This window comes from Ictalurus punctatus, chromosome 26 (assembly GCF_001660625.3).
Source record: "Ictalurus punctatus breed USDA103 chromosome 26, Coco_2.0, whole genome shotgun sequence".
In the NCBI taxonomy this organism is placed as follows: Eukaryota; Metazoa; Chordata; class Actinopteri; order Siluriformes; family Ictaluridae; genus Ictalurus; species Ictalurus punctatus.
In genome coordinates this window covers 12,510,861-12,571,808 of record NC_030441.2, presented here as the reverse complement: position 1 = coordinate 12,571,808, position 60,948 = coordinate 12,510,861, and the positions used below count along the sequence as shown (strand labels likewise).

Sequence of the window (60,948 nt, the reverse complement as noted above, 5' to 3'; positions counted from 1 at the left end):
AGGAAATTCATGTTACAAGAGAAGAGAAAAGATATTATCTATTTTAAACATAAATTATCTTTATCAAAGTTAATTCAAGTTACTATTGGATTCTTTATTAGGTTATATGTAAACACGAGTGCTCAGGAGACAGAGAAAGTGTGAGGATTTAAAAAAAAATAATAAAAAATAGGTTAAAAATGAACTGCCAATACTGCAAAGTCATGTATCTTGAACTGTATTAAAATGGAAAAAAGTAGAAAGATAGACAAAGACTATTACACAGATACCAAGAGGGAGTGAAAAGGGAGGAAAGGGGGTGGAAATAAAACAGAGCATTGGTGAGACCCCCTGCAACGCTTGTCCAGTGCCCACTGTTCCTCCCACACACCCTGACTCACCCATCTACATCTGATTTCATCGGGTCACAGGAAGTGACACAACGCCCCAACCATCCACCCTTCCAGATGCTGTTGAGAACCACTGCATCGTCCTCAAATCGAGCTGATCCTCCATCACCCAGCACCGGGCCACTTAGGTCACCAGGGTCGTTGAGTTCAGCGCAATGTGTGGAGGCTAAACAATGGTCCATGCGACAAACATATGGGATGCTAACCTCAAAACACTCCCACGGCAAAATTCTAATAAAAGTCTAATAAAAGAGCTGCTCCTGGCTCAGTGTTGTAGTCTCAACATGCTGTGGTTACAGCTGTACATGATGAGCTGGAACATGTACATGTGGGTTACACAACGTACCTCCTAGTTTGCATAGGCAACTACACCGAAAAGCTCTGGGCGCATTTAGTGAGCCTCATGCAAACCACTGTTCTGTCAACTGCTCTGTAAAATTGACTTGTTTTTGAAAAGAATGACTAAAAATAATCAGCCTTTAAAGAGAACAACAGCGCTGGATCAGCATTATATTTTGTACTAGATGTCTTCATGACAGAGGTGCAGCATCTTCAGTTCAGCACAATAAGATGACATAAAAACAAGGACAATTTATAGCAGCTAGTTTGTATGAAGTGTAAACTGGAAAAAGTGTGTTTGCGCTACATCAAAGGGACAAAACATGTTGTACTTTGGATTAGGATTAGAGTCAACATGGCAATGGGAAAATGGTTGAATCACAGAATGTAAGACTTTGTGAGAAAATGGCTAACGTATTTTGACATATAATTGAACTTCTATGCTAATTATAATAGGATGACATTAATATCAGCCCATACAAAAATTTTCTATCAGTTTCACGGTTTAAAATATTTGGGAAAATGTGGGGAAATCGTTATTTATTTATTTATTTATTTTTCAAGTTTGATCATTTGTGTTTTGGGATTGAAATGGTAATCATGTATAGCAGCCATTTTTCCCAAGGCTGCCAAGGTCTAAAGGTCTTCAGTATGAACCACACATTCGGATACACCTCAGCTCATTAACAATCCCTTCATAGGGTTAACATAGATTTAGATCAGGAACAACACTAAAGCTGTCTCAAATCACATATGATAAGCAAAATCATTTACTATGAACTAATCTAGAACCATAGTTCTATCAAAGTGGGGTTCACAAAGATATCTATTAAATATTGAGGTCTTGTTGTTATTATCTTTCATGTTTGGTCACTCGAATGTTTAATAATAAATGCAATAAATCAAAAACAAGTCCGCCTATAAACTGTCAACTTGAACATAATGTGTTCTGTGAGTGGAAAGTTCAATAATAAAAAGAAGTATGGTTCCAATAAATAGCCAAAATGTTATTATTTATTATACACATTTATATAACAAGGCTAATATTTGAATAGTTGCATTATGTCCCTCCATAAAATAAATCCATACTGCAGAATTAATTTTACAGTTAAAAGTGTCCCCTGTATGTAAAAACGTTTGAGAAGATTGACATGAAGAACATATCTAATGCGTGTTTGAAAATGAGAAATTCATTCAATTTCAATAATGTTTTGAGTAAAATTAAGGTAGCACAAACTATTTTAAACTGTTTTAACTGCAGTCTGTAGTTAGAGATGTAATAACATTGGATGCATTACATTTCAGATATTTGTCATTTTAATGGACAGTTCATTATTAGTTTCTTATAATTTTGAGTGCCACCACAGGCCCACTCTTTACTGCCATTAGTGATATGTCACTTCTGTCCATTATCAGCCTCTCACCGTCTTTTCTGTGGTCTATATATAAAGGGGTCAGTCGCTATACAATCTACCAGCCAGTTTTTTTTTATTAATAGCAGAAGAGTACACAAGTGTGTAACACACAGCATATACAGTAGTTGGCAGGGCAGGGCTAGTACACAGCATTCCCAATCCTGCTCTTGGAGAACCCCTGGCCTTGACAATTTGAGCTTTTTCCTTGCTCTGAGACACCCACTTCAACTCAAGAAGGGCTGTTAATCAGGTGATTAGTTGAAGCATGTGTTCTGGGAGCAGGGAAAACGTTAAAATATGCAGGAAAGCAGGTCGGGAGCCTGTAGTGTAGAGAAACTCTTCCTCTTGATGCCACCACTGAATATTTTTGATATAACTTACATCTAAAGTAGAGGTGCTCCATTCCAGTTCAGGACATTTTCAAAACTAATATGGTGACAGACATTATATTAAGATGAATATCCTTGAGTATATGAGAAGGATAAATGGCCAAAGGATACAAATTATGGTATCCCAGAACCACTGTTGTGACATGCGACAGTTTTATAGATCTAAATCATGGTTTCCTAGTTTAATTCCAGGAAAGCCAGGCAGAGGTTAGTGAAATTCCTGCTCAATGACACCTGATGATCTACTTTAACAGGTGAATTTGAAGTGAGAAATCACCTATGATCCGACCGAACCCAATGATGAACTGGGTGTCACATACTGTAGTGTATATTGTGTGTATGGGGCGACCTCTAGTGGTGAAACGAGAAACCGTGCTCTCATGATTGCTTCAGTTGTAACTCAGGGTTTAAAAATATGGCAGAACAAACTACATGTTATACAGCGATTCAAATGCAGGTTTTCGGTGTTAAGTGGTATGAAAGCGATAGAAATTGGATAATTATACCCTTACATTGTTTATTCCCTCCTCGTGCCGAGTGTTTAGCGTAGGACCAGGATAAAGTGGTTACTGAAGAAGAAAACACTGTACAGGTATAATATATGTTACTTTTATTTGATTATAAATACTAAAATATAAAATATATACAGTACTGTAAAATATCGTAAGATTAGATGCCGCTGAGTTGATTTTATTTCCAAAGCTTCAACTTTTCTTTTATATGAGCTGGTCTGTAGCGCCATCTTGTGGTCATGAGTGACTACACCACTAAACATATATTACTGCCCAACTAATGGAACTATTTGAATAAGAATTGCAGTCAAGCCTGTTTATCATGTCTTTCCATTTTCCCCCCACATACCACAAAAAGGTGTGTTTTTAGTATGTGACCGGTATTATGTAAATACATTTTTACTTTGTGTTCCCACAAAATTATAGGTCTTAGTTTATAATGACTATATGCTTAATGTTATTTTTTGAATTGCCTAAATAAAAGCATTTCTATCATGTAGCATGAAAAAAAGTCTGCAATCAGCTGTGATAGTAGACTGGGCTCTTCTGGGATGGCAACATTCCCTAACCATGGGCATGTGAAAGCAACATGAACATGAAAACAATACAACCATTTACTATTGCTCACTTCAAGACAACTCGCAAGCCAACCTCATACAGCATAGGATATACAGTGGAGAGTGACACTACCATTAACAATTCACTTAACTCTGGAACCACACTGATGTCAAAAGCACCCAGTTTATAACCTAATGTAACAGGTTACAAGTTATTTGTTTGTACTTCACAAATTGTCAATGTTTATAATGACACTGTTTACAAAAGCAGGCTACAGTTAAAAAAAAGTAGCATGCCCATGGTTTTTAGACATGTCGCATTACAGTTTGTAATATTTAAGGAATTGGCTCAATGTTGATTTATTTAAATCAAAATGGACTAATGATCCTGTATAACTGCACAAATTTGCTAAGAAGTAACTAGACAACTCATGTGTGTGTATATATACACACACATTTTATACACACACACACACACACACACACACACACACGAGTCAAGGTCAGAATGAACATGGTCATGCCTCAGAGTTAAAATAATTGCTAGAACCATCCATTTTCCTTGGATATTTATTGGATCAATACCAATACACAAGATTTTATTTTTTAACATCATTTTACACTTTGCAGTACAGTTACACTTGAGATTTATCATTATGATGCAGATTTTATTAATGTGCTTCATCAATACTTTAATCAGTATGTACAGTATTTAATAATTTATAAATTAAGTTTTTAATTAAGGTCTTGACAAAGTCCATGCACTGACCTCTACCTCGTCATTTAAAAAAATAAATAAATAAAAAAAATAATAAAATAAAAACCCCACACTAAAAACTGTACATTTCTTCATTGCTGGTGTTGTGCCAATCTTTTGTACATTTAATACACATCTTTCACCTGGAAACAGATATAAATGTACCTTTAAAATAACTTAAAGTGTATAAATGAACTGTAGTTGTTAGAGTAAAGCTTTAAAAGTAAACTACATGCAACATCCAAGATAAATGGCTACAGGTACAAAAGTTGTACCCTTGAGAATGCCACCCCAGCTATACGGAAATGTACCTTCCTTTCTGAGAGAGTACAGTTCGGGACTACCCTTTAACTGCCACACAGTAAAACACAGTTTGTTGTTTGTTTAGGTGCTAATAATATTGCTCGGTCAAATACTTTTCTGCGTTGTCAGTCACTGAACTTGTTACACCTGTAAAACGGCCTGCTAAGCGGAAAGGCATTATAAAGCATGTCCTGGTTGACATTATGGAGATAACAACAGAAGTATGACCAAACAGCCAACTATTACACTATCCTAATAAATAGGCACAGATGGGTGAAACGATTCAGGTCATTACAATGGAGATACGCCTTCACATTGACAATAACACTGACAATGTAACCTTCATGTTTTCAAACAGAAAAGAAGTAGTAGAAGTACAAGTACACAAAGTAGTTCTACCTTTAACACTTGTCTAAAAGTTTATCCAAAAAAAAAAACAAAACAAAAAAAAAAAAAAAAAAAAAAAAAAAAAACACCCCACTGTACCCTCATTAAAAAAAAAAAAGTTCCCAATTTCCTTTTCTCAGAAACGAACTGTTACATTAGTGTTGTTTAATATAGTAAAAAGGTTGTGAGTCAAAGGTTGTGAGGTTACCAGCATCACTGCAATCTGCAGTTAACGCTCCGATACTTAGTTGTAATCCTGTCTCAAACACAAGTTGCTTTGGAGAAAACAATCAGCCAAATGAGCGTAATAAATAAGCATACATAGATAAAAAATAAAAATAAGAGGAAAAACACCCCAGGTTATTACAATGGAAATGCATCTATACACTGACAATACAAAAATAAAATTATTAAAAATAAAAAACCCTACACAATTAAGCAAAGAATGCAGGCTTATAGATCAGAGGTCACATATTCTGGGATTTGTTACCTTCACAAATCAAATAAAAGAGCTCATTTCGAGCTCAACCCTGTGAGGTAGTTGGAGCTGTTCCAGTGATCCAGCCAAGCCCAGGATCCTGCTGGAGCTCCGGGTGCGCCTCAGCTCGGCCTCGTTTAAAATGCTAAAAAGACCAGTAAAAAAAAAGCCCTCCAGTCAGTCACTGCTGTCAGTTCCGCGTGAAAAGCAGGCAGCTCTCCACATAACACGGCAGTTCAGATGTCAGGCAGGGTGATGGATATGCCCATTAGCCGTCGAGTGGCTCCTGTGGACGATAAGTGATTGTGGTCGCGCGCCGCTGAGAGCAGGTTGTTGACGAGGATCTGCAGACAGATCCGGAGCTCCTTCAGGTTTCTGTCCGAATCATGGCCGCTTTCGCTCAGAGCCATCCTCAAGCAGATGTTCTTCAAGTCCACGCTGTCCTGAGATACAAAAACAGAAAGTAAACAACACGGGGGGACAAACAAACAAACAAACAAACAAAACACATTTGACTTCAAATAAGTCACGGGTCTTACCTTGTGGCGGAGGAAACATCTCACTTCTCCAGAGAGACTTCTCATTAAATCCTGCTCTATTGATATGATCTGAGATAAAATGTCCACCAGACGAGCTAATAAACTTTCCCTGGCTCTTTCAGCTATAAGTAGAGTCGTGCTGTTTGTGTTGGAGTTATTTCTAACCTTCCTGTTTGAATGAAGCTCGTGTAAAAGTTTCAGAGCCTCTGTCTGATGTTTCAGAGAGCCCATCATCTCCATCTCCATGTCCATGTCTCTCACAGTCTCTCACTCACACACCTGTCCAATGAGAAAGACTCCCTATCTACTTTCGCTTCTTTTTATTTTTTACCAGATCTGTGAGCTGAAATGTTTCATTTCTGCACAGCAGAAGTCATCTGATCTTATCCAAGTGCTGTCTTGCATCCTTTAACTTCCCCGTGTTTATTTCAAGAAGAGACACGACTTGCGGCACTCTTATCCAATCAGAGAGCTTTATTCTCATCCAATCAATCAGAGAGCTTTATTCTCATCCAACCAGAGAGCTTTATTCTAATACACTATCGGCCTATTAAGAGTCACATGACCGGAAGTGACAGCCAGTCTGACTTGAAAAACGTTCCTGATTTTTCAGTTTTTCTAATTCAGCAAAAACCATAAATAAAATGGGGGTAAATGTCTTATCTAAAACGCTGACAGTGTCCGTGAATGGGAGTATAAAGATTGCATTTGATTGTATGTTATTAAAAATGGTATGTTAAAATATGAATGCACCCAGTATCCTGTGTGGGACAACATGGCAAAGAGCCTAGATCACAACACTCATTTTCACAGCACAGACATGCTAACAGACTCTCAAAACAGCAGTGACAATTTCTTGCCAGGGCTCAAGAATACTTATTGACATTAATAAATAAGCTAATAATAATAAAGGGGGGGGGTTGGATGGATATTACCTTCTAATCAGCTACTTGTTCTTGTAACAATGGCCTCGGTGTTATGAAATTAGTGATGAAAAAGTATATTGATGTCATTTATCACAATATCAATATATTATTACCAGTAACCTGAGGATGTGAGGTGCAAATGCAGATGTCTGAACTATGGTAGCCTACCGGAGGTAATTTAACACCTACAAAAGTAAATGAACATGTACAGTGGATATAAAAAAAGTCTACACACCCCTTGTTAAAATTGTAGGGTTTTGTGATGAGTTAATTCTAAGCAGTCACATGCCACTTTATAAAAGAGTGTGCACACTTTTGCTTGCTGTATAACATCCATCCACCCATTTTTCATACTGCTTATCCTACACATGGTCACAGGGGAGCCTATCTCAGAAAGCTCGGGTCACAAGGCAGGAGACATCCCGGACAGAGGCGCACACACACTACGGACAATTTGGAAATGCTAATCAACCTACAACGCATGTCTTTGGACTGGGGGGGGAAACTGGAGTACCCAGAGGAAACCCTGAAACACGGGGAGGATGTGTAAACTCCATGCACACAGGACGGAGAAGGGATTTGATCCCCAACCCTGGAGGTGCGAGGCAAACGTGCTAACCACTAAGCCACAGCAAACCCCTGCTATATAACGTTAAAGGTGGAAAAAGGTCTGACAATATTTATCTTTGTTTCATTATTATTACATCATAAAAAACCTACAATTTTATCTTTTTATATCCACTGTACAAAGGGAAAATGGATACTGATTCCTACAAGCTACTTGTTGTAACAAATAGCATTACAGGGTGTCCCAAATGTCTCCATACATTGGGGAATTTTTTTTTTTATTATAATTTTTTTTTAAACAACTATATTTACAAAACATCCTCTACATGATTGCTCTTTCTTTGTAAATTCACACAGAGCTGTCTCCCACTCATGATGAACTCCTGCTAACACATCTGGTGTTATGCATGTGATTGCATGTCCACCGTAGCCTTGCAACAACTTCCTGTTCCAGCCATGAAAATGATTTTAATATATTCTTTTGTCAAAAACATTCTTAAAAGCTATCTGAAACAAATACAGAATAGAAACCAAGTTTGAAAACATTTCTAAGACATTTAACTAAAAATGTATGGAGACTTTTGGGACACCCGGTAGTTTATTCAGGTTATGTGGGCTTCATATTGAAAGCCAGCTGCTTTGCTTCCTGACTGTATACAATCTTCTACATGTTGATCAAACCCAGTATGGTAAATATAGTCAAACAACACATAGAATTAACATACAGATTTGAAATAAATTAGATGAAATGACACCAGTTCCTATCGCTTACTGAAATCTTTAATTTATTTGGTACAGAACACAAAAAGTGGGGAAATGCTGTGATTTTAATTACTATCATTAATTTATTATTCTACACAATCTCCATAACAATCCTCAAAACTTCTCAAGGAGGATGTTTTCACACACATTTGGAATCTTTGTATAAGAAACACACCTTCTTGTGTCTTTCCTCCTCCACATGTGCCTCACATTGAGGCCATTGTTCACAGAGCATATTTTGGTAAAACAGCAGAATTTAATTAGTCTTCATGAGTAAATGTCCAGGATGTGAGGTTATTGAATAAAACAGCAGTGCTTTAAAATAAAACTTTAGTAGATAAATAATCTCAGTCTCGCCACACTGTACACTAGCTCCAGTGTCAAGTGATAACCATGACTATAGCAACAAATGATCGGTCTCTTGGGCTGAATATCCTAGAATATAACAAGAGAAAGTGTCACAATTGTGGTATTTGTGGTTTAAAAACAAAACAAAAAAAACCAACAAAAAAAACAAACAAAAAAAAAAAACACACACAAAAAAAACTTAAATTCTCAATGGTCTACTGTAACGCTCACTAGCAAATTTTTTACGTCATGCAGGATTTGCACAATGAAAGCCAATTGTACAAATTTAATGCAAATGAGCATATACAGTGCACACAAGTTCTAATAACAATTTTTTAAAAAATCATAAAATCAACACATTATACATAAAAACCTGCATGACCAAAATCCACTCAGGTTTGTGGTAGATGGTTTTTTTTTTCCTATATGAACACAAACAACAACAAAAAAAAGATGCACTATTATTCTGTTAAGTCCCAGATGGACCTTGGTGGTATAAAAGTTGATCTCCATGAGCAAGTGAAAGATAACTGGTAGAATGCAGGTAAAGCCGGTGTAAATCTGTTCATCTCATTTAGCAAAACTGAACACCAAGTTAACTCACCAATCTATGAAGCCATGTTGTGCAGCGTTGTGTTGAGTCTTCATTTCAAAAACCCTATTTGCCAATGATTATATAGTAAACAGTCGAACAATTACAGAATGAACCTTTAGACAATTATAACTTGTGAAAATGCTTGAAAAAAGAAGGTAATTGAGTAACATTGAAATTTTCCTCCACCAAACCACCCATGAGCCAAATGGTTCATTACTATTGCTAAATTGCAATAGGAAATATATTGGAGAATGCTCAGGAGGACATCCTGATATTTATTTACAACTCGACACAGCCCAAAAACAAATAAACAAAACCATGTTGATCATCCAAACTCCATGATGAGTTCCAATCGCATGTGTTACAAAGCCATTTGTCACAGTGAGTAAACTACAGAAACTGAAGACCTTGGTCCATTTGTCCCTCATCCAACTTCACATTGTTGTTAAGTTTAGCTTGAAAATAACCGTCGAAATGTTGACAATGGTCTGTGTAATTCTTTTCATGGCATTTTCAACATTTTAACATGCACCAACTAAATCTGTTGTCTAGTCACATTTCTTCAGGCAGTCCTTGTCATCTTAAAACAGAAGTGGTCTTAACAGAAGTGGATTGAACATGAAATGGGAACGTACTCCTCAGTTACCCACAATGTGGTGATTCAAAGAGACAATGAGGCACCAGACTGATTCACTTTTCATTTGTAGCACTGTTCTTGACCCCATGTTTGAAATTTGAACTCCGTGGTTATTCTAACTACAATCACGGAGTCTTCGGACTATGATGTAGTGGCTTGGATGTCACCTGTGCTTAGCCGGCCTCAAACAACATGCTCAGTATTTAAAAAAAAAATAAAAAATCAGTCCAGGTTGTAGGAATTAAAATTAGAGTTTAGCTTTTGACCAAAACTTTGATGTGATTGTGTCGTATCATTTCACAGCTTGAGTTATAACAGCTGGACAGTGGGAGCGCTGCAGAGCCGTGCACAGGGGTTATATAGACGTTATGGACCAGAAGTGGGCGGTACCCAGGTATAGGGCTGAAACGGAAACATGCCACAGTACATGGCTCTGTAGAAACCTTTAAGGAAATTGGTCTTGAACTAGTGAGAGACTAAGCTAAGCAGGAGAGGACGGAGCTGCCACGTCCAGTCTCGGTCAACCGCCAGAGTCCAGGCTGCCGAGGGAAATGATAATCTCAAATGCTTTCACACTTTGTTCATTTTAATGATCATCATAATTAATAAGTATTACTCTAGTTTATAAACTTATAGTTATCTACATTCCCCAACCCACCCCCACATGCTTCAATGCCATGTTGATATTTTTATTATTATTTATTTTTTTCCCCACTTGGTTTTTTTTTTCTTCGTTAAAAAGGAGGGCGACTGCACAGACGGGCGAATCCGTGCTCTAGCACTGAAAATGAGCGATACAGTGCCCGAGGGCAGTCAGACCAGCTGAAAGTTCTAGTTTTCTTTCTTGGATTCAGCGTTTCCATAACTGGAGCCTGTTTTGTTCACCTCCGTCACACCAATGAGACGGCGCACAGCTATAGAAGCTAGAAAACACACAGAAACCAGTTAGAGATGAAACAAATAATCACAGGAATTATTCATACATGAACACGTAGCCTACTGGGCCATATTGGATCCGTGCTTGGTTTTTCCACAAAATACATCCACATCAACATTCTACATTAAAAGAAGATATACTTCTGTTGAACTGACATTTATTTCAAAATCTAACTTGATTAAAATTGGAAGTAGCAAATAAAGTTTGAGTGAACATGAAAACTGTCCATGGAAATATACAATAACTTCCTTCAGCATGCTCCCATAATTAACAAAATCATGGAAACTTCAAAAATCAAAGCTTTGGGGCTGACTATTCTATCTGTAAAAACCACACTGCTTGGAATTCATAGAAATTTATGACACCGGGTTACTTTTCTTTCATTGCAGTTACTTATCAAGCCTCTACTGTTACGTACATGAAATCAGCCATAAGATTAAAACCAGCCGCCTAATATACTGTCTAGGTCCCCCTTGTGCCACCACAACAGCTCTGATCTTTCAAGGCATGGACTCCACAAGCAAGCAAGCAAGGTGTGCTGTGGTATCTGGCACCAAGATCCTTTAAGTCCTGTAAGTTGTGAGGTGGGATCTCCATGGATTGGACTTGTCCATGTCCAGCACATCCCACAGATACTCGATCAGATTGAGATCTTGGGAATTTCCTTCTTGGACCACTTGTTTTTTTTTTGTTTTGTTTTTTTTAGGTACTAACCACTGCATACTGGGAACACCCCACAAAACGTGCTGTTTTGGAGACAATGACTACGTTTACATGGACAGCAGTAATCTAAATATTGACCTAATTCTGAATAAGACAATATTGTGATCAAGGTGTTTACATGAGCCGCTTTTAGAATACTTTCATGTTCCCGTTTTACATGTTATAGAACATAGTTCAACAGCACACGTCATTACGTCCCCGCGCCACGCCGTCTAACGTTCCCTCCAGAATTTCACGTATCAACATACAGTTCGTCTTCGTCATGGTACCGTATACAGTTTTGGGTGTTTTTATTAAAAAATTTTTACGAACGCTTCGAGTGCGGTTAATTATTTGTCATGCTGTACGTGCAAATAGACGACTGCTTGAAACCGTGGGCTGCGTCCCAAACCTCATACTTACCTTCTATATAGTAGCCGAGATACATGTATTTCGTCTACTACAGGCCTATAGTAGGCAAGTACGCGGTTTGGGACGCAGCCATGCTCTCTTTTTTACCGTAAAACGGTTGAGCACTGCCATGTGTGTACGTGTCCTGTTGCAAATTGAGGTGAACACTCTCACACCACATTAATAACGTGATTAAGGTGTGTACATGTCTGTAATACACATCGATAATGCGACTAAAACAGGAATACTCCACATGTCTTAATTCCATTAGAGTTCACTTCGAGTATGACCTTAATCGGATTAAGGTAATTAAAAACTGCTGTTTACATGGTAGTGTCTTAATCAGAGTATCCTCTTAATCAGGTTAATATTGGATTATTGATGTCCATGTAAACGTACTGACTCTCATGCAGTCGTCTAGCCATTATTATTTGGCCCTTGTCAATGTCACTCAGATCCTTACACTTTAGTATCAATCAGTGGTTTTAATGTTATGGCTGATCGGTGTATTTGCACTTGTCCTTAAGAGACAACATTTTGTTCCGACGTATAGAAGTTATAGAGACGAATCACTATCTATCCATTAGTCCAATTCAAAATCATTATGTATAGCATGTTCAGCAATAGACAATGTCACAAAACAGCTTTAGAGAAATCTGGATATAGATTTAGATCCATAATGAGCAAGCCAGAGGTACGACTGGCAAGGAAAAACTCCCTGAGAAAACATCTCACAAAGAAACCTTAAGATGAACCAGGCTCAAAAGGGAACTATACTCTTCTGGGTGATCTCAGATTACCAGTGCGATTATAAATTCATTACCCTTCCACATTTGTAGAAAATAAGATCAAACAGTACTAAGCGTGTTGAAAGGATGTTCAGTGTCAGCATCACAGACTTTCTGATTACAACAGCAGTTCTTACTCTATTAGTCCTCGGGATAATATTCATATCCAAAGTTAAAATGCAAAATCATTGGTAGCCAGGGAAAAGGAAAATAATCATGACTGATTCATCATCATTGAAACATACTTGGACTAGATAAATAAAAAAATAAGAAGTAAAATATGTTTACTTATGAGAGCACAAGTATTAGTTTTTTGGGTTGTGCAAATGTACAAGTACAAATGGCCTGAAATTATACTTAAGTATATGATCAAAGTACAACTTAAGCATTTTCCACCTTTACAAAAGACATAAAATGATCTTATACGTGAGTACTGACCAATAATGAGGAAGATCATGAAGCTGATGATGAGGAGTGGTGAGCCGCTGACGAGCACGTCCCAGGCGAAGTTAATGAGTGGAGAGAGAAGCAGCGTCGCCCAGAACAGGAAGTTGAGCAGGGTCCATAACCGGCGTTTGGGCTTGATAGTGGGTCCTGGGAAACGCCCCTCCTTGAAATAGAACTCTTGCAATTCATCCTATAACCAACAGCGACACACATATGATGTGGAGAGACAATCTACATGATCACATTAGCAAAGTCAGTCATATCATCTGTTAGTGATTTAATTTTTTTTAACGCCATGCCAGCATCAAGGCTTATATTCATAGCAGGAGCAAGGTAATAAATAAATAAGTCAATACAAATAAATACAAACAAATAAACACAAATGGCTAAATAGACAAACAAATTTTAAAAATCAACACCATTAAATAGGAGGCATTTTAAACAGTAAAAAAGGATCTCAAAGTAGAAAATATTCCAGATCATGCAAATTAAGAATTGATATAGGTTATAATTTGGGAAAATTATGCTAAAATTCATTCTGGTGATTCTGGTGACTTTATGAAATACCTATTTGAAATACCTTACTGAATAGGAGCTTCGTCTGATTACAAGTCATATCATATGGATGCATTTCCACAGTCAACAACATACCAAGCTATTTATTTATTTATTTTTTTAAAGATCTCTGTGACAGCTAAGTCACTGTAAACTGGGAATCTATCAGCAGCTTCAAAAAATTCCAGCTCTTGATACTTGTGCCTTTTGCTGCTTTAATATACACTTTTTATTTACAGTTTACCCAGTGATGGCAATTGAATAAGGAAACGGTTTACAAGTGTTCCATTACATATCTAGATCTTTGTTTTTATGAGCTTTATTATCCTCTCTCAGACTCTAGTGGGACCCTAAATGAGCGCTTTATTAAAAAGTGAGTGCACTTGTTTGGTGAGGCGGTCATTGTAAATCTACTGTAAACCTAGATTTGTGTTACATGTGGCACTGGGCAGTTTTCATCTCAACTGTAATACAAACATGTGTTATGTACCTAATTAGAGTGCGCCAGTCGGCCATTTCCACTTACATCCAGATTTGGTTCCAATAACATGAAAAAATGTCACAAAGATTTTTCTTGTACTAATTTCTGTCTTAGATTTCTCTTGGTCTCAAATGATGGAGTATTAAACGTGAGCCCACTTCTTGAAGTTGAAACAGAACATTAATACAGGGTGTTCAAAGGGCTTCACAGATTGTGAAAAAAAGCAAAAATGTGCAAAGCACAAAAGGTTCCCTGTCAGCATACATCCCCCTGTTTTGTCAGACAAACGTCCGTGTCAGTGTATTCGTTCAATCTTTAACTTCCTGTTTTGTTCCCCACATTTTAATAATCTGGCTGGGAGCTGGATGTGCATTGACTAATAACTGGTGCTGACATAAATCGGGACATTTGGAGAGAATTTTGCTGAGACTGACATCCTTTAATCACAAGTCAGATGACTGAAAGCTAAGCTAATATGCTGTGAGTACTTGTTACACTTGTCACGATTCACACGCTTCTCAGGGTCACTGTGACACTAAATGCTCCTTGCACTCGTGTCAGATTTTTCAACAACTGGATTTAAGGCTGTTCATTTATAATGAATTCAATATGATCGTAAATACAACCGGTAGGCCTCTTATGATAATTGCTTTTATTGGATGACGTATTGTCCCAGAAATAATTGCAATAAACGACATTATTGTCATTTTAAGACCATTTTACGCCACTGATATAATGATAATATAACAGCATAATAGAATAATGCAAGTACGACCTTTCAAAGAGCAATGGACTTTTAATATAAGACACTGGAATTGAAATGTCGAAAAATTGTATTTGACAAAAATATCCTTTAATTTTAGTCAATATTTTGTCAGGTCATATTTAATAATTTTACTCTGACTAAAATGCCATAGCATATTAGAATATTCATCAACGGCATTTTAGTTGACGAGAAAATGCAGACATGAAATCAAATATTCACACATTTTATTAACTTAAACATGTATCAACAAAAACAAAAAAAAATAAATAACATTACAACGAGTACACTATTATTGCACAATATTGTGAATTCTTTATGTTTTAATTCTTCATTGTCCATGTTTCAGTGAACTGTAACAGAAGGAGCGTATTCACGGCGTGACTCACCGTTCTGCCTAGCACCTAACTTAAGCTCAATTACACTTGTGCATTCTCGTCATTTTGTGCAGAAGCGAGTTGTAATTATATATTAAATATATATTAATATTAGTTTTATGTTGTGTATATGTGTGATTAATCTCATACGTGTATAGGATGTGCTCAGGTGAGTTAATTAACCTGCTATTAAAGCGCTTCAGTTTACTGCTGTTCATTCACTGTTTAGCTTCAGATCACGCAGCTTAAGCGAGTCAATCCCCGACATTATCGACTACGGATTATTTGAAACACTAGAACCATTCTTTCTAGAATTTTCTTCATCCAAAAAAATAAAACATTGTTAGTGCATTGTTAATATCTTGAGTCATGAAAAAAAAAATAAAATAAAAATCAGTGCTAGTGCTTGCTACACATCTTAAAGTTTTTGCAATTGAATGCGCATTTTTATCTTAAATTCAATGAATACTGGAAATCTGAACTTTCATTTGACAGCCCCGGAGTAGAAGAGATGAAAGAAGTCGCGCGAATGGCTAAAATTTTTTTTGATGTTCATTCTTATGTAAACAAACACACGTCAACACAACAGGCGATATCGAGGTTAGCAAAAATGATCGAGGTCGTGTCCATATATCGTACGATAAACAAAATAAAACAACCAGTGAGAAAAACATCATGGTTCAGTACGAGTTGAGTGGGAACACATGCATGCATGCATGCATACACATACACACACACACACACACACACACACACCTAGAAACATGTTAGAGAGAATTAGAGAGAATCTGACCTTTTCCTGATAGAGCTTGTGAAGCCAGTTAGCACACTCCTTCTCATCATCGGGGATCTCCTCGACTGGGAAACGCCTGTTAGGCAAAACACAAGACACCAGTCAGAGCTGCAGACCACAACACTAGAGGGCAGTGTTACTGCAGACAAGGAGATGAAGTACTTGACATGTTCAGGAAGGTCAAATCCATTAGAGACATTGCTAAATATGTCTGTTCTATAAAAGATATGGCTAACTGAACAGTCATTACACGTCAAGTCTTGATTTTTTTATAGGCTCAAATTGCTGTGTATATTTTGCCTCAGTCCTATTTTCTATGTTAATTAAATATGTTAAGTATGGACCTGATAATATGTATACCATTGTGGAACTCCAAATCCCCAAATATTCAAATTGTTTAAAAATAAATAAATAAATAAAAAAAGCAATAACACAGTTGATCATACAAACATGATCACCTGAAATGACTTCTTTTATCGGTGGTACATATTCCACTTACGAATACCAATAATGGTTCACAATCAGGAGGTATTTTTATCTTTGTGCTCACGTGGCAGCTGTTTGTCTGGGTTAAATCGCTCCCTTGGTTATTAAATGGAAACTATGAGTTGTTTGCTCGAAACTGCCTGCTGTGAGTACAAGTCAAAAATATGCAATCAAGTCAAGATGCTAAAAGTCAGTCTGTTATATTTGACATATGATGCTCCCTAAACTACTTTTTAACTACGTTCACCAGCCACTTTAATATGCAATTATCCAAAACAGCCAATCATGCGGCAACAGCACAGTGCACAAAGTCATGCAGATATAGGTCAAGAGCTTCAAATGTAAGGCTCAGGTCAAACATCAGGGAAGAACAGGATTCTGAGGTTACTGTGGGCACAGACTCGCCGAAACTATAGAGGGGGGAATCTCCTGGTCTGTTTTGGTGGCATATTTATAGTCTATTTGTGTTCGCATTTAGCATTTAAATGACTAACGCTCAATTACTCTGAAAGAGTTGCAGATATTTAGAAGAATATGAACTGGTTGAATTTTAAATGCTAAAATATTAAATGACAAAGTGTTAATATTCCCAAATAATTGTGATAATATGGTTTCAATACTAAGCAAAATAAGCATCATCATTTTGGTCAATAGTGCGCATTTACCACTGCTGAGCTTTTGCTTGAAATACTTCTGTGCAAAAATGAGTCATGACTGAGCACTTGTACCTTCAGTGGACAGAAAATATCTCGTCATTATATGCACAGAACACACACGGGGTCCATGGTAACATCGTTCCCAACACCTGACTCAACTAATCAGCCAATTACCTGTCTCAAGGTAGGCGTTGTAGCAGACAAAACGTTAAAATGTACAGGACCAGAGTTGGAAACCACCATTTCTAAAGAGTGTGGACTCACCGGACTCTCATGTCGGCTCTGTACTTCTTGCCGTTGATGATGCCTAGCAGTGTGGGGTTCTCCTTATCTTTAAAATTCAGTGTGACGTCGTATACAGCTGTGACTGAAAAGCAAGCCGAGGTTATAGCTAAAGGTCACCACAGAATTAAAATGAATACATATGAGACGGAGCACTGTCACAGACCTGTTCCCTTCAGGCACTGCAGTGTGGTGGTGAAGCCCTTGGTGCGTGGCAGTAGGTGGTATTTGAGTTTGGGGAGACCTTTACTCTCAGCCACCTGCATGCTGATCTCGTGCTTTTTCTCCGTAAACCGTGTTCCCTCACAGTACAGCAGGAACTGTAGGAATGAACACCACACCACAAACAACAGACAATGATACACTGGACAGACCCTAAAAGATCTAGTAACTTGGTAATCACACAAAATGCCTGGTCACCCGATTTATTTCAGAAACTACAATGTCTCATTACTTCCTCCTTCTCCCAGATTCCCTGTAGTTATGTTTCAGGTTTGGGGGATGAATTTGGAGCTACGGGATACAAGACACAATCTGCAAGATTCCTAAAAATCGGAGCAAAAGTCAATGTGCTACTTTGTGCTGTTCAAGGATGTGCAGGAAGTCAGTCTACATCACATATCGCTCATAATAGAGATAAAAGCAGTAAGGTTCTGTCAATAATGCAAATTCCAACAAAAAAATTTGATGTACTGATAAATATTTGTTGGTGATTGTTTTGTTACTGGTCAAGAACTACAGACAAAAACATCACTGCCATCAAAGAAGAAAAAAAAAAGGGAGGACCCTGGTTCACACCACACTGGGACAACTAATAACTCAATTTCCGGCGACATGACTACGTACTCGCGTTGTACGACCTCACCAAAAATTTTAAACTTAAAAATAGTTTTGTTTTATACGTCGTATAATTTTGTAAGCTTAATCACATGCATTTCTGTCCTGGTTCTTCAAGCAACATTGTAGGCTAGCCAGTGGATTAGTTAAATAAAAAAAATTCATTCAACAAAAGGTTGTTAGACTTCCGTACAAACCGTATATAGAACGTCAAAATCGCTAACATAAGTAATCATTTGAGAGCTACAACAACTATAACAAGCTGCTCATGTTTGTAGAAGAAGTTGGCTGAGAGTTCATCCCCCATTTATTTCGAGCCGAGAGGCCTCAGAAAGCGTGACGTCATTTCAGGGAACATAGTGAGCATCGACGCTCCCTGGTTGTTGCGGTGCATTGTAGGATTTTTCAGGGAGTGAACATTCCAGTGCACTGGAAGGATTTTGCGCTTGAGACAGCCCTTAAAAAGGCCGACTCCCTGATCAGTGCCCTGACTGCTGAACTAGGGAGCTGATTGAGACTCCTCAGTGGACAACATTTAAAAAGACTGATGGTCCTGCAGAGACTTTAGGGAAGGTATTGAGTTCTTAACACAGATTTAGCCTACCTACATACAGTATTATATTCAAGTGACTTTCTTATAATCAATGTGCAGCACTTTCTGCTATTAAAAGAATAGGCAAGAGTGACTGTTTCACTTTTAATACAATTCTCAACAATACCATATTCCACATGTAGTTCAGCCTTGAGGATTATAGCCTAATTTCTTGAACACACTCACCCACATGTACTCAGGATAATCCTTGAGTTGACTGAGCCCATTAAACACCGTATCCCTGTCCTCCTCCCACTTTCTCTTGCAGAAAACGATCTCCAGGAAGTACCAGGTCCAGCCAATCAGAGGAACTTTCAGCAGCTCACGTTTCGCCAGCACCTTGGAACTCTGGGATAAATGGAAAGAAAAGTAGATTGTTTTTCATTTTTGTCCTTTTCTCAAGAAGCTCTCCAGAATTTCTATGTTGAGTTGTCATAATAATAAATGGTCACAACATCAGTCATGAAAAAGAGAAAACGCTAGTGTTGTATTAGCTTTAGGGCAGAAAATAAGGAGCTATGGTCATTTTGAACCGTAGTGTCTTGGGTCATTCCGAATAATCCATACTTTTCCCAAATCTTAATTTCCATACCTTTCCTGACCTAGAAGTATTCTTAACTCCAGTCACGGAGACCCCCTACCCTGCACAGTCTGACCTTTTCTCTGCTGCAAAACACGTGATCCAACTAATCAGCTAATTACTTAGCCCTCGAAGTAAGCGTAATAATGAAATGAACCAGGTGTGTTGATGGTAGGGAACCCTTCAAACTGTTCCCACGACTGCTGCGCTAAGAACCTATATTAAATGCTATATTAAACTATATTAAGTCAATACACAGTGTATCAATGAAAGAGAACTAATGAGGCCCATTAGCTCATTTATGTATATTAACTGGGGCTCATTACATTAATTAGCATTCTTGTGTACGAGATGCATATTCTTGGTGTACTCACCCCCAGCACACCGTATCTTTCGCACATAGTCCAGCCGCAAAGGAAATCGATTTCGTAGTTGTGGTTGAGGATGATGATGACGTGCTCTTTTCCGAACTGATCCACTGTGGCCTGGTCTGTATAGAGCATGCATTCCGTTCCTGACCACCACTCTAAAAGCATTACCAACTCTGTGTGTGTGTGAGAGAGAGAGAGAGAGAGAGAATCCATTAATGTTAGCTCACGGTTATAGTCTCCAGTTCTGTAGACACCATATCCATTGGTTTTAGAGGTTCCCATTCTCACACACCTTTTTAAAGATAAGTTGGATGATGTACATTTATAAATACAATATTCCATGTCAGTGGGTTTAATATGCACACAATGAACATTCTTGTATTACTACTGGACTTTTTACAGTTACCTCCACTAATATTGGAGGTAAATTGGTAAATATGAGCAAAGAAGGTTGTGAAAAATTGTCTTTATTATTTAACCTTTTGGGGGGGTTTTATGTTTAAAAAAAATTCACAAAAATACTCTGCTCTCATGAATATGAAACAATTGCAAACACAACACAGGTTTTAAATATAGGTGTGCAACAATTATTTGCACCCTTTTAGTCGATACTTTGTGCTACCTCTGTTTGCTAAGATAACAGCTCCGAGTCTTCTCCTATAATACCTGTTGAGGTTGGAGAATACATGGCAAGGGATCTGAGACCGTTCCTCCATACAGAATCTCTCCAGATCCTTCAAATTTCGAGGTCCACGCTGGTGGACTCTCCTCTTCAGTTCACCCCACAGGTTTTTTATGGGTTTCAAGTCAGGGGACTGGGATGGCCATGGCAGGACTTTGATTTTGTGGTCAGTAAACCATTTTTGTGTTGATTTTGATTTATGTTTTGGATCACTGTCCTGCTGGAAGATCCAACCACGGCCCATTTTGAGCTTTCTGGCAGAGGCAGTCAGGCTTTCATTTATTAAATGTTGATATTTGATGGTCAATGATGGAGCATACCCCAACAAAATGTCCAGGTCCTCTGGCAGATAAACAGCCCCAAAGACACCCAATTCCAGGTTGATTCAGAATATTTAATTACTTAATTATTGTCCTGATGGAGGAAATGGGAATTTTCAAGAGACCCTTTGTCTGGTTTGTGGCACACACATACAAAATACTCACGGCTCCATAATGAATAGGACATGCGGGTGTTGATCTTGCGGTAGAGCTGCTTGTTGAATGGCCAAAGCACGCAGGTACACAGCTGAATGAAGTTGATGATGAGGCCGCTGACCACGAATACGAAGCCGATGAGGAGCTGCAGGATGAACTGGCTCTTCAGCCAGGCCAACACACCCATGACGGACAAGCCCTCGCCTCACACACACATACACGCACACCTGTGGCAAGAGACAGACAGTGTGTTTATTTGTAGCAGAACCAACGGCCTACACTGGGTATGTGAATGCAATGCAAAAAGGCATTCATATCTCAAAACCGATATGTAAACAAGCAAATGTGGAATCACTGCATAGTGAGGCGTGGGGCTGTGATTGAATTTGCTTGTCACTCAGTGTATTTCTGAACCACGCCCTAACGTGGTGCACTATTTTGAGACTTTTGTGACTAATAATGCTATTTTATGAGTAGCTTCTGAAATCATAATGCAGAATAACCAGCACACTGCTGAAATCTCACAACGCACTGCAAAAAAAAAAAAATTGTCCAAGCAATCTACAGTACCAATAATTCAACTGTGTTAACACATTTGATTTTAGCCACTTTTCCAATCAGGGGTGAAACACAAATCAGGCAAACCTTGTGAACATATACATGTAAGATAAGCTAGCTAACTAGCATTTGTTTTTGCAACTGTAGGCAACATTGTTACTCAAAATCATCCCTGGGAGCCTATCCCAGGGAACATGGAGCACAAGGCGGAGGACACCCTGGACGGGGTTCGATCCCATCGCAAGGCACAATCTCACACATTCACCCACTATAGACAATTTGGAAATGCCAATCGGCCCACAACGCATGTCTTTGCACTGGGGGAGGAAACCGGAGTACCTGGAGGAAACCCCCGAAGCATAGGGAGAACATGCAAGTTCCACGAACACATGGTGGAGATGGGATTCGAACCCCCAACCCCAGAGGTGCGAGGCAAGCTAAGCCACTATGCCCTCTACTCAAAATCAATCACATACAATTCCCTCTAGTTAGTGTTCACTCCAAACAAACAACAAAAAAAAACACCTGAATGCCAGTACATGAGGAGGAGCTTTCTGAATTAACAGGCAGATGCCTTCTTGCACTGACTGGTTAGATAACGATGGTCCACGTTATTCATACGTAAAGTAAAGTAAGGGTTGCTGGTCTTAACACAATGTGCAAACTGTGAAAAAGGTGATTTCACTGAGTAATAATAATAACGGTAGACCGTGACCGAATTTCCGGTCACGAGCTACATAGCGTAGTATATAGGGTCAAGCAAGACCGACGCTGTCAATTACAATTTTAGGAAGAAGCTGTGCTGTGTCTAAAATGAGGAAGCGTGCACTTTATGTTGTGTTGCTGCAAACAAATTTTCCCTCCAGGGAGTGGGTGGTGTAGAATAGACACAAAACTTACCACAACGGGTTCTTCCTGCTTACAGTCCTCTTTTACACGGCCCGTCGCTCAACACCACAGACCTGCAAGAGAAAACAAGAGAAAAAGTTCACTATCGGTGTGACCTACGTACCCCACAACCCACACCTTTTCCTATGCACCAGTCCTGTGCTTACATAAGGCCATGAACCTTGATAAACATGTGTGTATATCTCCAGACAGATCACTGCCCATTGACTATTTTTACCTTGTAGCTGTCCTGACATGCCTCAGTGACTCCAGTCCTATGACAGCATATCAGTTTGAATGGACAGTGGCAGTGTACTTAGCTCTTAACTCAGTGCTTTTCTTCTTCAAAAGGACACAAAACTGTTTGAAAGTGCCATTCTGCTCGTACAACTTCTCTATCTGAGCTTGAAATTCCACTAGGACGTTGAGGAACGCTTGCAAAGGGGTGCCCCAGGCTATAGCACTGTTCTCCCTTTCTCTCCCTCTCTCTCTCTCTCACACACACACACACACACACACACACACACACACACACACACACACACACACACACACACACACATTTATCTAGGTGAAAGTTCGTGCACTTCATACAAATTCTCCCATGCCTCTCGTTCCAGCGCTGTCTCTCAGACATGATATTTTCCCTTGCAAATATTGCATCAAATATCACACAATCCTCAAAGTCCTTCTTTCTATTTTACCTCCATTGCTTCAGGTTTCTTCAATCAAAGCTGAATATTGCCCCTTTAAGAACACAGTGTGGACAATGCACAAAACTGTTTGACCGCAAGTAATCCTACAGCCTTGGATGCAAAAAAAACCCGTCACCTAGTTATTTCCTCCTTTTGCCATGGTTACGCCATTGAGAGTTCAACGTGTGGGGAAAAAAAAGAAGGAACGTTTGTTCACAAATCATGCCGCAAACACTTCGTCTTCACACGTGGGACAGCATGGTAAACTGATATTGCACTCCTTTTGCATCGCAAATCCCAAATATTGACGCAATGCTGGTGTCCGATGTCACTCGAACAAACATTATGTATGTTTTTCGGACTTGGGTAATCATTCCTTTAATGCAAAAATACAGAGTAAGAAGCAACAATATCGTCTTCTCATTTCATACATCATATGAAGCAAAAGCTTGTAACATGGCAAGTAACACGAGATTACTTGAGAAAAAGAAATGATAAATCCTGCAGGTATATGATTAATCACAAAAACAAACCAGCAAGGACATGTTCCTAAACCACAACATGAATCATTCCTTAGACAAAGACAGAATGAATGTTAAAAAGGGGGGGTTGGGAGGGAAGGAGAGAAGACGCTAAACTCACTAGTATTGCCAGAATGCTACTGCTTCAGTCTGCAAATTCTGGAGAACTGCCTACGCGTGTATGAATGTGAAGCAGAACCACGATTTAGGGGAAGCTAAGGTAAAGAAAAAGCAACACTGTATACAAAATCATTTTATTATAATGAGAAGAAGTATTAACACTAGAGACCAACCGATGTATTGGCCAATAACGGCAATTTTTCACACCATCGGCCGATAGTTTAAAAACATCCGATGATCAGGGCCGATTATATCCCGTCAATCAGAAGAGGGCGGGAAAACAAGTCGATTTCGTGCTGTGTGTAAAGATGATGTCTCTTGTGTGGAATGAAGACAAAACTGCAGTTTGTAAGCCCTGCACCGCAAAGATTTTACACCGACGCTGCAGCAGTGAAGCGGGAGTTTCTACGTTGAGTCTAAATTCCCCCCCGCGCGGCTCACACTGAATTAAAGGGCCAGTGCACCATTGAAAGATTTAAATGAAGATAAGCTGACAAAATTTGAGTAAAGTGTTTTCTGCTTATGAGACCAGTTACTGTGAAACAACTTGTTGAAATAGAGTGTTTATTTGCATTTCTTTCAGAATTGTGGAATTAATTATTATTCATTTAAAAGAAGGCATAAAAGGCCAAACTATCGGTATCAGTTGATATCACTCTGAATAATCGGTTATCATATTGGCAGAGAAATTTAGTATCGGTGCATCTCTAATTAACACTGCAATCGAATCACTTCAATTTGTTATCAATTCCTGATAAAGCTTTTTGCATTTCAAATATATTTAGTATACAATGGTGCTTATTTTACAAGATTAAATCACTCCTCACCAGCATGTACTGTTTCTTTTCTGTCATCAGTTTTATTAAAATGATACTCTAGAGGTTTTGCTTGCTGTGAAAAATGAAAGGAATGTTTGTATTGGTCGGTTTTGAACAGGATGACACTTGGCCACACCCACGGTTCGCTCAAGTTCAAGCAGTCTCTGTGGTGAAAACATTATATTTACATGTATATACAAAATCATACAATGAGTGCAAAATATCTTTATATGCTCTTAATCAAACATGTAATCTGATTATCAGAAGACTGTGTTTACAGTCAATAATCTGATTTCTTTGACGTGTGAGCCAATACAGATGTCTTCTAATATATCCATTTGTAAAGTATGAATCAACGTAACATCCATGTACCATAAACTGAGTTGAATGACCCAATAACTGGAATAAAATGTTGAAATTTAATAACGGTTTTAATCTGATACAGTATGCTATTTTCTATGTGTTAGCATTTGAATACCCTTAACTAGATAGTCACATGTTCAACATAGGTATATGATTATTAAATATTTTTTGTTTTATTGTTAAGTGATGTAGACTTCTTAGTCTTTTCCTTTCCACAGCATCACTAGCCATAAAATACTCAATGAGAAATAATGCACAAGGTAGGGGATTCATTAAAACTGAACTATATCAATAGGACTGTTACCCAAATCCCTTTCTGAATGCTAGTAGAAGTTAGCTAGCCAAACACCAGCTAACAATTTCCCCCCTCACATGTTACAGTAATTCAACATACAGGTGTTGAATTGTAGGCGTTTTGCAGAATTGTCCACCAGGCTTGCTGGAATTTTTGACCAATCTTCCATGCAATATTCTTTCAGTTGCAAGATGTTTGAGGGGTTTCTTGCATGCACTGCCCGTTTCACAACCCCCCACAACATTTCAATGGGATTCAAATCTGGGCTTTGACTAGGCCATTCCATAACCCTCTATTTCTTCTTTTTGAACCATTCCTTGGTGGATCTGCTAGTGTGCTTAGGATCACTATCCTGTTGAAAAGTCCACTTTCGGTTCAACTTCAACTTGGGACAGATGGCCTCACATTATCTTCAAGTGCTCTTTGATATGATGCAGAATTCATAGTTGAATCAATGAATACAAGCTGTCCAGTCCCTGAGGCAGCGAAGCAACCCCAAACCATAACATTTCCACCACCGTGCTTCACAGTTGGTATGAGGTGCTTCTCCTAAAAGCTGTCTTTGGTCTGCGCCAAACAGGTCTGCTGTTACTGTGGACAAAAAACTCGTTTGTCCAGAGCACATAATTCCAAAGGCCTGGTCTTTCCCTATATGCTCATTGGCAAACTGTAGTCTTACAAAGGCTCAAATGCAGGTCAAATCTGTGCAGTCTCTTTCTGATTGTAGAAGCATGCACTTTGACACCAACAGCTGTAAGACTTACTAGCAGATACCAGATTCTGGTATCCTTGGAGAATTCTTTTGGCATCAGACAGTCTGCTCTTGGGCTGAGTTTGCTGGGACGGCCAGTCCTGGACAAATTGGCGTTTGAAATCTGTGCCATTTGTACAGTATTTTCCTCACAGTGGAATGTAATTTCAAATAATTTGGAGATCTTTTTAAATCCATGCCCAGACTCACAAGCATCCACAACCTTTTTTTCTGAAGGCACTCAATCTTGAGCACCTGATTCTAATTTTATGGATTTGAAGGTGCGATAAATATATGGGTGTACTTATTTTTCCCTATGACTGACCTGTTTTTTTGTTAATTAAAATTACTACAAAATGTTAATTTTATGTGTCATTTGATAAAGTATATCAACTTTATTAATAGGCACTGTTTCAAAGAGGATCAAATGTTTGCTTGTCCAAATATGTCAAAAAAGCCAATAATTTCATGGGGTGTACTTATTTTTTCACATGGCTGCACATACTAACTAGTCTGCAGTTTTGAATCTTGTGTTGTTGTTACAGCAATTACAATGCACATTATATCTCAAAAGATGAGCTCTGCCCAACCTAAGCTATACACTGATACGTCTGGCCAAAGGCCACTGTGTAACTGGAGAGTGTAGCCTGCCTGTTTAGTAATCTATGACCTGTCTGACAAAAGAGCCCAAAAAAATATGAGAAAAGGAAACACAGGATTCTCTTTTCTTTTTTAAAGAGGTAAAGATAGCGAGCGAAAGGGAGATTAGACATAAAGCGATAAACCCGCTTATTAGAAAACAGCTGCCAAGCTTGCCTCGTCACTTAGCTCTGGGTCGTCTCAAACAAAAACACAAGATGGATACCTGCAAGTCTGCAGTGGCCATCTTTCAAAACCACAATTCTGAACGCTGCTCGATATAGCCTTGAACATTCTCAAAAAAGAGAAAAACTCTCTTGCAAGAACTGTCTAGCTACAACATCCACAAAATATATTACAGATATTAAAAAAAAAAAAACTAAGTGTTTTCTGAACACACACAAGAGCCAATTTGTATTTATACAACAAACTTAGATACAACATACAAAAAACTTTAAGCAGAACTTACCAGTAGGCGTAGTAGGCCACCGCCATGACCACTAACGCCCCACAGATCCCTGTGAAGATCATCACAGTCCCCTGGTTCAACATCTTCACCTTGGGTTTTTACCCACAAGTAATACCGTGTGAAAAATCGAAGAACCCGGAAAACTTCGGTTGTCAAAAAGGCTAGAAAAATTCAAATAAACGCCCCGGCATTTACCTCAGAAATGTTTCCTCAGCGATTCATAAAAACCCACAAGGTCAGAGGAAAAAGAGGGCCATCCACTACCTGGCTGGCTAACATGCCATCCTAATGTTAATCCCGATGTAAGCGATTATGATGATGACAGCAAGAACAAATCGAGATCTCATAAACTTGAGGACGCGCCACATTAACCTGCGTCAGCACAAACCAAGGGGATAGAGATCGGCAGGGCTGCGAGGCAAGAGAATGTCCATTAGCCACCACCACAAAATGCTAATTATCTTCCACACAAACTCTCAGCTAGCAATTTGCTAGCCAAAGGTAAGAGTTTCAGTAAAGTGGACTTGACAAAGGGAATGTCTTTTTCAAAAAGACAGAAACACTGCGCCTCGACTTTGTTAATCCGCTCTGGATTGGATTAGCAGTGATTAGTGCTCTGGAGCAGCACCCTGGATAAGTCACATCCCATCAACATCAAACTAAAACAGGGCTGGAACTTCATAGCCACTCTTCTTGAATGATGCCAGGATCACTCAAAGCAAAGATGGTAACAGGGACATAAAATGTTTGTTCACTTAAGTTGCTAGTTATTTAGCCCGACAGAAGATATGCTATTTTGCTCAGTCTGTGGATCAAAGCACCAAGCCCTCGATCCACTTTAGACATTCATCATTGAATACAGAACAAAGTAGCACAGTAATTCTCCAGTTTTTATTAATACACTCCACTCATCACATCTCTCTCTCAACTTTCCCCCGTAGCCTTCTCCAAGCTGAATACAGATCACTACAAGCAATGACGAAATCAATAAAGTAGTTTTTTCAAAGTTTCATCCACTCTCCTCACCCCCATCAAAGGATGGAAAGAAACCTCATGGCTTTAAAAAGAGTGAAGTCAGTGGTCATCAACCTTCTTCCTGAAGGTTTCACCTCCAACCAAAATCTAACACACCTGTTTTAGTTGAACAAGACCTTCTTAAGGCAATGATTAGATGGTCATATGTTCATGATTCCGGCTGGAGCTAAAGTCTTCATTAAGAAATCTTACATTAATCTTTAGAATGTAGTTCATGTGTTAATGTTAATTTGAGTAATGCGTTTTCTGTTTATGACACCAGGTACTGTGAAAAAACTTGCTGAAATGGAGAGAATAAAGTTTTTATTTGCATTTCTTTCAGAATTGTGGAATTAATTATTATTCATTTAAATGAAGGCATAAAAGGCAGAACTATCGGTATCGGCCGATATCACTCTGAATAATCAGTTATCGGTATCGGCTGAGAAATTTACTATCGGTCTATCTCTAGTTGTAAGCCTTATTGACTGGTAACCTGAAGTGAAAACTCGCAGCCTAAAAGCCGAGTATAAATAATGTTAATAGAACCAGGAAGTGCTGTTAATATGATAAACAGCATCTGGATGAGTGAAAAGTTTGGAAATAAAAAGCTCTAAAGGCTTCACATATTTGCGTTATTGTGTCAGCAATGAGTTAATGTTTCTTTTTCTATGATCAGTCTAAGTGTTAAAATGCAGATATATCCACTTGGAACCCTGTTCCTGGAGATCTACCTTAACTTACTTAATGTTATTAATTCATATTAACATTGACTGAATTCTAAAAAACCTCCTGTTAGCCTCACATTCACTCACCACAAACACAAGCATTTCTACTTCATCATTAATCATCAAACTGGTAATATATAATGTATACTTTTTTATATATTAACATTAACCGGATACGAAATAGACTACACTACAAATATATTTTTCTGTGCTATGTATACACTTTTTTGTCAACTTATCTTCATTGAAATCTTTCAACAGTGTACTGGTGCTTAAATTCAGCGCAAGCAGTGAGGCAAAAAAAATTTGACTCAACGCTGAAACTCCCGATTCACTGCTGCAGTGAGAACATCTTTACACACTGCACGAAATCAATGTGTTTTGCCGCCCTCTTTTAATTGGCAGGATATAAAATATCAGGATATATCGGCCCTGAATATCGGATGTTTTGCATGAAAAATTGTCGATACCAATTATTGGTCGATACATCGGTGCATCTCTACTTACAACTATCTAAATTACAACTTTGACATAAATTGATAGTAATCTCCACTACTGTCATGTGATTTATAAAAACAATCCAGGGACCTCCTGGATGTACTGTACATCACGGACCCCACTTTGAGAACCATGGCATTGTGGGACCCTGACAAGAAGAAATTAAAACAAGCATGTAAGACACTGCAAAACTGAGGACCCAGATTAAAACCAGTCTTGGACATAAGACTTCCTCATACTAATCAACAGGAGTATCAAATATGATATCTAGCACTCATGACAGATATCCAGGGCAGGAATAATGTAAAAGAAGGCCAAATATCCACAACTGAAAGTATCCTAAAGCTATGCAGAGGATATGAAAGAAGTTCAAGGTTAGCAAAAAAGTGGAAATATAAATTACAATTATTTATACCACATTCGGAAATAAAGATACAAATCGTGTTGCTGTTTGTGATAATGGAGGACCATCTGTGAAACCCGACACACTCAGGTTTCTTCGTCTTCTTTATTTTGTCCTGTAGGATTAATCGGTCAGCAAAACCGGCTCTCGGAGAAAATAAATGGCTTATTGTGTTTCCAGTTTACCTTCTACCATAATGCCTGGAACAGTGAATACATTCAGGTGGTTTGTTCTGGTCTCTTTAGGAACAAAGGCTGAATCCAAGCATGTTTATGACACTGGGAATGAGGACAAGTGCAAATTATTCAGGGTGCTCTTTGGACAGATGGTCATACACGTGCCTCGTGGCTTTTTTCCCCCACTGACTAATAACTCAGCTTCTTTAAGGACTTTTTCAAACATATTATTAGCCGTCTTCATTTTCCCTATTACGCTGAAAGGATTACAGGAATGTAGCAAAAGGCAACTCAGGACAAGCAAACAAGACAGCTTGAATAGCAAAAGGTTTAAAGCGCTATCAATCCCAAATATTCACATTCGACCACAATACAAGAATCTCAGCGGGGGTGTAGGCAAAACATTTGACCTGCATACAAGCAACAAGATACAAACAACAGTGTAAGCTCAAAGAAGCGCAGCTCTATAAGCAGCGACTCGAGGTCAGATCTCAAAACTGCTTGTAATACACTTTGTAACAGACTCAGACCCAGCTGGGGGATCTTTTAGGAGCTGAGAATCAGCAGCGATCCTGTAGTCAGATATGTTCTTGAACAATAAGTGTACTGTAATAGGGTTAGGTTTTATTACCTCAGCCACTAATAAGGATTATCACCGACGTTGAGGTCATGTTTCTGAGGCTGTTCACAGCTCTGTATTGCCTGATCACCTGATTTCAGTGTCTACATAGTGAACACATCCATATAAAACAAAGACAAACTCACTCGGGGAATCTTAGGACTGCAGGACACATTTATTTTATAAACATGGTCCATAAAATTCTATTTAAATATTAGGTACATAATATTTATTTAGTCCTACATTATAGATTTTAAACAAATAAAAACAGCACTTTTTTGTACAACATGCACCTGAATTTAGCTTCTTGAGCTTTAGATTAGAAATAACCAATTCCTATATTTTTATTGTGTCCTTTCAACCACTTTGAACTCAGTCGCTTAAGATCCTCACTGTAATGACTGTCACGCCCAATCTTTTTGCGTTTCTGCATGGTACAGTAATTAAAAAGATTAGAGCTGAGGATATCAGATGTTATGCAATATTTTTACCAATACTGACACCCTCTTAGTAACTGAGCCAAATCTCTACAATCTTCCACCACCAAGTAATGCAACACATCAGAGGCCCAACGATGGTGTGCTTTGAAACAAGATGTGTGAAAGATGTTTTGTGTCAGGCAACGTCACACACATTCACCTTGTCAAATGTGTCAGTGGGTCAGATAGGAAAATGTGTAAAAATTTGATCCAGTAGTGATTCAGTGTTTCAGACCAGCATCACCCTAACACTTGTACTCAGTAACAGATTGGTACATTCCTAATTACAAAAACTGATCATAGTGATCTCCACTGTTAACGTTGAGTTGATGGTGATCTCCACTGTTAACGTGATAAAAAAATTTTTTTTAAAAACGGATATACACCACAGACCACAGGAAGTCTGCAGCCTACTCTGAGAACCACAGACTTACAAAAAGAAAAGAAAAAAACCCCCAAACAAACGTCCCATACATTGGAATGTATTAAAGAAGAAAAAAAGGTAAAAAGATGGTCAGGACAAACTGATAGTAAGATTTTGACCTCTGTGGATTAAGTGAAGCAGCTGGGTGTGTTTGTAGCATGAAGCCATATGCCAGACACTTCATACAGACCTCTACAGAATAATTAAAGGGAAAAATCCACCTTGAATGATGTGCATATTAATATTAAGGATCAAGATGTGCTCTTCAGTGGTGCAAAAGATTGATTTTCTGATTAAATTCTGAGTTGACTTTTTTTTTGGTTTAAACTTCTTTCATTGACATGTTGGTCTATTTTCACTTTGATTAACAGTTTTCAACGTCGTTCGATTACCTGCTGGAAGTGATACCGGCAAGAACTAGCCCTTAATTCATCAGTGTGTAAAGAGAGATGCATCTGTCCAGCTCTCTCACCTCCTCTGCTCACGCACAATGCTTCAACTTTCATACTAATGTTGTTGTCAAGGCCAGCATGCTGACAAGATCACCAACTAGCCGAGCCAAACCTCAGAGTCGTCACTCAGCAGTACAGAGTCATACAGCTTTGACTCTCATGTTTCTCATTAAAGCGCACCTATTATATAGTTTTGAAACGTGCCTAATTATGTTTTAAAGGTCTCATACAACAGCTTTACATGCATCAAAGGTAAAAAAAACACTTTAATGTGCTCATCATTTAAATTGCAGCATTATCTTTTCCCCTAAGTGTCAGAAACGACTCGTTCAATGATCCGTTCTAAAAGATTCATTCTAAACTCCTCCTTTCAGAGGACATACTCTGCTCTGATTGGTCAGATGTCCCAGTCTGTTGTGATTGGTCTACCGCTGTCAGCGAGCAGGCAATGAAGACCAGAGGCGGTGCTTTTTGTTACAAACCTAGGATGGTTAGTACAGGAAGTAAGTCTGGAATTACTAGCGGCCCGTTTCAGCTGTTCAAAATCAGTTCCTTCTTTTGGGAGTCAATAACTCTGTTTGACGTGCACTTTGATTTTTGAAACTTTGCAGACTTTTTACATTCACAAACAGTGACATAACACACTACATGAAAGGTAATATTTGAAAAACTTAACTTTTTTCAAATATAAACTGCACTTTAATATGCAGAATGTCGCTGGAAAATGGTGAGCTGTTAGGAACTAATAGTGAAACCTGGACTGGTTATCCGTTATGTCTAACCAAGCTCAATAAAAAAAATTCTCTCTCCTATTTAAACATCCCAGCATGACGTCAGAGGAGCACACAACCTCTAACCTCTCACAGGAATAACACAAAAACAACACCACCCAACAAATTAACATCAGAACTGCTTTACACATCACAAATATTACAACAAAAACACATTTAATGTGCTTCATGGTGGAGTTTTCCTTTCAGTGCACAGAGCGATGTTATTTTCTATCTTATAATACGAACCAGAACACTACACAGAAATGAACTCGTAATAGTTTAAGTATACCTGTTTATTCAAATGAACCAAAGTAGACTGAACAACACCACGCCCCTTGCCGCGTAGCCACGCCCATTCCGTATATGCACTATAGTAACCTGGCCATCGCGCGACATTGACGCGCAGATCAAACGAGGTCGGTATGATGGAGCGGCCACGCTGGGCTTGTTTATACCAGCGCGTTTACACCAAAATCACCCAGAATAAATACGTATATATGTTTTAATGGTGCCACTGCACAAGTAACAGCAGTGTTCATTCCGCAGACACGTCATTTAGCATACTGCTAGCTATAAGCAGTTAGATGCTCCTACTGCAGTAGCTAGTAAAGGTTTAACACTCTGCCCAGGCGTTATTAAGCATTTATTAACCATCAGACCACCAAACGGAACATATCTGCAATGCAAAGATGAAAAAAAAACATCGCAATGTTGTATATTACCTGGAGCCCATCAGGCCAAGGTTTCAGCCCCAGGTAAGTAAAATAAATAAATAAAATGCTATAATCAGTTTCCGGCATGTTCACTATCACTCACTAGGATGCCCCGACTATAACTGAACAGCAACTACGAATATAAATATTAAAATTTAATTACCCGTCTCCCGAAGCGGACAAGTTCTCATATCAGGAGTTCTGAGCCGAAATTCCGTGTTTTCTTTTCCAAATCCTGCGAAATACCACCCCTGACCCGAGCAGGACTGTCACTGGTGTGTTTGGATGATCGCTCACTCTTTGTCCGTTAGCGGCAGATCACTCGTCACCACCGCTTCCTCGAGCACGTTTTCTTTCACACCCGTATTTCAACTATTCCCGCCTTCTCGGTGATGATTGGCTAGTTGAATCCAGGTGTCCAATCAGATTAGATATATGAGTATTCATAGCTAATAGTTGTGCGCAGGAGGCGGGTTTAGTAAGAATTCGGGTAGAAATCAAACACAAGCTTAAAGACTGTATTTCCTGTCCGATCATTTTAACTGTTCGTCTAGAAATAATGACGTGACATACATAGTTCCGGTTTATACACTCAGAGTACACTCATTTTATCTTCACTTGCTACTCAGTTGGTGTTATTTCCCGCTTGTGTAATTATTGCGTAGTTATGAACTCTTTGCGTTAACCTGAATGATATATCCATCCATCCATCCATCCATCCATTTTCTGTATCGCTTATCCTACACAGGGTCACAGGGAGCCTGGAACCTGTCCCAGGGGACTCGGGGCATAAGGCAGGGGACACCCTGGACGGGTTGCCGACCCATCGCGGGGCACAATCACACACACACATACCCAGTGACACACAACGGTTCATTTAGAGATGCCAATCAGCCTACAACGCTTGTCTTTGCACTGGGGAGGAAACTGGGAACCCTAAGGAAACCCGCGAAAGCACCAGGAAATCATGCCAACTCTGCGCACAGGGTGGAGTTGAGAGACAAACGTGTTAACCACTAAGCCACCATGCCCACCCCCCACCCCTCTGTAAAGGATAAATGATGCTTTATCTCTGTCTGCCATATGGTCTCTTGGTACACACACACTTACATGAACCCCAGGAGTCAAGATCTTATTAATGCCAATCAGTGTGTCCTGGCCATATCTGGTTTCCTTTAATCCTTTCTAATGGAGTGTGCATGGTATTAGTTATTAAAATGGGCTCTGTATTTTAATTATATATTTATATTTAATGACGTGATGTCAGTGAGGATCACTACCAACTATTATTAAAAGCATTAATAGGATCAGGATTACCAGTATAAATGTTGATCCTCATAATAAGTTAACACACTATGCCCCATGTTCTGGACATTTTTGTTCTGTATGGTTCTGTTCTCTGTATAGGGCCCATGGAATTATCTCACTCCATTTACCAAACCCTTATAAAGGATATATAGTACTTATACAGTAGTTAGGAGTCCAACAGTCAATTTTGTACTAAAAAAACATCCACAAAAGTATACAAACTAAAAAGAAAGAAGCTTATAATAAATAATAAATAAAATATACAAAATATCTATGCATACTAAAATATTAAGTATGCAAATTAAGTAAGCATACTTAAAAAATAAGTATGCATTTTAAAATACAAGTGTGCATAAAGTCATGCAGGACAAATCCAGAATGTTCCTTTGTCAATACACATCATTAAGACATTTAATAATTCATAACAGAAACAAACTTGCAAGGAAGATCAAATTCTTATAGCATGAACAAGAAATAAATCAAAGTGAAATAGAAATGCGCATAAATAGGTGTGTATAATAATTTATATTAATAATAAAAACAGCAGATCTGTTCCACATATGATCTGAAATGACTGATGGTCGATCAGGTGTTTGGAAATCTCCAATATTTAGGTTTACCCCTGAAAGCTCACATTTTTGGCTGAAAATGGGTAAATAAAAATAAAAATAAACAAAAAATAAATAAAAAAAGAAAGAAAGAAAGAAAGAAAGAAAAGAAGAAAAAAAGATAATTTTTTTTTCAACTACTTCTGTTTTTGCTGAGGGAAAAAAAAGGCCAAAGGTTTAATTGGGAAAAAAAAGTTAAAATGAGCCTTCTAATAGCCTAATCTAATACTTATGGGGATGATAATTAGACAGTGATAAAGTTCTTCTGACTGAGCCTACAATTAAACATTTCTATCCTGATGTCTCTACCAGGATGACTCCACTCCCCATCCACAGGGCTCGCTGGATGATTCGATGATGAAAACAATGTAAATCATATGTTAGTAAGGCTGTAGTTTTAAAAATTAAGTCTTTAAAATAAGTATGCATACAAAAATAAAAGTGTGCATGATTATGGGCAAAATAAGTATGCAAGCCAAATCCAGAATGGTTCTATCTCAATACACATCATTAAGACTGTAATATACTGTCATGTAATATCAGAGAAGGAACTCTGGACTACAGTTCCCAGCAGCCACTGCACCTCACTGCATCATGATCACATGACCTTATGTTAACGAGCACCTGTGTGTATATAGCCACAGTTTGCATTGTAGTTTGTCTTTCTTTGCAGTTAACACTGTTGCTATGGTTATGGTCTTTGGTTTATGTTTATTCTTAGCGTTAGAGTTTTGCCACAAGGTCATAGTGTCTTCTTGTGTTTTGTTTTGGTCTTTATTAAAATTTATAATCTGCACTTGCATCCGTCTCAACCTCTACATTACATCGTGACATTACTTTTAAGTTGTAGTGAAATTTTTACAATAAGGAAAAAACAGACCCACAAAAGATAAGTTTGTATAATTACACACTCATTGAGCAATTTATTAGGAACACCTGTACACCTACTCATTCATGCAATTATCTAATCAGCCAGTTGTGTGGCAGCAGTGCAATGCATACCATCATGCAGATACGGGCCAGCAGTTTCGGGTAAAGTAGCAAACCATCAGAATGGGCAAAAATGTGATATCGGTGACTTTGGCCTTGGCATGGTTGTTGGTGCCAGATGGGCTGGTTTGAGTATTTCTATAACTGCTGATCTCCTAGGAGTGTCATGCACAACAGTCTCTAGAGTTTACTCAGAATGCTGCAATAAAGAAAAAAACATCCAGGGTATGGCAGTTCTGTGGAGGAAAAGCTTTGCTGATGACATCAACAGAGAATGGCCAGACTTGTTTCAGCAAACAGTAAGGCTACAGAAACTCAGGTAGCCACGGTGTACAATAGAGATGAGCAGAAATGCACAACATGTTGAACCTTGAGGTGAATGGGCAATAACAGAAGATAATGTCTGGTTCCACTTCTGTCAGCCAAGAATAGAAAGCTGAGGCTGTAATGGGCACAGGTCACCAAAACTGGACAGCTGAAAACTGGAAAAATGTAGCCTGGTCTGATGATTCTTGATTTCTGTTGAGGCACACAGATGGTAGGATCAGAATTTGAATTGATTAGTATTAATGTGCCCACAATGAATAATCAATTCATTGCATGAATTCCACAGCCTGTTTGTGTATTGTTGCTGACCATGTGCATGAACAAGTAGGTGTAGCGGTGTTCCTAATAAAGTGAGTGTATACCTATGCCCACTTGTCTTTTGTGAGTCTGTTTTTTTTTCTCATTGAAAGATTTTGATTACAATTTAAATGTACAGATGTTTTTGCACGTGTTATCGCGGGATTCGTCACGTGTGATCACGCGGTATACTGCAGGCATGGCTCTAAGAATTTAAATTCATTTGTTGTGCTTCACACAAGAACCACCAGGTGGCAGCTGAACACAGTACAATAAAAATGGAATGTGGTCGAATAGTTCACATAAAAAGATTACGTTTCTCACCAAAACTTATGATAAACATTTAAACAAGTTTCTAATTACAAGATTATGTAAAATATAAAGTGAGCATGATTGAGTCTTGTAGTACAGGTACAATAACTATAGTATGTAAGTTTTTAGGAGGTTTTGTGTGTGCTAGAATAGTGCAGCGGTAATATGCAATTTACTAAACCAGTGAAAGGAGTTCAAGGCTCAGCCAACTGGTTTTTAAATGAATCCTTTACCTCAAAGGTTTCTTCAAAGCTTGCAGATCTCCCCCTTTGCTCTCAAAACAGCCTAAATTCTATGTGGCATAGATTCCACTAGATATTGGAAACATTTCTTTGACATTCTGGTCATTGTCACTATTTAAGTTGGCATTGCACCATACGGACATGTACCATTCATTCCTAAGAACTTCCACAAGCAATGCTCCCAATGAGCAGCCATCTTGAGTATGCATGCATGCAAATACTGTATAATCTAGCCATAAGATGCTGTGTGGGCTGTGGGCGGAGCATCAGAGGCTGAGATGATGTTACGTATGACAGTGTGAATAGAAATCTACTCCTACTAGAATTCTTATTTAAATACAAATACATGACTATGAAATCATTTAGAATACATATACATGCTAAAATAAAGTGCACAACATAAGTATATATATTAAAATAAGCATGTATACTTATATTTTAAGTGCACAAAATAAGTATGCATACTCAAAATATAAGCTCACAAAATAATCATGCATACTAATATAAACCAGTATGCATACTACAACACAAGTGTAGGCAAAGTTAGCATGTTTGTTTTGTCAGTGGTTGGGTTAAAACATTTTCATATTTCACACCTGGACCGCAATACTGTAACTAGATTTTATATATCGCTTTGACACATCAGCAGACACATTACACTTACAATTTTACGGTAGTTTGCATCTTTTTGGGACTTACCACACATTCTACACTGAGCTTACAATCACACTAGCACAGCGAGTATGTATTATAATCATTACTTTCTTTTTATTGCGTCATAACATACATTTTATATATTATAAATGTGGATTTGTACACTACAATCTTCATTGTAACATGTTAAAAAATATTCAGAACCAGAAAACAAAAGCACTATAAACTTTTACCAAACATTTACAACATTTTATCATTTTTTTTCCAATGTTTTTTTTTTTTTTTGCCCCGATTAAGAAATGAGAATCAGAAGCAAATGAAAACAATAAAAAACAACTAAGTTACAACAGAAAGAAAATTAAAATATCAAAGCACAGACATGACACTTGATTTTCTAGTACACAAAGTTAAGGGTGGGAATGCTGGCCATTGCCCTGTTTAGTACTGACATCATTATTCATATCTGGCAGCTGACTGCCTTTTTATTACAAGTGCACACTGTGAAGTGTACACTTATGGATCCTTGCCACAAATACTTGGAGATCCACAAGGGGAAAGAGAAATACTACAGCTAACACAGTGGTTCATACAACAGGGTCACTGGTAAAGACCGAGACTGAAATCACTTTGACAGACCAAGACACAATGAATTATTTCTAATTCTATTTGCCAGATATTCTTGACTTATTTTATCTGCACTTATCACGTTACCAACTGTCTGTCAAAATTCAAGCTGAAACATTTTTTATATACTAAATTTCCTAAATGAATCTAGAGTCAGACAGATTTCTACAGTCTATTTAATCTTAATTCTAGTTAGGCTAAACTTTGAGTTGCTGGACCAATTTCATGAGATTTCTTTAAACGATGGACTGATCTAGGATCAGCTTTGGCATGGCATATTCTGATAAATACAGTTACATGCATGAACGAGAGTTGCTTAAAGATTAGTGTTTCCCAATCCTGAAAACTGAATACAAACCCCTCATTTATTTCCACTGAAATATGTATTCATGTCAGCTTGCTAGCTACTTGGAATGCCAATTAGCTGGCTAGCAAGATAGGTGCAGTATCTTAGCAAGGTGCAGTAACCTATTCGGCAAGATAAAAACCCCAATTTACTTTTCAAACTTCAAGTATGTTGTAATACCTATATCAAATAGATATTGAATTCTTGGTTCTGATTTGTCAGAAGGGTGTGATTAATTCTCTGTAACAGCAGCTCTGACAGTATTGGCAGCTAAACCTGTTTTTATTGTAATAACTCCTTTGCAGGTACATCAGATGCTTATATAATTTAAGCCCAACAATAAGTGGAGAAACTTGCTCTTTCAATGCCATTCCTTTCCGTTTTCCTCTGTGGGGAAGGCAGAGGATTTTGCACTTTGTGATTGTTAAGTTGTACAACAATCTGCATTAAAAAAAGAAAAAAAAAGTATTAGCTCAGAGAGAGAGAGAGAATAATAAATAAACAAACAAACAAACAAACAAACAAACAAATAAATAAATAAATAAAGTGTGTTTAAAGCTGGGAATATAAGGGAATGTCTGTTAAATGTGACTCTAACCTGATAAAAGTATGATGTAATGTTCTTTAATTAAAGGAAATTTTAATCATTGGCAAATTGCATGGTATAGGAGGAATACTTAACATAACACTTTGGGATGTTATGTTATAGGAAAATAATTCACTTCAATATGGTAACAGCACACCCAGTCAATTTTATTCCATACTTATCATTAGTAAACCACTTTTTCAGCAAAATTTCCCTTCTGGGCAAGTAATGCTCGTAAAGTCTATAGTCATGTTGACTTGACCACTAATGCTTGCAAGCATCAACAAACTTCACAATAAGATGTTCGAAAGGCCTGTGTGTTGGGAGATTATTATACAGTTGAGTAATTAAAGTTGAGCTGCATACAGCAAACAAATTGGACCCAAAAACTGGATTGGGAAACAGTGATCTAGATCATTATAAAATGCTTTGGCCCTTAAGAATACAGAGTTCATATTACTAGCTATATCAACACTAAAAGGTGGCAATGTGATGGCAGTACCACATCCAACTACATATTGGCAACAACAGAACAGAGGACTAGGATTAAAGATTGTTTTGGGTCCTAACTAATCACGAAGATGCTAGAAAATACTTAAGACAATCTCACCTCCAGTCCACATGAGGGAGCTCATCATCAACCCCTATTGACATGTAACATTTGGTCACTTTTGAGCCACAGTCATACAATCAACACCACACAAATTCCACAGACTGATATACATTATTACATACACTATGTACATGAAACAAACAAAAATGTTGTAGTACACTGCAAAACTTCCATCCTATATTTCCCTCAGGGAATGCGCTAACACTGTGATAACAGTCAAAAATATTCGCTTGCCCACTGAGAATGTGAGCCGCATTGCTATTGTTAGATTTCTATCGGGGATGTCATAGGCCATGACAAGGTGGGAAAACTGTCTTACAAGAAGACCGATACATGGACCCCCTCCCCCCTTTTAATACCCTCACTCCCACCAAAATCCAACCTATAAACACATATTGGCAGTGCCTGGTACTCGTGGAGGCAGTTAGCCTACAGTCAATTTCAAAGAGCTTCAGATAGAAGTTATCTTCCTGTGCTGATCTCGGATTAGGCTCTTTTATTTCAAAAGTCTATCACTAACTCTCCCAAGAGAAAACAAAGCTGTTCTTGGGTCAGCAACCACAGAAAATTTCAGGTATCAGTACGATTCTTTTTTTTCTTCTTTTTTTTTTTTTTTTAAATATACATGTCCCCCAAATACCCGCATTACACCTTCACATCTTACCTAAGGACACAAATATGTATATAGATATATACACACACAATTCTTCCACCCGCTTAAACACGTTCATACGTTCACATGTACAGATACACGCTAGACCATACATTTAATACATCATCGCTTTTATGAAAAGGTGAGGAGGAAGTGCAACATCGAGAGCAACACTGACCCCTGACTGGTCCTGCACATGGACACGATTTCTGAAACAACACAAGCTAAAAAAGTCACAGGTCCTTGGCAAGGAAGATGTCGAACATGGCCAGCATGGATGAATGAGAAAACAGAACAGAAATGAGAAGAGGTGTTGAATGTTGTAGTATATCTGCTATTTATAACTGTTTAAATTATTAAACTATAGCGCTAAGCTACTGAGTCTAGTCGGTGAAGGAAAAAAGTAGGAAAATAATAGAGAAAACAAAAAAAGAAACCCCCCCCCCCCCCCCCAAAAAAAAAAAAAAAAAAAAAAAAAACACCACACGTTTTTAAAAAAAAAAGCTAAAGCTGATTTTAGGAATCAGTTACTCTCCTTCACGATATGAAACAAAAGTAAACAAAAAGTGTGAATAAATGCATAATATTTTGTAGGCAGAGGCCGAATTAATTATTGTCAATTCATACATGTCTTGTTTTACACAATACAGTAGCTTGTCTAGTGTTAGCTAGCTTGCTAGCAACATTGATTACAGGTTTTTACAATATAATAGTTAGCCAAATGTCAGCTAGCTTGCTAGCTACCGGTTAACACAATACAGTGCCCTCCACTAATACTGGCACCCTTAGTAAATATGAGCAAAGGCAGCAGTGAAAAATTTTTTGTTTAACCTTTTGTTAAAAAAAAATTCCACAAAAATACTCTGCTCTCGAAATATTCTTTCGTGTAAATCTTTAAAACATGGAATGAAACAACAGCAGCATAGATATTTCTAAGACAGTTTAAAACATGTGGAAATGCTACTCCCGCATTTCAAGCATGCAGACATAAATGAGAACTAAAAAAAAAGAAAGAAAAAAAAAAAAAAAAAAAACATGGTACAAGACAATTTTTTTAAAGGCATGTGTTCGTGCAATAAAATAACAATCACAGTATTTTCCCCCCTGAACATCCATGCAAGAGGGGCCTACAAATCTTTTTCCAGAGCTGGCCTACATTTTATCACATAAAACTTCCATTGTGAAGATTGAATTGCCTTAATGATGATGGCTTAATGATATGCTAATTAACCACTTCACTTTAGCTCGTTTCAGTGCTGGCAGTTTCTCAGGTAAATTTGATTAAACAGGCATGTGATTGCTTCCTCAATGTGCAGGACAAACAGGGGTTTAAGATGAGTGCAGAGAAGGAGACATGGTTAGAGAGGAAAATAGCTGAAGAAAAGAGATTTTTCTCTTTCCTCTCTTTCATCACAGCATTCTGTCCTTCTCTCTCTCTCTCTCTCTGCTGCTCGTCGATGTGGCCATACCCTGCTATTTCTCCCTTTGAATGAAATGTTGTGCTCTGTTCAAGATTTCTAAGGCAATGTCACATTACAGATCCAAAAATGTACAACATCTATACATTGTGCGATTGTGGCATGGGGAGAGGGGAATGGTGTGTGTGTGTGTGTGTGTGTGTGTGTGTGTGTGTGTGTGTGTGTACATGGAGTTTCTATAGAACAGTGGCCTCCATTACGATGGCTGGATCCTCAATGTCTGCTTTGCTCTGAATCATTCGTAGCTCGAGCTGGGCCGGGTTCGGTTTTCTGCCAGGACCTGCCATCTCTGGGAAGAGAGGAAATAAAATTCAGCTGGGGGGTGCGGGGGTGTCAATTGAATACTCCAAAACACACACACACACAGAGTCTAATAGTTACCGAAGGCATAAGAAATGGTCCTCTGAATTACATGGTACATGACTGAGAACGTTTTCTCACACGCCATCTATAAAGAGAAAAATGGACATAAGTAATGAGTAGCATGTTGACTCTATAGATGTGTGTGTATGCCGGATATACCTTCAGGTCTGTAGGGTAATGGTGTGTCCAAGCCAGCAGCATAGCTGCAAACAGGTCACCCGTCCCAACAAACACTGCGTCTACTTTGGGCACCTCTATCCGTATCCGCTGGGTCGTGAACGTGCCGTCCGGCATTACTGCAGTGCAATCAAAAGAAATGAACAAAGTAATTAGAATCCCATCTTAATTATTACTCCATACCACACCAATTCCGAAAAAGTTGGGACAGTATGGAAAATGTGAAAAAAAACCCCAAAAAACCCCAAAAAGAGTCATTTGAAAATTCAATTCACCCTGTACTATATTGAAAACACATAATTTGAGGTTTTACTTTGTGAATTTAATTTATTTTTGAAAATATACACTCATTTCAAATCTGATGACTGAAACACACTCCAAAAAAAAATTGGGACAGTCGACTGTTTACCACTGTGTAACATCACCTTTTCTTTTAATAACACTTAAGCGTTTGGGCGCTGAAGACTTTGGTTAAGTTTAGCAAGCGGAATTTCCCCCATTCATTGGCTTATTTTGTGCTTCATTATGCACCACACATTCTCAATGAGAGACAGGTCAGGACTGCAGGAAGGCCATGCTAGCACCCACACTCTCTGCTTATGCAACCATGCGCTTGTAATCCGGGCAGAGTGTAGTTTGGCGTTGTCCTGCTATGGATGGAAGCATATGTTGCTCCAAAATGTGTACATAACTTTCTGCAGTAATGATGCTCTCACAGACGTGCAAGTTACCCATGCCATGGGCACTGACACACCCCCATACCATGAGAGACGCTGGCTTTTGGACCTGACGCTGATAACAGCTTGGATGGTCCTTTTCCTCTTTGGCCCGGAGAACACGACGCCTGTTTTGCCCAAAAACTATTTGAAATGTCGACTCGTCTGACCACAAAGCACGATTGCACTGTGCTATTGTCCATCTTTGATGAGACCGAGCACAGAGAAGTCACTCAGGACAGTGTTGATGTATGGCTTCTGCTTTGCATAGTAAAGCCTTAACCTGCATCTGTGGATGCAGCGGCGAATGGTGTTGACTGACAAAGCTTTACTAAAGTATTCCCGAGCCCATGTCAGGATCTCCATTATAGACTCATGAAGGTTTTTAAGACAGTGACGTCTGAGGGATCAGAGATCACACGCATTCAGAAGTGGTTTTCAGCCTCGCCCTTTACGCCCCGTGATTTGACCGGATTCCTCTAATCTTTTAATTATATTGTGCACTGTAGAAGGTGAAATGCCAAAAATCCTGCCGATTTGTCTTTGGGGAATGTTGTTCTCAAAGTGTTGGAATATTCGCTGACGCTGATCTGTTGGCAGATTGGCGAGCCTCGACCCATCCTTGCTCTTGAAGGACTATGACTTTTTGGAGGCTCCTTAAATACTATGATTAGACGATCGCCTCACCTGTTTCACATCACCTTCTTATTTCAACTTAACACATCGCTATTAGTCATAAATTGCCCCTGTCCCAACTTTTTTGGAACGTGCTGCATGCATCACTTTCAATATAAACATTTATCTTCAAAAAACTATGCAGTTGATTAGGTAAAACATCAAATACCACGTCTTTATACTGTTTTTGTTTAAATACAAGTTTTTATTAAGCTTTTCCTCAGGATTCATGTCTAGCTAACATCTATAGCTTTGATGGTGTATTTACTATTGACTAAAAATAAAGAGCCATGTTGGCTTTTCTAGTCTGTCTATATTAGAAGCAGGTGATGCCAGGTACAAACTGGTATTAGGAATATATGTTTATGTCTGATACCAGCTTTACCCCAACCACTAAAACAGAAGCCTTTAAAACTTCCTTTCTCCTGAGTGACTGGGATCAACACTGCATCCAGTAAATCATTTGTATCCGTGGTCTTTAGTCATGTTGAGTAGATTCTTCTAGACGCTACACTATGACAAGATAATTGCAATCTTCAGCACTCGCCCTGGATATGGTGTGAGAACTATAAAGCTCATTTTAAAAGTGTTTTTCCCCCCTACAAACCACAGCATGCACAAGCTGCAATGAAATCCTGTGTTTACCACTTACATTGGTGAAAATGCTTCACTTGTACACGAGTGAAAAAAGAAAATGGAGAGGATGTGTAAAACACGGACAACATACCAGGAGGGCCTCCGAGACAGCTGGTGTGCTTGTTAAATGAGTGCTAAAATTTATGTGCATCAAAAAACACTTCGGCAGCAGTGACATCTGGTATGAATTGGCCATTAGAATAAATGTAAGGTTTGTTTTTGGATGCACAACATTTAGCTAAATTTGGTCATATTGCTTTGTACCAAAATGTTGTGGGGCAGTGGGAGTAACAATATGAAGACGAACATTTAAAAATCTTCACACACGCTCACACAAGCTGGCACAAACACGTACCAATGCGTTGGCTGCCGAGTGAAACCAGGAAGCGGTCTCCAAGGCTAGGCGGCAGATCAGAGCTGGTGATGACCACCGTGTCCGGACCCATATTATGGAGCAGATCCATCACCTAGCAGACAGAGATTTATTTACACATTTATTCAAGAAACTTAATCAAAAGGTCCAAGGACGGGGGCACAAAGAAGACAAGAAAAAAATTTTAAATTTTTTTTTTTTTTTTTTTAAAGTTTTCCTTGAAGACATTATGTATACTTTGCACTCTTACCTCTACTGCATCTTTCTCTGTGCTGATAGTCTTTCCTGTCAAGAGCCTAAAAATGAAGAAAAAAAAAGAAAAGGTGATTGTATGGTTTTGAACACAGCGCGTGTCTTGCAGACCTTTCATCACTGCTCATTTCTGAGTCTAACATTAAGAACTTTTCATATTAATGCTAAACTACTCAAAGGGAATTCAGATGAGCACTACAGATAACTGCTTTAATAATTCAGTGCAGTAATCTAATAATTGTGATTATCATGCTAATTAAATGATAATTATTCACTAATAGTAATAGCAGTTCTTTTTCCGGGCCATCAGGGGGAGACACAGAACTACTGATAAATAAAGCCTTCTGACGTTAATTGATTGTGTAGTGGCTGAAAGCCAATTATTTCGCATATAAATCACGATTCAGCTTCATGCAGAAGAATCTCACACACGCCCACGCACACATGATGCAAACGCCGCACCAAGAATGAACTTTTATTAATTAACAAAACTCGGACCCATAAAAAGCACATCATTAGTCTAAACCCAGATCAATGCGCAAACACAGAAGGCGGCAGTTTAACACTTACGCTGGTATGACAAGAACAGTAGAAGGACGCCAACAACACATACATTAATGGATTACAAAGTCCAGGGGTTGAGCCACACACACACTTACACACACACAGACACACAACAGGGCTGTCAAGTTTCTTTTAAAATTGTATTCAAACATGAGGTCATCGTTTTATACTGCCTGACAGAATCTACATCAATTTGTATCCTTTTGGTTAAGAAAGTTAATACTTGCACTTCAAAGACTTCTTCAGTTTGTCATTCTGAACAATTTTCTACATTTAATCCTAATTAGGGTATGACATATTGGCGTTGTAGAACCTACGCAGTGCACGGCACTATTTGAGATTCACCCGCAGACGATGCAGGACTAAATAAGTGCCTTCTGGAGCAAAGCTTAAAAATTGTTAATTTAAAAACATGTGAAAATAAAAAGCCATTGGGCTTCCGAGCTGCAGAACAGAAAACCTGTGACCCTGGATAGCATACTATCTCTCCCTGACACCCACAGTGACACTAGCCAACTGCAGGTGCATGTTAGCTTCGGGCAGATAGCGCTTTAAAAATATACAGCGGTATGGCTTCATGTGTCTCTGAGGAAGCACCTGTTAACCTTCACCTTCCCAGGTTGGTAGGTGTTGTGCGATAGGTGAGAGCTAGCTGGTAGGTGACCGAACGGGGAAGAAAATAGGGGAAATTCCCATCCCTTTTCCTACATTAATTGACAAGGTCATTTGGTCTTTTTTGTTTTATTACATAGGATCATAAATATTCAACTGTGGAATGTTTACACACGACACTACCGTACTTACTCTGCCTCAAACTGGTTAGGCGTGATGATATCTGCCACTGGTACTACTTTCTCCTTATAGACCGGATACAGATTCTGAGGCACATACTAAGGTAAGAGAGAAAGGAAAGGATATATGACCATGATATATTGTAAACATCACACACTTGGTATCATACTTGACAGCAAACATCATGTGACAAGATCATTTTAAACACGGCCGTGCGTAATGAAACAATACACTAATGCCTTTATGCTCTTCACGTTAAACTCTAGTGTTTATATCATGCACACACACAGGCATTATGTACAGTATGAGTCATAAAGACATGAGTTCTTCTGAACAGGTCTCCCAGCTGACAGAGCAAGAGATTTTGTACTAAATGCAACCTGGCAGCAGTAAAGAAGACATGGTCCTCCAACATGCTGCAGGAATGGTCATGCATTTCATTCCTCCCTACATCTCTATTCTTGTTTTCTCTCCACCCGACAATCTCGAACACATGTACATGCAATCCACTGCGCAAAGACAGACAGACCCGTCTGTCAAAACTACAGAACATTACTAACACAGAAGAAATGAAAGAACGTCAATGAGACCAAAGCAACAGAGGACAGAGTAGTAAACATGCACAAAAGGCTCACCATTGAACCATGATCACCCAGGACAGGGTCACACACTGTAGATAAGAAAGCAGTGTACAAGATTCCAGGTTACTACATAAACTATCACGCGATAACTGAACACAATGTTGAGTAAAATTCTCTTTAAAAGTCAAACTACTGACCGTATACAAGATTAGGATTGGCCATCTTCAGTTCCTGTACGATGTCCACCACCATCTCCAGAAAAGACGTGTCCCTGGTGTAACCTGTGCAAAATTTATACCATAATCAATAAAGATAAAGAAGCTTCATATGCATGAACCCCAACCTTCAACACATATGTGACAAGACATCCATCTATAAAGGGGAGTCTTCTGACATGAAACTGCTGTTCAAGGTCAGCAATCAGAACAAAAAATGTGCTTCCAATAGCCAATTTCTTAATTAATGAGTAAAAAAAAACCCCCAAAACTGACAGTTATCGGTCCGTATATGCTTTTTTGGTGTTACTCTTTATTGGCACACACTAACATTAAAATTAACTCATAAAATTAAATGTTCGTGATAAAACCCGAACGAAATCAACATACATCGACCATTAATATACTTTATATTTCAATTCAACTTCAGCTACACAGCATTTTATTTTTCCGTTAGCAATTCAACATTACGTATTGCCGAATGGTTTGTGCTGAAAGATTAACCAGTTCCTAGAACTCTGTTGGTTACTGAAATTATGTTCATCAATCGCTTTCTCATCCTTTTCCATGTCATTTTCACAGCCTTTGAATGACGACGATACAGAACATGCACTTCAGAAATAAATAAAGAAGAGACGACATGCACTGGCCCATCGTTCTCTCAGAACCAGTGACTGCCGATGAACCAAAACTCCCTGATGAGGTCACTTTTGGCTTCAGTCGCAATCTTTTAATGAAAGCAACAAGGCACTTGAGGCCTGGAGGCTCCACAAACTCAGTCGCAGATAAAAGGGTTGCCAGCTGTCCTTTATCCTGCCATGCAATGATTCATGATAAAGCTAGGCCTCTTAAGTCGTACAGATTTAAAGTCATTAATTACGAATGAAAGCTAGTAGGCATCAGGGCTACAGTATTCATACTGTGCTATCTGGTCTGTCAGCCATGTTAATGTTATTTGGTCAAGTGTGCATGTGTTATTTCTATTTTCTCTTCCAGGATGTATAGAGAAAGTGTTTTTGTGATGTACATTGGCTTGTCAAGAAAATATTTAGTTTGAGGTATGAAATTCTAAAAATAAAAACCTGAACTAGAACAAGAGAGTTAGCATGAATGAATGAATGAATGAATGAATAAAAAGTAGCATTAAGAAGCAAGTTAATAGCACTCATGTGAACAGCACTCAGAGAATTGAGGTGGTTCTTTCATCAGCTTCTCGGTTTTCTGTCTGGAAGTTAATAAGCAAAAATAAAAACACATGAAAGTGCAAAGTCCTCTGTCCTGAAGTCTCTCCTGCGGTCAAAAACCTATACACCATTACAAAGCACTGACACCTGAGACTTCTTGCATAAATGCTAAATAAAATGAGCCACTGGTTAAGGCTAGTGTGAGCGCTAATTTGATATTAGTGAATATGCTAAGAGTCTCTCACGTTAGCCAGCATGGTAATGGTACTTTTTCCCCTCCTTTTAATTTTTAAATAGTTGTAATTTTTTTTTAAATGCGACAGTTTTTTTCTGCTTCTATTCGAGTGGTGTGAAAATCAAAATATTGTGACATGATATCTTTGCCATATGATCCACACCTACTGCTAGTGTGCTAGCTAGCTACCTTTTTTTTTTTTTTTTTTTTTTTTTACACAGTTAAATAGCCTAACACCACAAGTTAATTGTGAATCGTCATCAATTCACAGAATGCAGGCTGTGAACATTTACACCAAACATTTTGGGGCATTGCGCTTCTAGTAGCATATATATGTGTATCTGTTCACTAACACAGTTAGCAGCTTACACCTCAGTGGATATTCAAAATCATTCCCTCGCTGGTTACTAAAAACTTTCTACAAACATGCCGACAATGCCAACTCATTGAAAAATGTCCATGGAAAGAAAGTCCTACAGTCTTCAACACTGACATTAACATGTTCTTCAAAACATTCAGAAACTGTGTACATAACAGCTATCAAATTGAATAGCATTAAAACTGTATTTACAAGCTCAAAATCGTTCTAAAAAAAAAGCTCAAAAACATGCTGAACCTTTTTGATTGTATACTATGGTCCACAGTAGACCAATATAACGGCTTTTTTTGGCACGCACAACAACAAAAATTGGAATCTCCAGCAGCGTAGATACGCCTAAATAGTACTGAACTTTGAAGCATTATGTACTGAGGACCAGCTCACACACAATGCAATGAGATGTTACTGAAGCTGTGAATGAGCTTGCAGTTGGCACTGAATTAATGACCTTCAAAATGGCAATGGGACAAAACAGCAAGCGGCACATTCACTTTCACACACTGCTTAGAATCCCAGCTCCGAGTGTACTATCTTCACTGTACTGGCTTTGAGAGCTGCTGACTTTGCAGCCCTGGTCTAGCTGGGAGATAAGGACTCAGAAAAACACGTTTCTATGGTAATGCTGACTTCAGGTTTAACCCACACACGCATACACATACATATATAAATATATATTCGTGTGTTTTTGTGTGTGTGTGTGTGTGTGTGTGTGTGTGTGTGTGTGTGTGTGTGTGTGTGTGTGTGTGTGTGCACACGCAAAAGAAAGTATGAGCGAGTGGAAAGCCACATTACAAACAGATCTGCACAGAGTGAAATTTAAAAATAGAAGCAAAATCTAATCATCTGTGAAAGAACCTCTGAAAGGAGTCAATTATTTTTTTTGAGTATCGCTCAAATCTGTAAGACCCAAATCTGTACTTCATAAACGTTCCCGCGGATGCCTGCACGAATAACCATATTTCAAATCATGACCATTTTTAGCATCCCCAATCAGTTAGACATAGACCAACAGTGATATTGATGAGCTCAGCAAAACTTACCAAGCTGATCATCTAACATTACAGACCAGATTCTATGGACTCTGCGGTCTCGCTATTTAATTATCTTTGTTTATTCGCTTACTGATTTTAATCTAATAGCGTTTATATTTACATTTAAAAAGATACACTCAAGTAACCTGACTATTGAGTGGACTCTGTCTAATTTAAAGGCTCGTATTAAAAGGAACGCAATGCGCTGGGGAAACCCCCCCCCCCTCCCCCCTCCCCCCTCCCCCCCGTCTTCCAAGCAATAAAACTGTTTGCTTCTAAATTGGAGGACTAATTGTGATAACCACGATTTAAACATAAAGCAATATACATGGATATAATTTCATAGCTTTACTGTACTTCCAAATGTATTCCCGTCGTTTGCTGTATCACACACTCGGTTTTAAGTGCAACCCATATGTCACGTTAAGAAAACACAGCCACACACACTTCTTGGCACACTGTTATTGTTTTGACAGGGTCAGTCTTGTTTCTCACATTCCTCACAAGTAGGCTATGTATCTGTCAACACGTCAAGCATTCAGTGTCCACAGACAAAAACTATCCTGCAGGAAATGAGCTCAACACTACATTCATCACGGCACTACTGTACATTAACTGACAGCTCGAGGGATAAAAGGGGGATTTTTAAGTGAACAGTTGGATGGAAGGCAGACGGTGTGTTTCATTCATAAAAATAAAAAACTTAAAAGTTAAAGTAGCTCCTGTCTGGTCAGTTTACACTGAACGATATTCAGAAAATGTGTTAGTCCTGATTTTATGATATCTAATTTCTTTGCCCTGAAAATAATTCACCAAGCAGCTCCTCTTTCTCCCCTGTCAATCATAATGACAGTATCCAATCGTGGCAGTCTGAGCTCATGTATGGGGAAGTGGGATAGCGTTGGGGGTGGTTTCTGGGGGGATATTACTTATCTGATAATTACCACCTTTTTACCTGCCAATATTATTCAACAGACTGGAAAATATATCCTGTCTAAATAGTATTTTTTAGATTTAGTTCCATTTACAATACCTCTTAGTGGTAAGATAAGATTGTTTTGTGAATACAGCCCCAGAATAATGTCCTCAGAATAAGGACCTGAAGCTCTATTACACAAAGGATGAATACTGCACTACACACTTTTCTCCTTTCTCGCTCAGTTACCCTTTCCCTCTCTTTCCTGTCATCTCAAGGAGATGAGACAAGAGACTATATCCATCAGAATGTAACACACTAAAGCTGGAAATGGTGCATAACGTCTGGGGCTTGGTGTGTGCGTGCGTGTGTGTGTGTGTGCGCGCGTGCGTGCGTGTAAAACCTTCTAAATAACCACACGTCCTCTACGGTCCCTGTGGTAAAATGTGAAAGGTATAGCAAGCGTATCTAGAGTGATATTTTTAGTTTATTATATCACATAGTCTGAGCAATATGTTCTGCCCTTTTAAAGACAATCATTTATTTACGCTTTGGGACCACATTCTAAGATTATGAAACGTAATGGCCTGTTTACCACCTCCATAGAGTATAAAGTCATTATTTAGCAATTTCCATCTATTCCAAATGAAAATTCCTGATCCTCTGCATACAGATTAGCATTGCGTCCAGTATAACATTACATACCATTCAATACAACCCAGGTGCTTAAGGACATGCGCATGGTTTACAATACAAAATGGCTTTGAAAATCTGGGTTGCCATGCCACACAACCGAACATCCAATCACCCACCTGTGAGGACGTAGTCATAGTGGTTGACGTTGTTGAGCTTGATTCCCTCATACAGCACATGGAGCTCATCCGCCGTCACGACCTGCCCTTTCCAGTGCGCGTAACCTGGACAACATAAAGGTCAGAGGTCAAATGATGAGGTGATATGGGACCAGATCTGCAATATCTTTCTATTTAAGGAAAAAATTCCTTTTACTGCTGAAAACAATTCATATATAATATAAAACAGTGAAATGGTGGATACTGTAAAGGTTGATTTCAGCAAGATGTTTTATGGTGTAATTGCTTGATCAAAAATCGTCCTCAAACATACTACCTGGCAACAAACAATTGTAGGCTAATAGCAGTAATCCGGTTTGATTCACGATCAGCACTAATAATTTGGGTTGATATACCGCCACTTTAATAGGAACACCTGTACACTTGCTGATTCGTGAAATTATCCATTATCTATACATAGGTCATAAATAGATTTTCAAACACAACAGTCTCTACAGTTTACACAGAATGGTGTGAAAAACAAAATACATCTAGTGAGTGGCAGTTCTGTGAGCAGAAACACCTTGTTGATGAGAAAGGTCAGACGAGAGTGGACAGACCGGTTTGAACTCTCAGGAAAGTTACGGTAACTCAAATAACCACTCTTTACAATCGTGATAAGCAGAAAAGCATCTAAGAATGCACAACATGGCAAAGACGTCCTATACGATTGTGCGCTTCCAACTTTGTGGCAACAGTTTGGGGATGTAATGGTCAGGTGTCCAAATTTTTTTTCCATATACAGTAATGTATGAGTGCCAATCATTTTTGCTTGCCATGCAACACCAGATTACAAGCAGATGGGGGTTCAGACACTTCTAGATTCCTTGAAGCTGGGTTTTATGATGAATGTAAAAGTTGAGGCACTTTTCTGCTGTCTAGTGTCATTTTTTTATGGAACTGCAACGCCAAGCGATTGATTATTCAGTATACGAATAAACTGATGGTCTTCCAAACAGCATTTGGCTGACTATGTGCTTGTGAGAATCAGTTCATTCGAGTCAGTGGTGTGAAAGCAACAGAAATGAGGAAAGGGATGGATAGGGAACTACAGCCACAGGGACAATGACTGACAGACAGACAGACAGACAGACAGACAGAGAAAAAGAGGTGCAGTGAGCAGAGGCTTCGCTGCTTTATCAGAGACAGTTACTGTTGCCGTGGGAAGCTGTGATGTCACAATTCAGGTGAATCACCAAGCTGGTCACATGATGTGCTGCTTGTTGCTAAGTAACAGGGCAGAAGAAAGCCTGAGGGGCTGCACGAGAGAGTCACGATCTCTGTATGCACGTGTGTGTGTGTGTGTGTGCGCGCGCACATGTGCATAGGGGATCCTTTGTCATAAGGCATCCTCTTGTCATCCCTATTTGCTTCTGCAATTCAGCAATGTCTTTATGCTACAAAATGTACACACACCATCCTACACTACGACAGACAATTTATTTAACACTAAATCATAATCATGAGCATGCAGATAAACACATAAATACACATACAGAAGATCAATGATGCATGAGGCACCAGTACGAACATTGATTGTGTGTGCCGCTTTTAACCCCCAAGGTTTTGCGGCCTATACTTAAATTCCTTATGTTTAGCTGAACAGGAAGAGAGAGAAAAAAATAATAAAAAATCACAGCTCTTGAAGGTCACACAATAACGTAGACAGTTGTTCTACCCTCTGTTTTCTAATCTTAGTAAAGACTAACAAATACACCCAGGTTCCTTGATACTGAAGTGCAAACTCCTAGCAAGAGATGCAATTCTAATGAGTGAAAAGGTCTCAGTACAAAGAGCATCTTTACAAGCATTTAGCAAATTACAAGCAAGTGTTTATACAGCTTGCTCTGTGGCTCAGCAAAAAAGATTCAGCATCTAGCCTTTTCAAATTTATCAGAGAGAAGGTTAATGGTTTTCAAGGAAGGGAGATTAAAAGACACCGTGAACCTTGGACATGATGGACCTGGCATTAGGCCAAGAAGCCAGACTGGTACTGGGAATATCTGGGTAAAGAGAAATACAGCAACAAATACTGGAGAAACAGGAGCCAGATGGCAGTACTTAGTACTAGCAGAGAAAGTGGATTTGAAAGATAAGAGTCATCAGTCAGTTTCTGGGATTGAGTCATAGTGCTGTGGAAAGAGAAAGGGGAATGAGTAAGACAAAGGATTTCACACACACACAAAAAAAACTTCACTCCCATGCGGCACAACAGTAAAGTGCTCGCGCTTCTGTCAGGAGATGGAAAATTTAAATCCTAATGATGCCATGGCCGCCAATGACCGGGAGCCAAGAGAGCAAAAATGGCTGAGCTCTCTGGGTGGGATGTGTGGCTTACTCCCTCATCTGTCAATTATAGGGACACTAACCAATTGTAAGCATCTTTGTGCTCATGTATGTGGAAGAGGGCAGACAGAACTAACCCGAAGCCTCCGGGTGTGTTACGACGCATGAACGGCAGTTTAAAAAGATGCATTTGGCCGGCTTCACGTGTCTGGGAGAAAGCACATGTTAGCCTCCTTCTAGAGAGGCATGACCAGGACAAGAATAGAGACAAGAATAGGCATGAACAGCTTTGGTCTTTTGTCTTGAAGGAAATTCCATGCCAGCACGAAAAGTGTTCACTTCTGAAAATGAATGTTTTCATTAAAGAGTTTAAGCAACATCAGAGCAATTAAACGTAGGTTTAGTTTTTCAGTGTGGCGTGTTGTCCACATTAACGTGTTGCCCACTTTATTTTACTGCTGCGATTGCTTTTCTTCTTATTGCTACAAACCGGATGTGAAAGAAGCTGCCCTTTCCAGGAATACTGACCGGCAATAAATAAAACCATCCTGGTTAGCCCCGGTCATTTACTTTTAAAGCAAAATTAGCATTGGTAATTTCATTTGATAACACAACAGAGAGAAGCCAAATGCAAATCAGTAACGGGATTCTGAGCCCCCATCACCTTCACACGGGTTTGACTACTGTTTAGACCTCCTAGTTCAACCCATCAGTTGAAAAGCTGACGACAAACTTCAAATTCTCTTATCCCTCTCTCTCCCCCTCTTTTTTATTTCTCTCTCTCCAGGTCTCTACCTGCATCACGATCTCTTGCCTGCAGTGTACATGTAATCCCTCACTCTCCTCCTATCCTCTTATTTCCCAAAGTAATCCCTCACTCTCCACCTATACTCTATTTTCATCTCTGTGGCTTTCAATTTTCTCTCTCTCTCGCTCTCTCTCTCTCTCCAAGGCCCAGGAAGCCATCTCTGTTGCCAGAATGAGTGAAACGGAGTGTGAGACGGCGCCATGTGCTGCGGGATCCTAATGAGCCAATACACACACACACACACACACACACACACAGAATCAGCTAGGCAAACTCGAGCACACTTTTTTACACACATGCACACAACTATCTGCGTCATTCACCTTCAGATCTCCGCCAAAAGAGTGCAACTCTCCCATTCAGAAAACCCTCCATGGCTGCCAGCTACTCGCACATCCTAATTATCCCATACACATCCTCTCCCTCTCCATCTCCATCTCCAGCTCCACGAGACAGCCTGCTAACTATAATACTACATGAAGCCCGTTATTACCACCATAACTGACACACTACGCTGGTTACTGCACAACATATGCGCATTACAGCCAATGGCAGGTTGTGCTGAGGTTAAGAACCTGCTCGGGCAATAAGCTCAAATACAACTCAATTAAGTATTCAAACAACTGGTCCATTCCGTCTATTAGACAGCGCCTGCCCAAGGCACCATCATCAGCCAAGCAATGCACGCATTTAATCCCCTCCCCACCTTTTTTCTTCCTTTATAGGGACAAAGCTGCTCAAGTGGCTAAAGACAACATCAAGGCTCTAAGGAAGATCGGTGCAATCGACCAAGATCTCAGTGCCAGATGCATGGATAACAACAGTGGTCTAAATTCCCGATTCCAAAATCAGTCATCGGACGATGAGAGTAGTTGATGATGAGGGTTTATATGCTGAGCATAAAGTTGTTTGATTCACACGATGTGAGCCAAAGTCCATTCATTCCAATGGGAAGTTGTTTCTTCTGTCTGGAGTGTTAAGTATTTATAGAACTTTGCTTCTCTGAGGTGTATCGTGATATTTACGTTTAAAATTCATTATGAGCTCTACCTTTTCTTACACACTAGGCAGTACCAAGAGATAGAATCACACCGAGCATGAAGTTTGTGAGTGGGAACCTAACTGTCTCGAAAAGTTAAGCTAATCAGAAGGAAGCGTTATAGCATGTGTCAAACAGCCTGCATTGTTTGGGATACGTCTTGTCTCATGCCTACTCGGTACCAGCGCCCAATACTCTCATAATATGTGACATAAGCCTAGTGTATGTTGTGATGTTAATGAACAAATGACAGCAATCTGGACATAGTTCACGATTAACGAACAAACAAAGCTGTGAAGTGCGTTCTACGGAAATATCAAGAGGACAAAGCATTTTTTAGAACACCAATAACCTGAGGAAACACTGTATAGCATTTAAACATTATCTCTATTAGAGAGTAACGGGTGGACAAGCAGAGACGCATCAGTGAGCATGCACACAAAGGTATTCATGAACATGGGGAAATGAAGCGAGCGTGAAGAGAAAATATTGCACGTGAGAGCACTTCATTTCTGCAAGCACTGAGACACACATGATAACTTTTACCAGGTTCTACACTTTGTTCGCGAGTCACAGAACCTTGCACTTATTTTAATGACCACATTCGCTGATACTGCTTTGCACACTCAGGCTGAATACTCTCGCACTCTCTATGAAAGATACTATTTGAACAGTATGAACATGTTTTATCAGGTTACTAGTGGTTAGAAAAAGAAAGTAAATAAATAAATAAATAAATAAATAAATAAATAAATAAATAAAAGATAGTATCATCCATCCATTTTCAAAACAGGGTACCCTGGGGTCTATCGCAGGGAACCAGAGTACCCGGAGGAATCCCCCAAAGCATGGGGAGAACATACAAACTCCACACACACAGGGTGGAGGTGGGATTCGAACCCCCAACCGCAGAGGTGCGTGTCAAAAGTGCTAATCTTTTGCATAAAATAACTAAAAACAAGAAATATAGGAAGATGATCAAGTATCATGAGCTCATTTGCATATTACATATAATGCAGCAAATATGACTGGCTAACTGGCAGGTTAAAAAAAAAAAAAAGCATTTGGTGACCATATCAGGACATAATCCAGATACAATAGGAATTAAATATGCAAGTGGAAAAAGACATCACAATTCGAGTTCGTTTTAAAACTGATCCGTTGGAATTTAGGCTGCACCGTCAGTCATTTTAAACTCAATTCAATTGAAACTTTTACGCAAATCAGATGAATTTCTGAAATGAAACATGCCAAATCTAAATCTCCTGTATGTCTACACTTGGTGATGATAACAACGTTAAGAGAATGTTGTAAAAACAGCACATAATAGGCTAGGTTACTCGAGCTGTGGCAATAAAATACAGTGTCTCTATGATATTTCTTCATCATCATCCTATCATTACTAGCAGGAATGGTGAAGCGGTCTTTATAAGCAAAGCCAGAATATGACTAACGGTACTGCACACTATGAGCTCTCTCTGACAGACCCACAAAGCCTGAGAGTCAAAAATGCTTTAACAGAGAAATTCAGGTTACACAGTAGGGTTACAGCTGACTTGGAAGCAAGTCGGAGATCTAAATAAGTGAGGCAGAAAGGAAAAGGTGTTTCTCACTGATAATAGAGAGAAAGGAAGAATGGAAGACTGTCCTAGAGACTTCCTTTACCTCAGGTGAGAGCTAGATAGTGTGTTAGTGTAATAGCAGATTATATCTGTATATGCTTATAATATTTGTGAGAATATAATAAGGAGCAAAGAACACACACACACACACAACTTGAAGCACTAATCTTTCCTCTCTAGCTGTCCTTAAAAGTTTTGTCTCACTACGTACCCTCGGTGTCCTGTGACTCTTAGACTACCTCCAGTGGCATCCTGCATACTGATCATCCCCCACACACACACACACACACACACACACTGCAAGTACATTTCCCTAGACAAATCATCACAACACCCCAAGCAGCTAAGCCATCATTCACTCCATCCTGAAAACGTCCCTCCTATCGCTCTTTATTATAGACAATTTGAGGATATTAAACGTGACAAAAGGAATGGTCAAGAGTAATTGAACAGGTTTTGAAGTGTTTTAATTGAGGCATCCCAAGATAGACTAATCCAGAGTCTAATCCTCAGGTCTCTGCCTCATCACACGACGATACAGATGAACTCGGGAGTTGTACAACTTGGCTAATGTGCATGCAGTAAACACCCCATTTTTAACTACCACCTACACAGCAATTATCTCCGCACATGCACGGAGACCAGTACACACCCTGTGCCCACGGAATCACGCACACACACCTGATTGGACATAGCAGAAATAGTCATCAGGAACGGACAAGACTCTGGACACATTTCTAAATGCATATAAAGTTTGATCACACTCCTGTTAAACTGCACTCGTAAATACCGCACAGTTACGCTCTAATGAAATTAATGACGCGAACCCAAGTTATCGAGTAAGCCAATCAATTTGTCTTAAAATAACAGATCAGGCCTCTGTAAGCTCTAGTTTCTGACTGACTGAAGATGAAAGAATGATGCAGAAGACAGATTTTTCACTACATTAAATCCAGAAAAAGTTTTAAAGAACGTATAGAGACAAATGTGGTGCAACTGGGTTGAAAGACACAAGCAAAGCTTTGGGGTCGAGTCAGAAGGTTCTGTAATGATTCTTCACTGCAGTAGGTCAGTGAGCACAAAACGTCAAAGAAGGTGGTCACAATGAACGATTGTAGCTTTCCATGAACGAGCACTGGAACGTTTGAGGTGAACACAAATTCCCATGCAAACCTTCATGTCCACTGAGCTCACTGTTACAAAAGGCAGAGTTCAACACACGGAGTGATTCATCATGTGGGTTTGATCTAGCGTTTACAAAGACAGTGCTAGCATGCTAGACATAATGAGGTACAGCATGCTCCAAATATACCTGTATGGTTGGAGAACTGTACTGAGTTAATGGAGTCCACTTCAAAGCCCATCACCTGTAACATAAAAAGATTGGACAAGATTAATTGTGGTTAAAAGAAAATAAATTAATTAATTGACAGATTCATAATTGAACTGAAAAATTCCATCATGGTTAAAGCGCACCTATTCTGGTTTTGAAATGTGCCTAATTTTGTTTTAAAGGTCTCATACAAAAGATTTACATGCTTCCAAGGTAAAAAACAAACAAACAAACAAACAAACAAAAAAACCCACACTTTAATGTGCTCATAATTTAAACTGCAGCACCCCCCCCCCCCCCCCCCCCCAAGTGTCACAAACGACTCGTTAAATGATCTGTTCTAAAGGATTCGTTCTAAACTCCTCCTTTCAGAGAGCATACTCTGCACTGATTGGTCAGATGTCCCAGTCTGTTGTGATTGGTCTACTGTTGTCATTGTGTGTCAAAAAGGAAATACCCACTACCATAAGGAGTTTCAGCTCCGTCTGTTCGCGAGCCAATGAAGACCAGAGGCGGGGCTTTTTGTTACAAACCTACGTAGGTTCGTAAAGGAAGTAAAGTCTAGAATCACTAACGATTTGTTTCAGCTGTTCAGAATCGGTTCCTTCTTTTGGGAGTCAATAACTCCGTTTGTCGTGCACCTTCATTTTTGAAACTTTGCAGATGTTTTTACATTCAGAAACAGCTCTATAGCACACTACATGAAAGGTAATATTAGAAAAACCATAATATGTAATATTATTAAAACCACATTTGTGAAACTCTGAAGCTCTGTACAGTAGCGATTCAATACACATCTCGATCCGTGTGTGATGCAATGCAAAAACGCAACAGTTCAACAAATAATGATTCAATACACTTCAATTCACTACAGATCTGGTTCAGTTCAGCACGATACAATTCGATTCAGTTCAGTTAAATTTCCACCACAGGAAAGTCTAAACTGAAAGAATGCTTATCGCATCCTAACCAAGAGTTTCCCAAAAGCAAAGTCAGCACAAATGGTAGGGCAAGCATCACAATGAACAGTCAAACACACACACACACGCGCACACACACACACACACACACAGCCTGGTGCTTCGGCAAGACGGAACCGTGTCCCATAATAACGAGGAGAAGAACCGGTTATATAGAAGCCTGTCACAGAGGAGACTTCGTGGAGAGTTTATGAGGCAACAAGGCTCATCCGGAGCAACAATAAAACTGGTTTGAGATGATTAAACAGTCTCTGCAGGATTTCACCAAGTTTGTGATTGTTGTTGCCAAAAACGCTCGATTTTGCTGTGCCTCCCCCCAAAACAATTTTTGGTGCTTTTTTGTGGAAAACTACTCTGAATTGGTGAAATCGCAATTGCAAAAAAAAAATTT

General features: G+C 38.9%; 3 protein-coding genes across 6 annotated transcripts in view; all 3 read right to left on the bottom strand.

Moving 5' to 3' along the window:
• Window positions 1-3,644: 3,644 nt before the first annotated feature.
• Window positions 3,645-6,528, bottom strand: dleu7 (deleted in lymphocytic leukemia 7). Its single transcript, XM_017456857.3, has 2 exons — window positions 6,066-6,528; window positions 3,645-5,969 (listed from the first exon to the last, which is right to left on the bottom strand). The coding sequence occupies exons 1-2, from the start codon at window positions 6,315-6,317 to the stop codon at window positions 5,763-5,765; spliced, it is 459 nt and encodes a 152-aa protein (XP_017312346.1). The 5' UTR covers window positions 6,318-6,528; the 3' UTR covers window positions 3,645-5,762.
• A 1,788-nt stretch (window positions 6,529-8,316) lies between these two features.
• Window positions 8,317-33,848, bottom strand: agpat3 (1-acylglycerol-3-phosphate O-acyltransferase 3). Of its 4 annotated transcripts, none has more exons than XM_017456787.2 (10): window positions 33,676-33,848; window positions 22,575-22,636; window positions 21,126-21,343; window positions 19,962-20,131; window positions 19,194-19,355; window positions 17,745-17,898; window positions 17,561-17,663; window positions 16,155-16,230; window positions 13,177-13,375; window positions 8,317-10,823 (listed from the first exon to the last, which is right to left on the bottom strand). In XM_017456787.2, the coding sequence occupies exons 3-10, from the start codon at window positions 21,301-21,303 to the stop codon at window positions 10,732-10,734; spliced, it is 1,134 nt and encodes a 377-aa protein (XP_017312276.1). In that variant the 5' UTR covers window positions 21,304-21,343; window positions 22,575-22,636; window positions 33,676-33,848; the 3' UTR covers window positions 8,317-10,731.
• A 7,829-nt stretch (window positions 33,849-41,677) lies between these two features.
• The window catches only part of pdxkb (pyridoxal (pyridoxine, vitamin B6) kinase b), a 21,281-nt gene continuing 2,010 nt past the window's right edge, over window positions 41,678-60,948 (bottom strand). Inside the window, exons 2-11 of the mRNA XM_017456855.3 lie at window positions 59,557-59,611; window positions 52,451-52,555; window positions 47,876-47,959; window positions 47,733-47,767; window positions 47,110-47,195; window positions 45,740-45,785; window positions 45,472-45,583; window positions 43,072-43,208; window positions 42,931-42,997; window positions 41,678-42,838 (exon numbers count right to left, since the gene is read on the bottom strand). Of these exons, the coding sequence (XP_017312344.2) occupies window positions 42,726-42,838; window positions 42,931-42,997; window positions 43,072-43,208; window positions 45,472-45,583; window positions 45,740-45,785; window positions 47,110-47,195; window positions 47,733-47,767; window positions 47,876-47,959; window positions 52,451-52,555; window positions 59,557-59,611 (840 nt within the window). The 3' untranslated portion in view covers window positions 41,678-42,725. The remainder of the gene's footprint in view (window positions 42,839-42,930; window positions 42,998-43,071; window positions 43,209-45,471; window positions 45,584-45,739; window positions 45,786-47,109; window positions 47,196-47,732; window positions 47,768-47,875; window positions 47,960-52,450; window positions 52,556-59,556; window positions 59,612-60,948) is intronic.

Bases quoted from the DNA above. Each gene is read 5' to 3' on its own strand.
- dleu7 (XM_017456857.3), bottom strand. From the start codon at position 6,317: ATGGACATGGAGATGGAGATGATGGGCTCTCTGAAACATCAGACAGAG. The intron at 5,970-6,065 runs GTAAGACCCGTG...TTTGTATCTCAG, and splicing joins GATGTTTCCTCCGCCACAAG to GACAGCGTGGACTTGAAGAA.
- agpat3 (XM_017456787.2), bottom strand. From the start codon at position 21,303: ATGGGTGTGTTGGCCTGGCTGAAGAGCCAGTTCATCCTGCAGCTCCTC. The intron at 17,664-17,744 runs GTCTGTGACAGT...CTTGCTTTTCAG, and splicing joins GCAGTGCCTGAAGGGAACAG to TCACAGCTGTATACGACGTC. The intron at 10,824-13,176 runs GTCAGTACTCAC...TGTGTTTTCTAG, and splicing joins CATGATCTTCCTCATTATTG to CTTCTATAGCTGTGCGCCGT.